This window comes from Varroa jacobsoni, unplaced genomic scaffold (assembly GCF_002532875.2).
Source record: "Varroa jacobsoni isolate VJ856 unplaced genomic scaffold, vjacob_1.0 scaffold_452, whole genome shotgun sequence".
Lineage (NCBI taxonomy): Eukaryota > Metazoa > Arthropoda > Arachnida > Mesostigmata > Varroidae > Varroa > Varroa jacobsoni.
Genome location: NW_019213354.1, coordinates 106,056 through 176,994, shown reverse-complemented (window position 1 = coordinate 176,994; position 70,939 = coordinate 106,056). Strand labels below are relative to the sequence as shown.

General features: G+C 39.8%; 5 protein-coding genes and 1 long non-coding RNA gene across 16 annotated transcripts in view; 3 read left to right on the top strand and 3 right to left on the bottom strand.

Moving 5' to 3' along the window:
* Positions 1 to 16,816: 16,816 nt before the first annotated feature.
* Positions 16,817 to 21,531, bottom strand: LOC111260561 (uncharacterized). Of its 5 annotated transcripts, none has more exons than XM_022833431.2 (4): positions 21,449 to 21,531; positions 20,579 to 20,862; positions 18,925 to 19,082; positions 16,817 to 17,779 (listed from the first exon to the last, which is right to left on the bottom strand). In XM_022833431.2, exons 2-4 carry the CDS (start codon positions 20,652 to 20,654, stop codon positions 17,609 to 17,611), a joined length of 405 nt encoding a protein of 134 aa, XP_022689166.1. In that variant the 5' UTR covers positions 20,655 to 20,862; positions 21,449 to 21,531; the 3' UTR covers positions 16,817 to 17,608. The 5 variants fall into 5 exon arrangements, with proteins under 5 accessions (XP_022689166.1, XP_022689165.1, XP_086824520.1 ...); XM_022833430.1 differs by having other exon boundaries at positions 20,579 to 20,784; positions 21,449 to 21,530; XM_086968394.1 differs by lacking the exon at positions 20,579 to 20,862 and adding an exon at positions 20,149 to 20,533 and having other exon boundaries at positions 21,449 to 21,529.
* Positions 21,532 to 21,601: 70 nt separating this feature from the next.
* Positions 21,602 to 26,725, top strand: LOC111260560 (uncharacterized). 3 transcript variants are annotated; one of them, XM_022833429.2, is made up of 6 exons: positions 21,602 to 21,692; positions 22,345 to 22,448; positions 23,453 to 23,714; positions 24,276 to 24,536; positions 25,072 to 25,170; positions 26,569 to 26,725. In XM_022833429.2, the coding sequence occupies exons 2-5, from the start codon at positions 22,386 to 22,388 to the stop codon at positions 25,149 to 25,151; spliced, it is 666 nt and encodes a 221-aa protein (XP_022689164.1). In that variant the 5' UTR covers positions 21,602 to 21,692; positions 22,345 to 22,385; the 3' UTR covers positions 25,152 to 25,170; positions 26,569 to 26,725. The 3 variants fall into 3 exon arrangements, with proteins under 3 accessions (XP_022689164.1, XP_022689162.1, XP_022689163.1); XM_022833427.2 differs by lacking the exon at positions 26,569 to 26,725 and having other exon boundaries at positions 25,072 to 26,376; XM_022833428.1 differs by lacking the exon at positions 26,569 to 26,725 and having other exon boundaries at positions 21,673 to 21,753; positions 25,072 to 26,376.
* A 383-nt stretch (positions 26,726 to 27,108) lies between these two features.
* Positions 27,109 to 32,724, bottom strand: LOC111260562 (uncharacterized). Its single transcript, XR_002680408.2, has 3 exons — positions 32,074 to 32,724; positions 28,076 to 31,775; positions 27,109 to 27,735 (listed from the first exon to the last, which is right to left on the bottom strand). It is a non-coding gene; the product is annotated as an uncharacterized LOC111260562 (long non-coding RNA).
* Positions 32,725 to 39,051: 6,327 nt separating this feature from the next.
* LOC111260559 (magnesium-dependent phosphatase 1) lies at positions 39,052 to 44,233 on the top strand. The gene is made up of 5 exons (XM_022833426.2): positions 39,052 to 39,407; positions 40,287 to 40,347; positions 40,798 to 40,849; positions 41,960 to 42,126; positions 42,676 to 44,233. Exons 1-5 carry the CDS (start codon positions 39,266 to 39,268, stop codon positions 42,854 to 42,856), a joined length of 603 nt encoding a protein of 200 aa, XP_022689161.1. The 5' UTR covers positions 39,052 to 39,265; the 3' UTR covers positions 42,857 to 44,233.
* Positions 44,234 to 49,737: 5,504 nt separating this feature from the next.
* On the bottom strand, positions 49,738 to 57,725 carry LOC111260563 (uncharacterized). The gene is made up of 11 exons (XM_022833436.1): positions 57,241 to 57,725; positions 56,654 to 56,735; positions 54,172 to 54,393; positions 53,667 to 53,904; positions 53,024 to 53,188; positions 52,750 to 52,845; positions 52,315 to 52,508; positions 52,026 to 52,154; positions 51,663 to 51,765; positions 51,393 to 51,506; positions 49,738 to 50,992 (listed from the first exon to the last, which is right to left on the bottom strand). The coding sequence occupies exons 1-11, from the start codon at positions 57,258 to 57,260 to the stop codon at positions 50,817 to 50,819; spliced, it is 1,539 nt and encodes a 512-aa protein (XP_022689171.1). The 5' UTR covers positions 57,261 to 57,725; the 3' UTR covers positions 49,738 to 50,816.
* A 2,630-nt stretch (positions 57,726 to 60,355) lies between these two features.
* LOC111260558 (Na(+)/dicarboxylate cotransporter 3) overlaps positions 60,356 to 70,939 on the top strand; it is an 11,485-nt gene continuing 901 nt past the window's right edge. Inside the window, exons 1-13 of one of the 5 annotated variants that reach the window (XM_022833421.2) lie at positions 60,357 to 60,830; positions 61,377 to 61,552; positions 65,194 to 65,507; positions 66,836 to 66,964; positions 67,095 to 67,231; positions 67,778 to 67,883; positions 68,314 to 68,388; positions 68,591 to 68,718; positions 68,892 to 69,011; positions 69,421 to 69,612; positions 69,931 to 69,991; positions 70,246 to 70,369; positions 70,847 to 70,939. The exon at positions 70,847 to 70,939 is cut by the window's right edge and continues 76 nt beyond it. In XM_022833421.2, the coding sequence (XP_022689156.1) occupies positions 65,352 to 65,507; positions 66,836 to 66,964; positions 67,095 to 67,231; positions 67,778 to 67,883; positions 68,314 to 68,388; positions 68,591 to 68,718; positions 68,892 to 69,011; positions 69,421 to 69,612; positions 69,931 to 69,991; positions 70,246 to 70,369; positions 70,847 to 70,939 (1,321 nt within the window). In that variant the 5' untranslated portion in view covers positions 60,357 to 60,830; positions 61,377 to 61,552; positions 65,194 to 65,351. Of the gene's footprint in view, positions 60,831 to 61,376; positions 61,553 to 65,193; positions 65,508 to 66,835; positions 66,965 to 67,094; positions 67,232 to 67,777; positions 67,884 to 68,313; positions 68,389 to 68,590; positions 68,719 to 68,891; positions 69,012 to 69,420; positions 69,613 to 69,930; positions 69,992 to 70,245; positions 70,370 to 70,846 lie in introns of all 5 variants that reach the window. The other 4 variants (XM_022833420.2, XM_022833422.2, XM_022833423.2 and 1 more) reach the window with 4 other exon arrangements.

Genomic DNA, 70,939 nt, shown 5'->3' with positions numbered 1-70,939 from the left:
GAGTGACCTAAAGTTAACAAATTACAAGTGGGAGCTAAATCGAATTCTGGCCAGAATCAAGTCAATCGTGGCTAACATATGTAGATGCGATTAGAGCTAATGAAGGTTGTAACGAATTTTCGGCCTATTTCAATGTATTATATGCATCAAAAGAAAGGACTATGAACGAAGGACTATGAATAGTTCTTATGACTCTGAGCAAATGAATAGAGTTGAAAACCTCTGTAATAATAAAGCTTACTTTCGCTCCATTTTTTAATTGATTCGTTTGCTTCTACCTATAATATAGAGTATCGATAGCGTTCCATAATCGTCTTTGTACAGTTTACTTTCGAATCGACGTCAGCCTTCCGATGAGCCTAATTCGTAGATTTCTAAAATCCAAATGGTCTCCTTTTTCTAGCTCTGAAGGCTGGCGTAGGAGCATCACGCAGGGACGCGCGTACGATGGATTACAGACAGCCAGGGCTTCACTACTCGATCATGTGGGGGGCGGATACGATCAAACCAGGCACAAAATTATCACAAGGGCAAAATGGGTGGACGATGCCCCGAGACTGGACCCATCCTTGGTTTTCTTGTTGCTGACACGAATAGAGAATGCTCAACTTTTCGAAGCGTATCATCCATCCGTGGGGGATTGACACAGTCAAGTGAGAGACGTGGGACCACAAGTCAAAAAGCAGAGAATGGCACAACCCCCTTACCCAATCCTAAGAGATGACGCGACTATGCGTCTCATTGCATCACGCCTCGTCATATCCTCATCATCTTCGGTGGTTTTCCCGAAGGCATTTATCGGTGGTATTTTGTCAGATGGAGTACCTCGTCGAACTGACGAGACATCTGAATCCCTTTTTTTGCGACCCAGTGCTTGATAGCCTTTGTGGGTTTGATTTCAGATGATGCATGCTTGATACCTGTCCGTATTTTCGAATTTGAGCTGCCAACCGCACGATATAATTGCTCGTCAGCGAAGCCAGCAATAACGGTTAGAACTCGGTGAGATGGGTCGAAGATAAATAGAAAATGGTTGTCTATTATCTGTAGTTCGTGTTTAGAGAGGGGCATAATCTGGACGGCGATTTGTCGCAGCTATTGTTTGTCTTTGTCTACTCTGCGATGGTTTCCTACTATAGTTTATTATTATTAGTGTATAGCCAAACCCAGATCATGATCCACAGTAACCTAATTTACTATTAGCGCCTACGTTAGTATTGGGGAGTAGATGGATACCGCCCACTGATCACCTCTATGGGGCCCTGGTGCATCTTAATGTCGTCGGGCAGGTTGACTCGTATTTGCTTTTATCACTTAAGAACCACCGGCGACTGACTATTGCGATAAGTGCAAGCAGTAATTCCGAATCGGACAAAAAAAACCGAAGTCGCTTCATTTTGTAATAATACAAGCAGCAACAACAACAACAACAATGTCTACGCCAACGAACGATTTTTACCGGAAAAAAACTTCTATGCATTTCTTCAAGCTTACTATTCAGAGACATTTTGGTAATAACCGACGCAAACATTAACAAATCTTCAAACGTATTCTTCAGCGAAAAGTAAATAGTAATAGACATTAGGAAGCCAAAATTGACCCGTTTACTACCGAGCCCGAAATGTATTGCGCCGCATAGCCGATGCAAGTCCACTGGACTGGCCGGGATGGCTACTGCCTAAATAAAATGGCAGGTAAAAAAACAAAATGCAGCATTTTAATTGTTTTCTCTTTATCTATGATATTTTTATTGCTTTTCACAGAACCGCACAAAGGTACTCACCTTGACAAGACCGTGAAAGGAAACAATTAACTACGCAGGCCTGCAGTATACGTCCATATGGCAAACTGTTCGTATCACAGCTTAAAAGCGGGTAGCGCAATATAGAGCTCGCATATAAATTGGATTTGTTGAAACGACGCCTTAAAAAAATTCAATATTTATGAAGATGATTAGCAAATTATTCTGGGTTTCGGTAAGGTTAATTCGAATCACTGCTTGAATTACGACATAGTAGTAATTTTATGAAAGAAAAGTAGTCGTATACCCTATCGTTCACGTAATAGGGTGATTTCCGACTATGGGTGAGCCACGTGTCCCTTTGCAGTCTTCCGATATTGTCTTTTCAGGCTGTTGAAATTTGGTACACCTGCGGCCTGCTTTCATCTTTGTGTAGCCCAGGTAAGGCGTACAAAATGATTTGACATAGTGAGTAATATTCTGTATCTGGCATTGACATCTACCACTGCTTGAACCCAGAGTGCCACGGACGCTCACGGATCGAATTTTCTTTATTTTCATTCTACGGACAGTAACTAAGTGGTCACGTGATTTATTCTTATGTTACTTTCTAACGCTTATCCCAGCTACGATCGCCAGTGCTTTCCCACCCGGAGACAAGACCGGCGTTACGCTATAGTCATGGCCATCGCTAAGATCATCACAGATCGTACCCTGTCTTTGAATGAGAGCAAATAACAATCGGAATGATCGACGCTGCGAGCTGGAGAGGCGTTGATATCCCAAGTTAGCATTAATACAGAATGGCAATTCGATCGCGAACCTGACATATTAACAACAAAGAAAAGTAGCGACCTTAAACATCAACTCCACACTAACAAACGTCGTTTTGATGCTGTTACTGTTAAGAGAGCCGCCGCCGCCGCCGCCGCCGCCGCCACTATGGATTAGGGCCTGGGGGAAAAGCGAAAACAATGCTACAGCGAATCCAATGTGTAATCCGATTGTCCATCGATAGTTTTGCCTCAACTCTGACGGATGCCACATTAATCAAGGAGCCGCGGCCAAAAAAGGCGCAAGTGATCTAGCCTGCTCTAGAGACGAATCTGGTAATCAATCACGAATAATTCCTAGCTACTCGTGTCTCACAGAAATATTCATAGGAAAGTGCGCGAGTGTATCTTTTTTTACTGGCAGATCAGAGGCGCGCGATAAGGGAGCGGGGTACCATTTGTTTATACCAGCTCATATATGATATTCTAATTAACGTACGTAACAAGACACTCTGCCTGGTGACTGTATGGAAATAAGATATAATAACAAAATGTATAGTAGAGCAGTACAGTCAACAGGCAGGTAGGCGGCCATAGTATTTGCTTTAGGTCAGAGGTGTTTGATTCTTCCGTTCGCGATCAGGGGGAAGGCAGTCATTTGACATATATATTGTGATATTGCGGTAGGGCACTGCCGCGGTAACCAACCCGTTTAAGAAATAAGGTAGCACATGGCGGCGTCGGTACAATGGGACCAGCTGTGGGTAGATATTTCGAGGGACTCTTTCGCAAATCTAATGTAGGTAGTAGGCGTCTGAAATCGAAAAGGAAGGAAACACTGCCTTGCTCGCCTTGAAACCTAAACCCGGCCAGAAACAATGGTGCGTCGTGGAGCGGCTCCGTTATTGTGAATCGAATTGGGACATCTCGTAGTTTTTGTTAGACGGCCAAGGGATACGTATACTTGATTCTCTATCGCCAGGCAGAAAGCACTGGATGGTCGCCGTGACATAAAAGCGAAGCGGAAGCTCTTTGTGAACAAGTCCTGAAGTTGACGACGTCGAAAGGAGCCATTGTTTCGGCCGATGCTAAAGTCTATATTATATTTAATATCTACTTTGAAAGATATGTGGATGTCCAAATCGAGCTAGACGAAGATGTTTCTATGCTAAATCTTTTTTGCGACACAACTTCTAAACTAATTAGGTGACATCGCTTTAGATTGGTACACCAACGTTATCCTACGACACGAGGCTATATGAGATAGTGTTTTACCAATATATGTTATTATTATCAATGCTTGTTAGAATAATATCTTATTAATATGGTAAGCTACTAGTGATTAGCATTTTTTTCCTATAATTCCTATTTTCCTAAAAAAAATTTCCTCAAATTGTCTATAAATTATTATTTTTATTATATTAATTATATATATTAAATATTAAGTTTCTGATTTTGAGGTTTTTAAGGTGGCCAAGCTAGTCTTATGGCTGATAATCTACGAAAACCAAGCGACCGAGTCAAGTGATCAGAGATCAATCGAAATCCGTTCAAAGGCTTGCCCCTTTGCTAACCGCTTTGTCATGTTTAATTTTATCTAGATTTATGTCAGCTATTCGTTAAGTTACTACTACTACTACTATTTCTCATGCTGTTTGCTTAGCTGTCGAACGTCGACTATCGGAAAGCGTTAACGTATTACTTTTGAATCTTCCGGCCATTGAATTGTTGTTGACATGATTTCGCACTGCCGCATTGCTAGAATGATAGTAGTGATCTCGGAAGAAAGTAACTTCAAATAGGGTGGTTGATTTTGCAGTCACGCTAGGTGGACTTTTCGAAATCGTCGATTAACAATAAATATCGTCAGCGTTAGGCCGTGTACACACGCGGACCTGTCTGCATTGCAGTCGAAATCGTAGTTATCGAGCAACGGCTTCCCACTTCACGAAACGACTGTACTGCCACCCCCAACATGGCGACTGACAGCGTCGATCCTCTCGGCCGACCCAGTGCATCGGAGAAGAAGGGGGCGACTGTGAATTTGTACGAACCCAGTTTTGCGACCCAGTGCTGGCAACGCTAACGACTTAATGCGCGAGTGTATTGTTGCCTTCGTGCATCTGCGCACTTCCTACGATGGAAATCGCTCGCTAGCGGCTCGGCTAAATCGAATCACGACCGATCCGGCATCCATACGACGCAAGCCCATAGACAGATGGATATCTCGATTGCCTCAAGTCCCGCGAAAGGTTACTTGCTGTGATCAGCTTATGTGATAAAGCGGGAATGAGACATAGAACAAACTGCAGAGAGACGTGCGACGTGGCTGTCTCTTCGCTCGAGTCGTCGCCAGCGATAGTCAACAGCTCTATGCTGCATCTTCAATGAGAGTTTTGTTGCGGCATCGTTTCCCTTTTGATATGCTTCTCTTTCTCTCCCTTTTAAGGTCCCTTCCTCTTTTTCACGCCAACTTCACTGTAGAATAATCATCCCAAATAACCCACATGTTATGGTGTGTCTATTTCGTATTGTTCTGTGTCTTTCGTATTGTCATTTGGCTACCGTTCTTAGATGGAAACTAATCCAGATATTTATGTATATTTAGCTGAACCGAGCGAGGTAAGAATAGAAATGAATCATTCTACAAAGGAAAAGAAACAGGACAGGCAAACAAATATACAAACCTTCAGAAAATAACCTAAACAGTGACTGAGATTCGGCGCGAAATAGACGCTCGCTCATTGCGCACCTACGAAAAGTCTCCGATAGACAGATCGAGATGGCTGTAAATGTGCATCTATTCGGGGACGGACGGACGGACGGATATAGGCGACAATGATGACTGGAATGATAATTGCGGCTGGGTTCCACCGACGGATAAAGACCGGATGCAATATTTACGTGATAATGAAGTCGAAAATATGATTCCTATTAATTGATATAAGCGAGTATTCATACGAGTTCAAAGATGGCTGCCGTCTCGTCCATATGTACGTCCGTGTGACTTAGTTGAGCGCGCCAATGATTATGTCTTGCGTTAAGCGGTCGTCAGTCACAGTAACTGGTTTAGCGGAGCACGGGAAGAAAACTGATCAACCTCGGCCTCGTGAAGTAATTGAAGGATACGTTGATGACTACGGCAATGATGATAGTGATGATGATGACTATGTAATCGTGTGCAGTGTGGGGCAAGCTTGAAGAGGAAGAAGATGACGACGACGGCTGAGAACGAGTCTCTCCTTAATGACATTCAGCTTTAGACGGAAGCTGCAGCCGTCTGTCTATATGATGCACTGTTAATTAATTAGCGTTATTTGATTAGGAAGAGGCGAATGTGGATCAGCCACTAAACGACTCATATAGCGGAACCGTGCAGAACTGTGTGGTATACGGTGAAGAAAATGCAGGGGACTCGAGTTTAGCAAGGCCTTAAAGTGAGTTAGAGGAGATTGGGGTCGAGAAACGAGTGCGAGAAACCGCGGCCGCGGTGACAATTCATTCATCAATCAGGGGCTAATTCTAACCCGTATGTATGTATACCGCTGATAGCGAATAGTGGCAGAAGTTCAATTTCGGACTCATCGTTATAATCATAATCGACATTGGCATTACTGCCACCCTCAAAATAACTTCAAATTTACAACCGTGCAAACATTTTGGATAGGATTCTTCCAGCTGGCGGTCAGGCCAGATGGCGGTGGGTTAATTGCTGACACAAAACTTATTTGCAGCCGTGGAGTAAAAGTTACGCTAAGTTTTCCTAGGCATCTCTCCCGATGAACCAGGGAAAAGTTAAGAGCATTATGTCGTAACGATATTCGTATCTAATGTCACTTTGAATGTCAGCGATGAATTCGTGCTTTCATTAAATCAAAGTATATAACATAAAATTAAGCATTGGTCTGTAGTGGGGGAACAGAATTGTATATAGGTAACCTGTTCGACTTTTAGGTCACGTTAGCTGGTCGGTTTTTGTTTCTATATTCGGTTTGTCCGCCGCAATCGTTTATGCGTCCAACCTTTGGAGACCTAAAAATTGTCGCTGCTACTAGTTCCTAAAATTGACAATGTAGGCTCTTATTTGACTACACGCATCAAGCGAAGCCCGTCATTTTAAAAGCGCAAATAAATCTCGACTCAAAGCGGTCTTGTTAGATGGCAGGACAATCGTCTTGCTTCCTCCAACTGGTCCCAGGATTTTTGACTCGTCGACTTTACATCGAAAATTCTGCCTGACCCGTAGCTCGAAATTCGAAATAATCAATTGCCACTTGCTCAGACAGGCCATCGCAGTTTACGAAATGTATCGTTGTTGGTCGACTTCTTAATGCATCACAAGTACACCTAATAATGCACACTTATTTGAGACGAATTACCTCGAAAATGATCAAAGTTTTCAGTGAACGGTTTATGCATAAATTTGGATATGTCATTAGCAATTTAATTGATGCGCGCCATTTCCAGTGCAAGAAGGGTTAGGCTGGTCCCAGGGATAATTCATTCGAGTCTCCTTCTCAATTCGCTTACTTCGTATTGCTGATGAATTGCAGCGAAAACATAGTCTCTACGATCTACGTATATTTTTTTCCTATAGGTAAATAAATGCTGACAGCTAGAACTCTTGTTGTAGTATGAACATCGTATACTATGATGTATCGTTTATGTTAGGATAGCGCATGCATAACATTCATAGCGTTTGATATGTCTATTATACGACTTATAGACGAGATTATGGTGGGCAGATTCCGAAACACTGCTGAAGTAACCTGCAGTATTTCCGTATGGGGACTTTTGCCAAACATAAAAATTACGCTTCTATAGTAACTACACCACACTGAGATACCGATTCGCTAACGAACTGACGTACCTACGGTATAGCTGCGTGTTAAACAAAGGCCACCACACTACACCCGGACACTGCCTCCTGAGCTCCTTACTGTGTCTGTGTGATTCGTACGTGTACCTCTCGCGTCATTAATGCGCTCACTTCCGCTAATCCTTGCCCCAGATCCTTTATTCGTTGCTTGCCCGCCTCTTGGGAGAAGCCTTGTTGTACGCTTACTGACCGCAGCGCTAATCTCACACAAGAATGAGCGGGGCAAAGGCCCACGATGTAGTACGGGAGGGGTCGAGGGGGTTCTTAACAAGAAGAACAGCTATTGACTGCGCCCGCGTGCGCGTCCAGGCCCTGCTTCGAGGGTGGAAGCAGACCAAGGGACTGATCCGAATCAGAAACAGGTAGCGTTGCAGAATAACGGAGCATACAGCTCATCTGAAGGTGGATCAGCTAAAGGGAAGTCGCAAAAAGCAGAACGCGTGACAAGCGTTCAGCGGCAACAACATCAAGACAAAAGTATGGCTGCGCACTAATGAGGTCGGCGGGTCGAAAAAGTCCGAAGAGATGCATTGACCAGGTAAGATGACGATGCGGACGGCGTCGAGGCGTTAAGAGTGAACAGTATCTCTCTGAAGATTCGATTCCACACGGCTCCCAAAAAGATTCAAGATTTAACTATGCTTCGCCGAAACATCCAGACTCAGGTATAATATTGGATTACAGAAAAACTGATATCCGCCAAGATTCACAGGACGCTTTCATCTAGCATGTAAGGGAAAAGTATAATAATAATTAACAACGTTATAACCCGCTGAAATAGTAATAACTATATTGTGACTCGGAGGGAAGTTACTAGGTGATTTCTGCACGCAGTCGACAATTGACAGCTTCCCCATAGTCATTTTTGAAGAGATGTCTAGGAGACTTATGGCAGTAACGATTAGAAATGGGCTTATCCACTACATTGTTTCGCGTATTAGATCTCAAACGTAAGGCTTACTTAACGAAAAGGGTAGATACGTGAACGGATTTGGATCAGCCGATAATAATACCGCGAGCGGTATCCAGCTAGATCGCTGGTACAATGCCTAGTAAATGCTGATTAATATATGTAAAATGCTCCTTAGTTTTTATTCGAAACTGCGTTAGCAGTATAAAAAAACGGCTTAAACTGAACAATCATAACAGAAAAGAAATCACACAGTAAAAATTGCATGTACACAAATCTTGGAAAGGTCCATTCGAAGTTGGCATCCTCAAAGAATTTTGCAGATCATTAGGTCATACTATTCGGCCGCTTATTGACCTGCCAGGACCATTGTAACATTCGAATAAGTGGCTAACCGTGAAACATTGAAACATGACGATTTACGTTAAACATTGCCAACAAATGCTAGATAAAACAACTACTTTAGAGATAGGTGAACACATTTTTGTTCTATAAGAACCACCATCCAAGTCCGTCGACCATAAATCTTATGGTAGGATATTGAAAATTCACACAGACTTAACAAAGAACCTTTCGATTGCGCACAAATTACAGGTAATTAAACTAGGTAAACTCGAGTGGAACTCTTTTTTATGTATTGACTTGATAATTACTGCAGCATAAATGAGTTAATGGGCGTATATCATCGAAACGCTTTGCCGAGCCCAAGGAATTCTGGCGACGATTCCATTGGCTTCTATTTTACCCTCCGATCCTAAGGCCCTGTTCAGACGATGATATTGATTCGACAAGAACTGGCAAGAGACCGAAGATGACCACGAGACTTCTTTGCTCGTGTTATAAGAGTCATGGCTTGTCGGAATTAACTATGTTTCTTTCTCACCGTTGAACATTTGATACGTACCCGTGCCACAAGCAGTGCAACAGGTTCTTAACGAAAAAGAAATGAAAAAATCGCTCGATCCATAAATCAAAATTCACCGCACCTATCGCCCCTAAATCTTGTCACGTCTGAGCTAAAAGGTGTGTTGCTTGACCTGCAGCGAATCTCAGAACGGGATCCCTTTCTGCTTAGACCCCTCCGCCCCCCTCTTTCTAGTCCCCCGCCGCCGATAATCGGTAGCAGACGGGTATCGGCTAATGGAGTCCGTTCCCCTGGAGTAAGCGAGATTCCTCGGAGCACATTTATTCACTTGGATAGCTCGATTTTTGCCAAGGACCCCTCCGATGATATACGTAAGCTAGCTCTCACCACATTTTCGCCATATCACAGTTACTCAAGCGAGGTTTCTGCATTACGCTATACTGGGAAGAAGCAATGTTTTGCTCTGGCAGTTTATCGTCAGTTCTCAATTCTTCGATGCCCCATGGCGTAAAAAAATAATGCAGTAGAAACAATTGGTGACTGGATCAGCAAGTGTGACGGTCTTCAGTTGTACCTAAAACCTTAAATAGTACAAAATACCGCCGGACCGCACTCTTAGTTTGTCGCCAACTGTTACGTGTTTCATTCAGCCGAAACTTTCCGGATGATAACAAGCGGATCGTGCATCATGGCGCTGATAGTTTGTAAGCAAGGTGTCAGGTTTTCTTCTTGGCATATATACCAGTGACCGATATTTGTCGTCTACTAAATTGGATGATGCTCAGTGTTGACACTGGTCGAATATGATGGCATAAACAATTCGATCACTTCAATTTTGTCAATACTGTGACCAAACAATGTCTATTGCTACACGGTCTTTTTGAAATTCACTCATAGCATTGTCTAGCAGTTGTTTCGGATCTTTAGGATCATAATAATATAAAGCACAATCTAGTTTGCTACTTCGCTTTGTTATATTGTCTCCCGTTGTTCTGTTGTGATAAGTTTCCTGAATTTTGTAACAACTTTCTGTTTCACATAAAGTTAACACATGCGAAAGAGATCAGGATCGATCCTCTACCTTAGGCTGCATAACAATGCAGATGTGCAACCTTATGTCGCGAAATAATTATATTGTTAAGCGCCTTAATGACGTCTAAATTGTTCTCAGAATGAGCTGATTAAAGATCTCTTGAAATAGTTAGAATCAAATTGATAAGTAATCTATTAACTTGGCCACCTAAAACTAATTGAAATGTATGTTAAAAAATATGTTAGACGCTTAATTTGTGTTCTCTCGCAACACGGGCAATTTTACAGCGGGCAACCATACAAGTTACAATGTAAACACTGAAATAGGTATCTTTCTGGGCAATGTTCAAACTAAGGGAACCGTTTTTTCCGAACTCCAGCAAAACACTCTATACGTATGTAAATCTATCAGTTTGGATAGCTAGATAAAAACATCACTCTCAATTCGGCACACATACACAGAGCTAGACATAAACGATTAACAATCCCCCCCTTCCCCATTGTAAACCTGGCACAGTTACGCTACTATATAGACTCGATGAGCGCGTACACCTTACAATGGCAATCTGCGCAATGGCTGCAGGGGAGTAGGCGATAGCTCATTCTGTATTTCATTGTGTTTCTGCTGTCATGATTATCGAGAAAATGTGGCTCTGGGAACGTGCGACTGGTTACAGAATGGCCTTTCGTGCCAGGCGACCTGAGGGCGACACGACGCTGTATTGGTCGTCGTGACGCCGTGGTCGCTCATAGCCGCTTACATTACCTCCACTGCTATTGTCAGTAGCTCAGGTCGGCACACTTATCTCTCAAGATCATCTTTAGATGGCATCGTACGACCCATAGCTACGATAGCCGTCGATGTCTGTCGCAATACAAGATGGCGGCGATGGCTCTCCTTCAAGTGATTTTTCCTCTAGGCTCCGATCCGCCTTCGGCTAGGATCCTTGCTTGTAGAGCAGGAAAGCTTCAACGCCGCCATAACCATCCCTCCGAATGGCAGCCATGCGACAAGGTACCTCGACTAACACCTTATGCTCAGCTTGCTGTGGTTGAAAACTCTCGTGCGCTCACTCGTAGGAAAATGACTATCGTCTAGATATCTCGTTGATCTCTGGTCGAGACACATCCGACGGCGGTCATGATGCCGACGCGGTCGACATGTATATTAATAGTCGCTGGCTGGTGGCAATGGCTAGTAGCTATTTATTAGTGAACAACCGAATGAACGCGACCGCGGAGTTCGCGTTATTCCCGTTTCTCGAACACTGAGTCTTGCTGTACACACGGCTGCAGGCTCAAATAGGTGACACCAAGAAACGTTTCAGTAGTGGAAATACAGCGCATCTGCGCAAAAAGGTCCCGCTGCCAGCAGCTAATAGGCAAACGATCAAGCACTATTTGCTTCACTGCGAGACGACGCGAGCAAAGGGTCAAGAGAGAAAAAGGCTTATCGTCATTTGTAATGCGTTCCGATGGAAGAAACGTCCGAGTACTTCTTCAACAGGGCGAGCCTATCTGGACGTCTAAAATAATGGTTCACTACAACGATAACAACATCAAAGGTACTAACAAAGATAAACGGTACACGGCCCTTTTGAACTGCGCGGTAACGAATTGTGAGTTCACGTCCAGAGGTATTTTGTATACTGTCGGCAAATCCCAGAGTTCCATTTGCAACAAAACAAGGAAGGGTTATGCTTAGCTGTGGCTAATCAAGGCTAAACGACAGCAGACTTTATCAAGATTATGGGCCTGGTTCGATTTAAGGGACCATTACGTATATATAACAGAATCCAATATCTTTAAATGTATTCTATGTGTTGTGAACGCACTGCTTTCTGAACCCCAAGTTTACTACGCGCAGATACGCTACGTCTGTTACCAATGGCCCAATAAGCCAGTGGATCAGCTCTAGGCTTACTCTTTACATGAACTATGCCCTGTATATATATATGTATTCCGAAGGTTACTTAAACGTGATCGCAATGAAAGAAAAGAACAAGATATAAACGTTTAACGGATGACACCTGCATATATTTAAATACAAACGAGAATTAATTGCACGTTTGCATTAGGGTCATATTTGAAGTGGAAGACAAAACCTGGTGTATGGCTATATATTCACGTTTAGTCGTAGCTACAGTCCGATATTAAAGGATAAGACGATGATTGCGCTTATAAGTGTTAGTTTCATTCATATTTTTGCTTGTTTACATACGGCTTGTCAGTAAAGCCTGTGATATGTGTCAATAATAAATCTGGAATAAAATTTAAGCTCCTAAAACAATATTTAGGTTGATGATTTGTGATCTATGCTTTGGTTAATATTACTTGAATAATTCCGAAATGTGGCGCGCTACCCTCAAGCGCCCGTTACACTAGTCTATGTACAATTTTCATTTTTAATAAAAGGCTCTCTAATGGGCTAATTAATCCATTGTATACTTGCCTGTGTTTCTGGATACACTGATACGAAGTTCGACAATTCAATGTTATTCAGTTTAATTCATAAATTAATATATATATATATATATATATATATATATATATATGTCTGTGTATGCATTCTGCAAATTCAAAGGTAAGTGGCACTTCGGACAGCGAACAGGATACGTCTCGTAAATAGTTCCGTTCTAAATGTTTCTTCAGTCATTGACTTCGAGAGACGCAAAATCAACGCTGATAATGGTAGCAGCGTCATCTTAACGACATGCGAGACCTAACATGCACACACATCTAGGAGCTGCTCATAAAATCCACTTGTGATGTCACGTATCTTCTCTCTACTTGAACCTTTCAAATGTCTAGCGTTCGTCATGCTGGGACGTGTTCAACTCAATGCATGTTTCTCGTAGAATAGAAAAGATTATACATATATGGGAGGCAGTACACGGTACGGCAAGCACGTCTTTAGACATAGCCGAAAACAGGGGATTCACTCACTGCAGAACACAGTACCCACAATCGCCCAAGTGTCTTCCCCAGCCCCTCATTGGCCTCCAGCCAAGACATGGTGATTCGAAACTCGCTTTGCTGGGTACGTTTGTCGGTAACTCCCGTTACACCGATTGGCAACTGGGTTCGGCTACGAGTGCCTCAGGATGTTGTTGTTTTTGGGTTTGTCCTGCTTGTCCTAGAATGTCCTGTACCGTTGTCAGCTTCCTCAAACAGCAAAGTGGACATGGCAATAGCAGGGTCACCAATGCGCTGTCCCAATGTCCAGCCGACAAGCAGATCTCATGAAGATCCCAAGAGACCAGACGACATAACCGGAGTGTTCTAACATAGTCGCTTCTGCCTCCTTTGCTCCTTTCAGATGTTCCCGCTCAGTTGGTCTGGGGTGCTCCCCTTTCACACACAAAGAAAGCTGAGAGACGAAAGTAGAAGTACAGTTAAGCAAGGGCCTAACGTCAATGGGTATCATCTCGACCCGGTGCACGGAACCGCAGCATTGCCAACTTGGATAATGAAAAAGATCTAGGTAAATTGATAAATTTTTTAGGCTAGCTTCCTCTTTGAAACGATAGCAGGCTTCGTCTAGGGTTAGTACGATATCAGTGTGAATACGCAAGATCGTAGGCTACGAAATGAAAACTTATGAATGAATCTGCATCTTAGATCACAACAAATTAGGCAACTCGGAAATTGTATACAGCTCTAAAAATGCTCGATTATTTACATTAAAACTTAGGTCAGACCCTGAAAGCCTGAACATTTCGAGGTGTATTGTTAAAAATCGAAGATCTTTGGCCCTACCAAGCCGCTATCGGATATATACCCTGTGTGTTACACATTTGAGATGCTTAGAAAATCTAGAAGTTAAATTAAAAATTTCCTTCTTTGTTATACCGCGTCCATGATATACCTAACGTATTGTATTGCTTAGAATGTAACTAGCGCAAAGCAACTTCGACAAATATGTATATTTGTATGTATAAGTCCTACTACGATAACACCGAAAGCGGGCTGAATTGCTACCAAGCCTTCATAGTCCTTTGGCAGGTACTCAGTTGTTAAGTAAAATTAAAAACGAATTGTTTGAGAGTATTAATTACCCTGATTAATATAGCGTTGATCAACACAGATCTAGATTTTGCTAATCGAATCGTGTATTAATATCAATAGGTAATGAAAGTTCACTAAACCCTTTCGCACTTCCGCGTCCGTAACTATTAACATCCTCGTTGTCACTTTTACATACGTAGGTATTCATGGCTAGCGGAGTGATATATCCAAATGCATTTGATCGGCTACTTCTTTTTCTTTTAATTCCTTACGACCAATGGTATACCGATAACGCGCTTGTGCTAGGTGGATTGTTCCCCCTTGCCCAAGTTTGGCCTTGGTCGCCCCTCAGATCTCAGATCACAAAAAGACGATCATAGCATCCCCTTTAGAGTAAAGACTAATAGATAATCGAGTCGAGGAGCGCGGGAGCGACTGAGCGGACGCAAGCCGCTCTTCAACAGAACCGGCAGCAGCAGAGGCTGGATCACAACCACCCCAAAAATCCCTTTCCGATAGGGGCCTTCGTCCACCACAAACGCGCCACAGCTATGGCAGCCACTACACCACCCCTAGGGACTGACAGTTACCGGACTACAGGCATGGGTGCGCCCGCCCTTTAGCCTGCCTCCTTCCTGCTTGTCCTTCTACTGCGCCTCCTGAGGGCTTCTTCGCCTTCCTTTTCTCATCCTGTAGACTTTCGTTCAGCGCACCGGCTTTCGTTTCTTTGCCCTTTACCCCCTCCCTCCCTTCTTTCTTTTCCTTTCGCGCCTTCTCTCTCTTTATGAAAGCAGCGAGGCACGGACCGGTGGACTGATGACCCCATTCTACCCCCGACGCCAATGCCTAACCCCCAACTACGACTCACAGTCGCCCGGTACAACGGCGAGGGTAAGCTGACTGAGGGTGGAAGAATTTAAAGTACCATTTGTTATGTTGGCATCCATCTGCTGGGATGGTGGCAGTGCTAGCAGCAGCAGCAGCGGTGGCAACGGCAGCGTCATCTGTGAGAGTCCATTCGGGCAAGCGACGAGGCCAGGCTAGCTAAGAAATAGATAGATAGACAGATCACACACAGAGAGACGAACGCCGACACACGCCGTACGCCGCACAGCATCGGCGAGACCATAGAGTCACTGGCAAGACTCGTTCAGCGGAAGACACGAGACATCAGACATGAACCATGAGGCGGCATGACCTGGTGGACTTCGGAAACGAGGAACGGCGATCAGGAAGAAACACCCACGAGCCGCTAGGCGAACTCCGAAGTGAGTAGTTGCTCTAAGCGAAGTGTAGCAGCTGTCTGGTAAAGTAAGAAGTGTACGACCGAGCAAAGGCGGCTATCGCGGCGGAGAGGGGTCACAAAGAAGACCGAAGGTGGTAGAGCTGAGTCCATCGTCTACTGTCTCGAGGTTGAAAAAATAATGCTTGTACCACGTAACCCTAGGGAAATATATCAAGCTAGGTGAGTTTGGTACTCGAGGAACAATGCTGGACTTATCATTTTAGAGCGCGTGCACATAACTAGATCAGCATTAAGGTCGGAACAGATTTAATATGCATAAGAACATTACATTGCGGTCAGAACAGGTAGGCAGGCAGGCAGGTAGGACGAAACTAATTATCTTTTCAAACCCATGTAGTATTTGTGTGCCCAGCTAACGCGTACATCGATGTACGGTGCTCTGATCAAGAAGTCCTACCGGTGACAGAAAAACACCACGTTAAAGTAATCCTTCGATTGTATATAGCAGTTGTGTAGCGAAAGGACAAACTCCTGCTTATTTCATCAAGTATGCCCCGCCTATGTACTACACCAATATCGTAATTTATGACGGAAGGAAATCGATTTTATTTAATTACGTTTGATAGACGTGTAGAAGTGGTAACGCTCTGAAATAATATAACCTGAGTCCGGATGAAAAGCTTGTCTATTTTTTTGCCAAGATCTTAGCCTGGTAACACCTAAATCAGCACCGAAGTCATAGGACCTGTGGCACTGCACAGGCCAATCTAAAATTAGGCCAGTCTGAACCTTTCCTGAGAGAGCCAATCCTCAAACAGCATTAATTTGAAAACCACCAGTCACCTATCTGTCGCGTAACGTGCAGGAACGTCAGAAACAATCAACTAACGTTGATGATGAGCATGTAAATGTCAACTCGGTAACAACAGTTTGGAACTGTAATTGCCGAGATTTGTGCATGCTTCTGGGTTAGTTGTTGTGAAAACTCGAAGCAGTCTGTGATTGTAAATTGGAATCCTCCCAGAAGATGGCCTAGTCCCGAGCCTTGTGGGCTCCACCTTGCAAATTGATCTCTGCCCTGACTATTACCGTAAGGGTTTGGGCAGGCTTCAAGCCGCCGGCTACGCTATCAATGTAAACGTGTCCTGAATGGTGAATTGCGTACTACGTGGGATTTCGACTTTTTAAAAACGTACACGTCTAGAAATATTATTATAGAGTTTTTATGTATAACAAATAAATCTCGTTATGGAGAGGGCTGCGTATACTTCGTTTTCGTTAGACTAATTTTCCTCGTTCAGGCCCAAGCGTCCAGAAATAAAGCTGTCATAACAACCATCTTTATCATAAATTCACATTGAAGCAGATTGAGAACATATCCTTTATTATTTCGATACTTTCAACTATCTTATCAACATTTCCTTTATGTATGTTACCCAAAACTTGCCAAACTTATCCGTCCTCTATGCGGCCATATGGCAACCACGCAAGCAACATTTGCCCTTTCCCGCAGACAGTTTATCGCATCGATTATTGTTCGAGGGAAAACAATATGTAAATACACATCGAATATTATCAAGTACGATAATTTTCTATGCAAATGTTCATGCTTTCGAAGATTTCGTAAGAAAATATGGTATCTGATCGATTCTACGCGTAAATTTCGACCGAATCGTCAGTGCACCAATTGGTATTTGTAGGCGTCCCTTACTGATAGGGGGATAGCAGATACCGACTAGCAACAAACTAAATAATATCAATATTGTTGAGTATTAATTGCTAAATAACGAATTTAATAGGGTACTTTCGGTCAAGTAATTCTTATATGTGAAACTCTTAAACGACCATAGTCGAAGGTGTCGTGCGAACTATCGTGGATGTCATATCGATCTCTAAGAGACGCACGTAACCGTACGAGCCAGGAGCCTGCGCTGAATCTGCACGCAGAAAAGATCTCTTTTTATCGGTATTATATCGTGTCTTTCAAATAAACAATTTAATAGAGCACATTTTTAATACAGTGAACGCTGTAAAACAGAATCTAGCAGGGATTAATTTATCGAAAACAACAAAGGGACCAGAGGCCTTTTTGGGCCTGCGCTTAGCACTGCCATTTCGTGAGCACCTATATCAGCCTCTGATTTTTTTTGGACATCAGGCTGCCACTTGTTTACGATTCTCCCCACAGGACGGATTACTACGACAGCAGTAGGTACATGTTTCGCGATTAATTCCAAATCCCTTTTCACTACAACTGGGCGCGCAAACGTTCGAACATTTGCGGGAAAACGCGACCAATACTCCATTTAATCGTGCGACGTCAACCTGAATGAACGAAAGAAGATCGAACAGGAACGAGTTACATGAGAAGAATCGAAAACAATGGACTGATACTGTACACTGTTATATCTCCATAATTATTTCATAAAATATCACTAAATAGTGATGATGATGATGATAATAATATGGAGGTAATGATTCAGGACCAAAACGAAACTCATTAGCGTTGATTCTCTATCAAGTATCCTCCTCTGTGAAGAGCTTTTATGTAAACACACGGCTAGCTTTCAGAGGGCCTTGTTCTCTGTGAATGAGCACAGAAGACACAGGGCATTAATTAAGCAGTCATCGTCAATGATGAAGCATCATCAAACTAGCATTGGTTATATAATGATTAGGGCATCATTTTGATCACACTGGAATTGAGAACGCTTTCAAGCTAACGAATCAAAGCACCGATTCTAAATTATGCCTCCGCTAGAACGTCGAATAGGTAGCGAAGTTCGTTCAGGACAAGGCTTGAAACTTGCTTCTGTCTTTACGATCAGGGCCGGCTTGATGATAAATAATTAATGTGTACATGTTGAAATCATTACAATTTTATAAAAATTCCAAAATAGTAGTTGGTCAAGCGACAAATCATATCATAGCATAAATTGGCCGTAAATCAATCTGAAAATTATCGCCGGACATAATCCGATTGATTAGAAAGGGGCTTTCAAGTCCCGATGACGAACTGGGCAGCGCACGAGCTACGTCTGGACCGCTGGGCTTACAGGGCGTGCAAATTTGTTCCGTACCTATTAGAAAAATGTCTATTTAACCTAACTCTCGGTGCATCTCAACGAAGATAACTTAAAATACGCGATTGTTGATAGTGCGCATTAGGCTCAGCACCAGCGATAACGGTTGAGAAATAGTATGTGAAGCATCTACACGTCATTCATCAAAAAAATGGAGAACATAAGCATGTGTATATAAATATGTACTTGGCTAATTTTCTATTTCACCTAAGTAGGCCATGGAAAAGCCCTATTGAGTAAACTTCGAAACTACGTGCAACTGTTCTGTAGGTTGTAGGTATATAGAATTCGATGTAAGCTATGACAAATAAAAATCATACAATACCTAACTAGATTAGCAGGGTTTTATAAATTACAACACGCCCTTGGCTGTTTTTTTAGACTGGCCTTGCAATAGTTGGAGTTGCTGCTGCAGCTTACGGTGTCCTTGCTGCCCAATCCAACGAGACAGCTATCGTTTGCGTCGTATCTGTCAACAGAGAAGTCGACATCGCACGTGTAACATTGTACGCGAGCTCCACCAAAGCTTCGACCTTCACCCTCATCTGCAACACAAATCGGTAATGTCTTGATGATCGATAAATACAAATTGATCCGTAGTGTTAGAGGTAACAGTAGAGCCCAAGGAGATTATCAGAAGTGAAATTGTCGCGGTTTATGCGGGAATGTTATTTCATCAAAAGGATAAATAGGTCAAAATATGTCTCGACGATGTGCATTTACTGGTTCGAACTTATACTAACTTGTTGTACACACTTAACAGCAGTCTAAGGAAAGCTATTCGCTGTGCATAGTTAACCCTGTCCAATTTCTGCGTACGTTTTAATTATCTCGCATGATTTGTGTTATATAATTCATGTCAATCTGTACCACTGTAAGTATCAATCCGATATGGTTGAAGCTCCTTAAGCAATAATTTGCTAGTGTTGCACTCGCCTTGACGATATCTACGTCTTAGATAATAAACCGCGAGAACTGGTAGCGAAAATATGTTCAACCTCCGTTGAAGTTCGTGATTAGCTGTGTACGTCTCATTCAGAACAACGCTCGATTTCGACACATAAAGGAAGTCGTCACTCCAGAAACACAGACAGCATACGGAACAATCAGGAAGCACAGCCACCGGCGCGTGTTATCCAGTTAGAAGGTGTTGTGGTAGACTTGCTATCGGTTAAATCGGCTAATTTCATGTAGTACGTAGTAGTCATATGTATGCTGGGCCTATGGAAGCTTAGCACTAAACTGAGAAAAAAAGCAGCATCCATGGCCGTAAGCTCGTTCTTCATCACAAGATATAAACTCGTGTTTTCCTGGAGTGCGTGAAGGGACTCTAAAAGCGGGTAGGCCGGCCCGAATAGGTGCACGTGTGACATGCAATGAGCACAATCGATTTACGTGCGATAAGATGTCATGCATGACAGGCCTCAGTGAAAAGAGCCAGAAAAACCTTCAACAGGCCTTGCATGCTGGGTATTTGACATAAGATTATTTCTAGAATACGAAAAATGTACGCTATGCAATGAACTAAATCTCTAAATAATAGCAAAAGCTAACACACTGTTTGACTCCAAAGAAGCTCATGACAGTTATAATGACGAAATGTACTTGAACCTTTTCGTCTTCTTTGCATACGAAGCCACGAAAAATGAGGTACTCATTTGAACGTTTGAGTCATGTCACTGACGTTCGAAAAAATTCGTTCTGACGTTCGAAGGAAGAAGACGATCCTCGTTGAAGTAACGTCTTTGACGATAATACACTTTCGAGTTCGATACAAAGTGTAACCGGAATCAACTGCCAATTTGCTCGCTGCCTCGACGACGTCTTTGGTAGGATTTTCTTTATAGAACTGAATTTCCGTATTTACCTTTACTCCGTTTATCACGTCTGTTGCTGGACACAGTCGATGAAACGAACAAGTTATTTCCACCTCACCCCAGTTACGGTCGATACAATATGACTGTGGACAATCGAAATAAGCTGACCTTCAAAATACCTAAAAAAAAAAACATACACGAATTATGTGAACATGTTGACTTACGTGCCTTCGCGTTGTGGCAAAGCAGAATGGGCAGCGTTTGCAAAGTAAGCAGTAATAGCTTCCACTCGGGTGCCATACCGCCAGCGCACTATTGAGTTCGCTGCTACTACCTGGACCACGATCTATCTCGTGGCTTAGGGAAGGGTGGTTTGGGCCTAGTTAGAAAGGATCCCGTTGTGCACGTTGAATTCAGCACACGGACGCCGCTAATAGGACGGTGAGCCGGTAAGGGGAGCAAGGCAGAGAGAGGAAGACAGCAAACGTTGAGGCACTCAGGGCGCAAACTACGTTTTGAAAAACACGACATTTTTAACCTTTACCTAGTTTTGTTATGGCATGCATCAAACATTGGTTACTACTCATATGTAATCTGAAAAACTCGACTTTCGACGTACAGGTTAAATTGTTGAGTAATTTTTTCTTGAGTAAATAGGTTTCAGTTGTGTAGGTCCTAATTCTCAATATTAATGGACCAAATATGTGTATTAATAAAAGTAAAAGTCGATTATTTGTGTGTAAGTAAAATTGTATGCAGCATAAACACTGTTATTTAGCAGGCCCTATCGTTTTTAGCTATCTTATGTGATTTTTCACTCCGATCAAGTTTTAAACGCATTCGACTTGCACGAAACCGATCAGCCAACTTGTCCGCAAGTTTTCCAAATCTCTGTGTAGTAAGTAACTAAGCCCACTGTGGCAGATACCATATTTAATGGCAAAAAAATTTGAGTTAAATACAAACAAGTCGCACCTTACTTAAAAAAAGCCCTGGCTAGACAGATTAACTAATTGTTGAAATAGCGCTAAGGACAATGAGTCATGAACAAAATGGATAGTCTTCAATATATGGATGCTTTCACAAATGCTTACTTTACATTATTGGTGTTAGTAACGTTAATTGTGAACACAGAAACATTCTCACAGTTCGCGCACGTATATCCAACTGCTGTGACCACGTCATTATATGTAAGGACGTAACTAGCGCACGTTAACGCGCCAGGAACAGCGTTATCAGATGCGCCTGTCAGCTTCGGTCAATTAAATGTGATCACTGACCTTATGTCTGCTTTTGCTAGTAAACAAGAATTGTATGAAGATCTTTGACATCAATGAGGTGAGAGAGCCCTTATATAGCACACTGTTATGATTTTATCAAGTTCAAGAGATAATGATAGGTGGGTCAATTCAAGTATGCCATGATTAGGTACTTCTTAATAAAAGCTTGCGTATAAAAGGATATGTCCGAAAAAATTCTCACTGGAGTAGCAAAGTCATGAAAAATCAAAAATCAATCCTGGGATATCTCAGAAACAGCGTATTGTTCTGTTCTTAAGTGACGTGCGACAAATAATTGCTGTTATTTCTAGTGTTATTATCGGCCGTGGTTATCTACTGAAGATGAGCTTCTAGCCGACGAAGGCCGCGTTCGCACTTCAGTGATTTAATCGTCTGAGAGATATAGAGATAATTAGTTATTTTGTTTAGATCGTTAACTTTTGGCATCTCATTGGATGCCATATGATCTAGACCAATCTGTTTCTTATGGGCTTTTGTTATGACATGGCCACAGATAAACATTCAAATATTATTATATACTGAAGAAAAATTCGACATATATGCTTCATTATTACCTATTGTTAAGTTCCCATTTTCCAAGGCTGTCAAGCTTGGCGTCCGCGAAGACCTAAAAAGGAACGTGCTTTATCTATATATATGTGTATCTTCCTTTAAACTAAAACTTGTTTTCGCATTTGCCTCCCTAACAGGGACAAGCCTACTACGGAACGTCAAAGTAACGTCATAGAGGATGTGTAACAAATTCGCAAATTTTGCAGAACACCTTAGCATTATTATACGCAGAGAACCAAAGGTTGGTTTAACGATTGCCGTACGCAGTGGAAATGGATCAAATTGTTCGATTACGTAAAATGGAAATTAATTAATAACCAACTTACTCTAAAAAAATTAACTTCGAATCCTATATCTAACATTATCTATCGTGCTGGGGAGTAATGCTTTCCTCCAAACATCTCTACTTGTCGTTAGCTGTAGACAGTTTACTATGAAATGTTACAGGTGGCCTGATACGTGTTGATAAAGTACATGCCTTTCGTAGCGCCTTCCATTGCTTATGCTATCTTGCCTTGCTGTTCATGTTTCCTTCATGTTTGTGTTGCTTGCGACCTACTGCACCTATAGCTACAAATTAAAAGGCTCTAGGTTATTTAAAGAAGTTAAGACAGGTGTTGTTAGATGTCTATACGTTCCTGTTTAGCTGTTTTATTTAAAGTTAGGATCAAACGGGTGGTTATAGTGGACAACTGTCGCCTCATGCTAATCAACGTTTCTCTGCAGTTGATAAAAGTATTCAGTTGGACGGCCTTATGTCGTCTACAGTATTATACCACACAGAAAACGAAGAAGGGCTCTAAAGACCACGTGCATAAAGAAATACGCACGTAAATTAGTGTCCAGTCTTATTGTTAACTATATAAATAAATATTTTTGCAGAACATAAACTATGGAAGACATGATAAATCATTCGAAATGACTTTGGAGCTCCACAAATAAACATAATATGGGATACTACTTTTCGCGTCTGTAGCAAAACGTTAGCGATTTGAAAGCGCGGTATTTGTGGTAAACGCACCTTCTTTAGCGGCAACTAGTGGCTTTATGATTGCTTTGTTTTATAATTGACTAGCAGGCAGTGCTAGGGCAAAGGTTTGGCATTATGATGGCACTTTAAATTAGGTTTCGTCACTGTGTTGACGCCTTCAAGCGCTCGATCTGGCCTCTGTATCTTGGACAAAAACTGCACAAAAAATAACAAGGGCAATGGAAACTTTTTTTTTCCTATTACTGCAAAAACAGATTGAAGTTCGGCACTGGTATAGAAAAATGATTACACCAACATTGGAGAATATCCCGGAAGACAATGAATTGAAGCTTAGCATGCCGGCCTACAGAGACAATGATTTTACTGATTTCGACGCTGATATAGAGCCAATCGAAGACGCGTCACCTTTGTCCTACTTAGGCGTAGCGTACGAGGAGCGCGTCCCTAATGTCTCAACAGACGACCCTACACAGAGACAATGTTCCTTTACCAGCAGTTCCTCGACTACAACTTCAGGTATAGTAGAGAAGTAAACAAATGATTCCTTCTAATGCCTTCTTAGGTACAAAACAGCTCGTTGTCAGCCTAATAGACCTAACGTGTTATCCAAAATATGTAGCCTAAGCGGTACATCTAAAGACTCTTTTTTTGTATATCATTGCAATCTTTGAAGTAATGGTTCGATGAGTTTTTTTTAATGGTATTCCCTAGCACTGATTGGGCAGAATGAACAGAAATAATAGCGAATTTTATTTCAATATTTATTTATTTTATTAGGTTAGCATTTAAACATATTTGTAACGGTATTTCAATACCGATGGGTCCCTGTGTCTATGAATATTTCCAGTCTGTCCCAAAATCGATTTAAATAATGATGCTGATACAACTTCGTATAGTTCAGCAAAATGTTTTTTGACCGTGTTATATTAATGTTTACTTTCTCAGGCTACCCGAGCTGATAATAGATGAGTGTCTAAGTGCACAAAAAGTGCTAGTTTCATTGGCCTTCGTGGTATTCGGAGTTTTGTGGGCGTAATAATATGAGTTTAATAGGTTACCTCGATTTGCGTATTTTAGCGAAGCTTACGTCATCCCTTGCACCAAAACCGACTGAGTGTGAAGACCGTCCCGCGTTCACAATATTCATAGATCCGATCACCTCGGACGGCAAGGATTCAAAATTCAGGGCAGCAGGAAAATTGCAGGGCGACTCAATTGCGAATAAGCCCCAAAGACACTTCAAGTTGTTTAACCTAACGGCCAGCAAGAAAATCGCGAAGGAGAACCGCGTGAGCGACTCCGCTATCCGCGACGAAAGCAGTAGTGCGGTAACTAAAGGTGAGTCATTAACGCGTGTCTGGCTTTGCAGACGAATACGCCCAGCCGTGACCCGGGCTCGCGTAGACGGCCTGTGTCCCACATCGGACACGCTCGAAGACGAAATTATATAGCAAATTTATCTAATCGTAAGTACCGTAAATGGCTCGACCCAAGTGGATTCGTTAATATGGATACGTATTTAGGTACGTTTACTTACCACGTGCGACGATGTTTCGAGTCCTTAACGTTTTGAATATGGTTGCCTTATGCGAATATAAAAGAAGATAATGTAAACTGCTGGCTATCGCGATTAAGTTATGGAGAGAAAAACGATAACCAAGGATGACAGAGGGTACTCAGATTTTTGCAGATGTTTTTGCTGACCCTTCCAACAGTCAACACTTAGGGTATGATGTCTAAGTCGTATTAAAGGGCTGAGGATATTTTGAAGGTTCGGTAGATTATCATTGTGTGTGCCACCATTACAGCAAACAAGAAGTACGAGGACTGTCTATTAACTAGATTTCCTTTGTCTTTCGGATTGTTCGTAAAGGTCGCGATGGAATCGCCGTTGCAAAGGGTCCTCTTCAGCTTTCACAAACATTACAGTCACTGCTGTCAGAAGCACAGTAGGTCCCGCAGCTTTTGAGAGGTCAGAAAAAAATGCTAAAGTAAATAATTATGCATTGTCCGTCACCTTCTTGATAATATGCCACCTAAAGCTAACCTGGTTAAGTTGACTCATAATCTATCCTAGCTTATTATTTGCTTCCATACAAAGTAAAGATACGCGTATATGGATTAGCGGTACACTGTCTTATTGATTTTAGCACTTATAACGCTGCATTTATTTCGACCCATATAGAAAAAACGACGTAAGCAGAGAAATTTCCACTAATTTATTTATTCATTCCAATCATCCGCCTGGCTTCTTCTAGAATATGCACAACAAAGCCGAGCGAATCGCACCTCTGAAACACAAGTTATTTCGTTCATATTGACTACATTAGTTACAAAAAGGCAGACAACTTCTTGCATTTAAACAACATCCGCATATAATCAACTTTGGTACAAAATGCGAATCGAAAAAAGTCATATAAATATATAGGTGCACGGTGCAAATGCGCACCTTATTGTATTGGAATAGGCAAAGAGGAACCTGTATCAGTGGGCCATTTCATGTTTTTTGACCTTGTTCACAGCTCTTCAATCTATCGTCAGGTGCATTTTGCCTAACGAATACTATTAGCCGTTACTTAAGTGTCCTTGTGTAGAGAGATAACTCATTTATTGTTCCTGGTACATTCGTGCAGATTTCAGATAGAGTCACCTGGCTATTTCGGAAACAATTTTAAGCTGATAGTTACCCAATGTATGTCACATTCAAATGCAGAACTTTAAATTGCAGCATTATCGTACACGTAAATTTACTTAACTTCGTCTGAAGTTGAGCTAGAACGAGTGCGAAGCTTACATGTGTAAAATAAATCTAATTAAGTTTAGAACGAAATAAGTTAGTGATTTAAATTTGTCGGTACAACGTTGCTGTCTCGACAAATACCGAGTACGTTTTAGCTATTGTTGATTATTTGTTCAGATGAATATAGATCTTTTTCATTGGTATAATATTTGTTATTTTTTTTCTAATCAGTACACGCATTAAGATAACTAGAGTTTTGAACGTATTTTCGCAATCGGTGCACCAAATCATTGAAAATTGATAAGAAAAACGATAACAAAAATAATAAAGAAATTACGATTCTTATAATCGGGTGTATGAATGTATTCTAATAAAAAAAAAATCATAAGTACAGCTTGTACGGAGAAAATCAGTAAATTATAATGCTTTGAATTTCTATGCCACTGCTTCTTTTTTCGCATTGTCCAGATAATGAGAAAAGCTAGGGGTGTTTTTTTTTGCTTGGCGATGTGCTGCTTCAAAAGCAAACGTAGTTCATCGTCACTAGTCTGCAATTACATATATATGGTATAACCGTAAAAATTTATTAGTATATGTGAATTTAACAATAATTTCAACTGATAATTTCAGGCGTAATTCATGCGATTTGATTCACATTTATCTATTCAGTATTGAACACCCAAAAGCTTGTCCCTGCGCTTGCCGGTATCCAGCCGGAAGAGGTTCCTCGCGAACGTAAAACTAAGTGCAAAGTAAAATCGATTTTATAAGGTCTATTTACAAATCGATTGCTTACTTAGCTATAAGAAGGAGCGATGCTTCAACAGTGCGAGTATGAAAACACTAAGATTATGTTTTGGTTATATTCAGACGATGATGATGTCTAGAGATTATGGTTTAGGTCCAAAGCCAGATGTGAACGCATTCTATTTCGTGGTGGCTACGAGCCGTCTAAAGCGATCCCTAATGACAGGAGGATGGTACCCGAAGAACACGAAACACTTAGTTCTATTCAGATATATAGAGAAATGAGAGATGACACTTCAGAAGACACTTTAACTATATTGATTATAATGAAATATTTAACAAAAAAAAAAAAAATATATATATATATATATTTTTTTTTTTTAATTAAAATATTTAGTTTTCTCTTTTGGAACGATAGACTACTTTTGTCGCGCCAAGAACGGCTGTAATGTGGGTTCCGTTTTCCAATAAATACTTGACTAAGTTTATATTAGATATAGCGGTGTAGAGTAGCTTGTTCCAATTGACCTGCATGCTGCTGGTCGCAAACATTTTCGAAAACAATATATTAGTCGGCACTTACCAGTTGCCGACAAATAAATTAGACACGACTAACAATACGTGTTTAAGCTAAAGAACCCATTAAGCACGTGGCTCCACTTACTATTAGGGAACTAGAGATGCCCTTTTTCTACTCTACCAGTGTAAACGTTTCATGCTAAGTGCGTAGGATGCAAATGCGGCAAAGCTAAATTAGGTAAGGTTAGTCGTCACTTTATTTACCGGTAGCCAATGACTGATCTGATTGTAAGATAGGCGATTCGTCAATTCTACTAACTTCACAGAGAATTCACCCGCTTACCACGTCTACAAATAATAGCTTACCCCATACGTCCATCTCCGCCTCACTTGTAGACGTGCTTTGAATAAAACGGTCATCCAAAACGCCGGTACGTATCGCACTGTACTGTTACTCATGCAATAGAAGTACGATCAATCTTCGGGCGCGCGGATGTGAACAATCTTTAAATTTTCCCGCCAAAAGCTAAGCTGCAAAAAATCGACAAGCAACGAGTCTCGGCAAACTTTATTTTGCTTCATTATTGATCTCACAATATATTTCAAACATCACTAATAAATTTTTTGATAAACACAAACTACACAGACATGCTTTAATGTATCTACTGAGTTTTGAATATTCTTTGCTATAGTAATTTGCGTTGAGGGAACATTTCAATACAGGTGAACCGAAATATAGAAAGCCGTTAAGAAAGCGGCCCACGTGCAGCTACGGAAACGTCTGTCCGAAAATTCACGGCGTGCGTTTTCAAAACTCGGTCGAATCTTTGGTCTGCTCATGTTGGTTAGGTTGGGTTGGGCCTGTACGAACCGTAATAGCTGTAGATGATGTAGCACTACCTTGTCCCACGAGAGAAAATCGAACCTGTGCGGCCTCTGATAGTTGAGGTCCAACGAAGCTCACACCACTTAATAGCAGGACTCACTGTAATCGCCAGCAATATTTGCTTCGGTAGCAAAAGTCACTTCATATATACACCTCTCTCTATATATATATACACATACGGAAGCTAAATGAAGATTTCATTACGTTTCAACGATATTGTTTGCGGGCGCACTAACAAGTATCATTGCTGAAGGTAAAGTGTATCTAATGTAACCTTCTAAGCCATAAATTGTCTCCTTTTAATAGACCAATAATTTTTTACATAGATGTAAACCCGTTTAGGTGTCACTCAAAGATACGCTACACACAAACATGTCAGCGAGATAAAATTTTGGGACGATAACAGGTCTTAAAAACGCAAAGGCTTAAAACGGTCAAAAACTACACAAAATGCAAATCGAGCAGAAGCTCTTGAAACGATCGACGCAATCTGTATTTGATATCATTATGGAATGGCTATTAATTTATGTGGTAATTTACGTGTATCGAAAATAGCTTTTTGAGCAGCGTTGCTAAATTTTCCAGATTCAAGTCTAAACTGAATTAATAATGTTCTTTTCCTTCCACGCATGTCCTCCATAAGTTCCTTAAGTTTGAGCGCACAATAACTGGCGGTAATGTAGGCCGTCGATTTTCCGATTCATCGTTTTATTGCTAGACAACAGCATATTGTGATTTGGTACTAGCACATTTGACCAGCGATATTTTCATCATGGTCTGTGTAAAGTCCGAAGCAATACATCACTTTGGATAGTTCTCAATGACGTGCGTGTTGTAATTATGCGCGTGCAACCTAAGCAATGAGTTTTTAATGCCATAAAATGCGTTTAGCTATAGTAATAATTATAGTAGCATAAAAAGTTTTGTAAATGCCGCTAACGTCTTTCTTGGGAGTGAATACGTGCCTAGTTAAGGTTGTGTTGAAAATTAGTCAATCAGATACAGATTATGAAAAACCTGCTATTCAATTATACCAGATCGTGCTTTCTACTAGCACTCTACCGATGCCACAGTACGGATGACGACTATCCCGTTTAACTGAGATCCGGTCTTGCAGAAGGACTGGATTGGGAAGCGCTGCACGCAGGCTAGTATCTCCTGCGGCAGAGAATTCCCTGGCGCACCCCGTCACCAAAATGTATTTCTCTAAACGTCGATTTTTGTTCAACTTTTTCTCAAACTCCCACAGCTGTATACAGCGAAAGTATATCTTTGTTGAGCATTAATTTCCAACCTTATCTATGTAAGATTGTAGAGTGTGATCATTCGATTAAATTTGTATAGTAATACATACAAGTAAGCTCCAAGTTACACGCGCGTACATTCAAAGTAAAACAACGAACTCACAGACCTTGATGAATTTGCCACACACAAGAATCGTATCGGATGCACGTTGAAATAATCATCTTTTTGTTGTCCAGTAGGTTCGATGTGGGAATTACCCCGTTCAGCACATGCAGGAATTGTCGCATGGCGTGTGAATATTAATATACGGGACGTGACATATTTAATGTTCCTTATGATACCTTTGTTGCGTGGCCGTAGATATGGTTCCGCGAACTAAATTTGTGCACATACCACTAACGTTTCGATGTCCTGTACGTTTATAATAGTTGAGTCTTATATGAAACTCCACAATAAATCGTTCATCTCGAGTACAATTATTATTAGACTAACTTCAACATTTTTCGTGATTCTGTATCATAGTAAAATTTGTATCTAATAGTTGCAAATAGAAAGTTATCTCCCAACACGAAAAACATTCATGCAACTTGAATGAAATAGCCTGTGCGTAGCTAAGGCTCTTAGAAACTTTATTTAAGTTTCTACCTGTTTCATAAGGGTAATACTTCAGGGGTTGTTCAGGAACGAACAGATGTTCTACTCTACGAAATTTTTCTCTGGCCGTCCAATTCTATTTCGAGCAGTTTTCGGATGAATTTTCAAATGCATATTATGTTCCACAATGAGCCAGCTTAAATTTAAGCTTGATGTACTTACAAATCACAACCGACTGATTCGATAATGTTAACCGAACTTAATAATCGAGTTTTCTGTACTATGTAGCAATATTTACAGATTAACCTCATGCCAAAACAGGCGTCAATACAGTCTTTCGCTTATACATGCTTCCGTATATTTTTGCCTTAGTTTTCTCGAGCAGATCTTGCTCGAGCTCACAACAGAACTCTCACTATTTTTGTTACCAATGCCGTCTCCAGGTCACGTGTTATCATTTACTTAGAGACACTCCGTCAGTTTTGTATGAGGAGACCGGCGCAATTTGTCAGTTGATTGATTTTTTGTCCGCTGCACGCATTTAGGTGCTAACGCGGTTCTTCAAAGCAGCGTAGCTTCTTCAAACATACTTACGGTCGCCTTGTCTCCACTAGATTTGTCTTTTCTTGTCTCAGCTGCGTTCGAATTTGCGTCATCGAATCCTTTTTTTTGCCGGTTTTAGCCGCCTCCATTCGTTCCTTCAGTCTGTCTCCAGGTTCATAATCATCATCAAATAGTACTTGGCACAAATCCTTTTCGCAAATACTGTGACAATACGGGGTATGAGACCATCGAAAGGATAAAAAACTCCTTGAGTGTTTTGTTCAAGTGGCAGAGAAAGGACGATAGACAAGGTAGTGCGTATTTTTACCTCTCATCCAAGCAATATTCAATACCTAGACACATATAGATACATTGGTTAACGCCATTACCGGTCATAAAGGTGGGCAAGCAATCAGCAGACTATTGCAAATATCGAACGAAATGCAATACATACTACTACTACTGAACATGAAGGACATTTGGTATTAGTATCAGTGATACCAACATCGAAGTTCAGCTGACTGCTGAAGGATGACGTGCGCGCGTGGTGCGTTTCGTATCACACCCCGAGGCAAGAACTTCACCAGATGGGACCACAGCTCTTTGAAATGGTTGCTTATGTTATTAAACATAGGAATACGTTTTCCCTCGCATGAACTTTCCCACGCTGAGTTTTGTCGTGCAGTCCAATCAAGTCTTTTTCAAAACACTCTTTCTCTAACAAAAAAATAACTTTCCTATAGTAACTAAATTTCAAGCTGTAATAGTACTGATAGACTTATTAACCGTATCGTAACCGACCTCTTGCTGAATTGTGTATTTCAGATCTTCCGATCTTCTAGCGTAGACTTTATTTCAAATATGCTCTCAGGAAAAAAAATCCAGTTTCGCACTTAATTACCTTACGGATTGTCTTACGGAATAACTTCCCAACATTTGTTGTTCGCTGGTAAAACTTGTTCTTGGTCTTAGTGGTCTTCATAAACGTTGACTGTAAACATCCTGAACAGCTTCGTTCATTTAAAGCGTATTTTTAATCTGATAAATTGTGAGTGCTGCAGGTGAGTCCGCCGAAAACTCCCAGCAATATTGTACCTGTACTTCTGCTACACTTCCATGCTTCCAATCAGTTTTTTTTACAAAAGTGTTCGTTTGTTCAAAAGCCAGTCCTCCATTTTCAGATAATTACACTCTGAGACGAAAGTAGAATTTAGGAAGCTTTCAATCGGAAAAACTTCGGATCCTTTCCTCATACCTAGAATAGTTTGTTTGTGTAGCCCATCTGTGGCAGCGTCCATTTTACCTGGAATAGAAGTAGCATTAATAACGGACTATGAATGCGTAGCGTATAAATCTTACCAAGTGGCGATCACCAATGTAAGACATTTGTAAAAGCCATTCGAAATCTTCATGTATAGAAAGATTTATTTTTTCTATTGACATTAATATATGTTATAATAAGTGCGCAAGTAATCTTCTAGCATCCAGATCGAAATATCTTTGCGTCGTTAATTATAGCCGATGATTTAACTATTTGCATGATTTACAATCGTCTTGTTTTATTGGAAATATCATTCTATTCAGAAGAAACACGATCTTACCAGTGTTACGCAGCGGCAGCAACCGGCGCATCGCCAAACAGACAATGCTAAGCCAAGTCAGCGATAGCACGTCATATGTTATAGTTCCCTTTATTGCTCGCCCACAATCTCAGCCCAAAAACAGCAAAACAATACAACGAGTTCTGCATTGATTTTCCTGTACACTGAAGCTGGTGTGAAGCTCCTGTGCACCTTCTTTCTATTAGCAGACGAATATATCCGAAAGTAGCATCTATCCGAAGACAATTCGAGACGATCTACTTGTGCCATAAAGAAACTGGTGAGCAACACACTCCTAAAATATTCTTGATCTCTTCCTTCATTTTATCTAAAATTAAATTAATAAGGAATATATGGACAGCGTTGCCCGCCTGAGTGTTAACTATGAAAACTGCAATCCGTAACTGTTAGGTAAAAAAAAAAACTCATTCTTAGGAAAGAATATATCAGAAAACAACGAGTCTGACTTAAATTTCTTGGTTCTTATCTATTGTACTGCGTAATCAAGGCTTCGTTCGCAATTACGACCAACAACCTTGCACTAGGCCTACCAGAACAAAGACGGTCCGAACTTGGCATAGAGGTATTTGAACGCCGGACACTTTTCTAGCTATATTCATCACTGTAATTAATTAAATATGTGTGAATAATATTGTTAACCTGGCAATAAACTACGGTAATAACATATGATGAAAAAGCTCTATTATACGTAGCTGTTGGGTAGGGGTCTCGATGATAATGCATGGGTAACGTATTTACCTACTAAACATGTAATGGTATAATGTCCAGGTCTCGTCCGTTATGACCCCTACGTGAACGAATTCAGTATCGACCGTCGAATTTTTTTTCGGAGATTTTCTTTGAGTGCCCAGGCTGGGAGGTCCGCGGCAAACGGTGGCATCGCCAAGTCGTTTGTATGACCGACGTTTAGCCTCTTTTCAGAGAATAGTCTGTCGCTATTCCAGGTATTACTTGCGCTGGGGCAGGCTGCGAAAACCGAAGGTCGCAAAATGACGGAAATAAGCCGGAACGTATCTTTTTAATAACCGCCTAGTTAGCTTCTCAGGCCCGGTGAATGCATTTCTTCTGATATAAATTCTAATTTACGATTTACTAAAGGGCATCCGCATGGAGTTACTGCATACTAACAAGAAGGGTATCTTTATTGGATAGGATATTTCACAGATTTTGTTGACCCGGTCCCATCTGGAGAAATGGATATCTATTTTATTTTTCGCAACAACAATGCCTGGATACTTTGTTCGGACGGAAAGTCCTACTGTCTGAAGCAAGACAGTGGATCTTTCCCGACGTCTTGAGCCCGTCATAGTATCGCTACAACGGCGTTTCAAATGGTCACAGATTTGACGGTTTTTGTGTTCTAAGATGGCCCGAATCTTGATCGTGGTTGAAATTCTGAAAGAATATCAGTTTATCAAAAACCGGGTCAACAAAGAACGCAGATTGCGGTACGAACGGGTTGAGCGCATATTTTGAATGGAGTACAGTCTCAAATCATTTCAGTATTCTCGCATTGGGCAGGACGGCCAAACACGGTAACGTATGAGAAAATGAATTTGATTGACTGTACTATTCTTATTATTACTGAATGATCGTAGGCCCCATAACAATATATATTGCTGACATAAAAAAACTGTCACCAGATTCGGCACTGGATTTCGATTTACTTTAGTTGCTGTCAGGGATGTCACAGATTATGTTCAGTCTTTAATTGTTCATTATTATTTATAATGCTATCAGATGCTCTGATTACGGCTGTCGTAATTTTGTGTCGTTCACGAAATTCTACTGATTCCGAATTTGCTATGGATGAAAGCAGTGACTAGGGGCTCCTTAAACCTGCCAACGACCCTGACAGTGCTAACAGTCACAAGAGTTTGAGATTGATACCGACCTCAGCATTCGAAAAATGGGGCTCAAGCGAAACAGGACCATAGCGAATATCCCAGATAAACCAACGATCTCAAACGGCTGCAGAGACAAGGGGTCATCTTTCTCTATGACTTTGTTACGAGCTTAGTGCACTAAATGTATCAATGATTCTATATGTGGGTCTAGGAGATCTCCAAGTGTAATCTCCCTTTAGTGGTATCTTGATTGACGTTGTTTTCGATGCAGAAAACTGAAATACCTATTTTTCACGATCGTATTCCGCTACTTATAATAGCATGCGGTATCTGCTTAGCAACTTATAGGGAGGAGAAACAAACTGGGTTGCTTCTGAGGTCTGCTAATAATGAAGTGTTGTTTTCCACGCACAGTGTTTTCAATATCCATATCTGCTTACTGCCGTCTGATATTCTATCGGATTGGTTCGTTCTCGTGCCTTTGGATAGCACGACCATTGTCGTTAACACTTCAGCACTATAACGTGTGTTTCGCAGTGAAGAAAAGTGGAGAACATGTAAAGATTCGTGTGAGCTACACATATCTCTGCATTATTTTTGATTGAAGAACCGCTTGGAGTGCAGCATAGCATACCGAACCTACTGGTCATAACAAAAGAGCTTCGAGTCTGGCGTTCCATACAGAAAAAAGCTACATGCAGCTACAGAAAAGAGATAAACTCATTTTGCAGCTCGATGTAACTCATGTAAAGGTTATATCTTATGGAGATATAGGTGCAGAAGAAGAGTCACGTGTAGGTTAAATGAATTCGTTTCGATGGCGATAAATACAAACAAAAACAACTTGTTCTAGCCTGAAGAACAAATGAAAATTCAAACAACAAATATGTAATTGTCTACAATGATTTTGGTAAGAATGGCAGCTGGAGTGGTAAAAGAACATAACTACGCGCATAATTGTTACTAATTAATCTAACACATTCCTTCGCTTTAATGCACAAACGTTCATAAAGAAGGAAACATTGTTTGCCGTACATAAGCGCGACGCTTGCATCTATATTATAATTATTTTTACCATTATTAGCTACGTTCTATGCGCGAGCAATGGCGAACTCCATGCCATACGGCTGTCATACAGTTTGCCCCATGACGACGTAAACTATTTGAGACCGTTACTTGAGAGACGATTCGTAAATACGCACAGATAGATGATCAATGAAAAAAACATGTTAGCCATAACAATGTGTTGCTTAATAAATGAGTTCACATATACAATGGCAAAATAAGTTGGTGCTTATAACGGATAACCTGTTAACCATTTGTGCACGGCGAATCCGTACGCTATGTTTTTTTTACATGAGTATGATGGTTGTGTTGTCTCGCAGACCAGTTAGCTAAGTCAAAACTCAGGGCTAACTTTTAGACTTACCTGAATCACACCGGCAAACCAACGCATTTTTTGTAGTTCTATTACAAGTATATCTGCATGTATAGAGATGGCCTGGAAAACGCCTCTGCTTCCTACGTGCACTGCATACGAGACATCTGTAGAGACCTGTTCTTTTAATTTTGAAGTCAGCTTGAATGAGTTGGCTAGCGCTTTACAAAAGGCGCAGCAGTTATTGCCTTGCTTGGGAACGTCTAATCCGCCTACTCGAGCGCAGTGGATTACCCATTAACCCACCCGGGACAAGTTATCGCGTCTTCAATAGATGCCTATCTGCGAAAGAATGCTTTTGCAGGCGATATTTGGGTGAAACTAAGAATAAACATACAAGAAAATTGTATCCGATAACAGTTGTTTTAGAGCTATATATGAACAAGTTACTGAGAAACCCAGTTATGGCTAACTGACGTAGCTTGCCTAATAAACACATTTGAACGAGGATCACTGTAATCAGCATATGTATTTGATTTTTTTAATGCAATTTTTGGCATCTGCTAGGTAGTACGTAAACAAGCTGACAAACGAGGGCTATGATATTATAGATTAGGTTTGAACTTCCCATGTTCTTCGATGTCGTTCATGTTCCAGTGATAGGTCAGTGGGTATCGTATATGCCCGCTAATTTGAGAAATACAGAGTGGTGAAGATTCTATACAGAGTACAGACACATTTCGCTCCGTGCCAGCTGCTGGACATTTTACTATGTCCATGATTGAACTCAAAACATTTGGAACTTACTATGTTAGGGAATGTTGAACTTGACTGAATGAATGAGTACAAGACTCTAAAACCCAAAATAAGTACAGATGAATCAGAACATTGTCGCCATAAATCACACCTATGGAAGCAACTATGAGTTTTAATGCGTTTCTCTCTCTCTTTCTAAGCAAACAACTCAAAGATGGTGTCCTGACGAATACGCTCTATACGTGTTTAGCAGCGTCAACATGCTTTCATTATGCTTTGACAATGACATAAATTTAGCAGTTATCATTACGGCACTCACTAACTTGAAAATTCTAGGATAAGTCGTACCCGCCACAATAAAATCAACTTTAAGACGCAAGTAATATCGATGGTCAACATTATTTACCATTGTTCTGAATCCTCTCTCGACAAGCCTAAGACCCTCGATTTGAAGTATTGTCGTAAAAATCTTGACAAAACAACAAAAAACTATCTCCAAACCAGAACTATTACTACTAGCAGCTAGTTAGCTGCTGTCCTACAATAATGAGTACCTACACCTTTAGCGTAACGTCGCTAATATATTTACTGGAACGTACGTTGCGTGGCTAGTCTTCTATCTGCAATGTTCGTTAAAATACGAACGGGTTATAAATTTAGCGGAAAATTAAGGCCAGCAATTCTAGAATGAAGCACCAGTAGGACGAATAGAAGGATTCTACATGGAATATGTTCAGATCATGTCGTCTTGATAAGACAAATAATTATACACACAATTTCTCAAGAGTATCATAAATAAACAATGGTATTATATACTAAACGAAAAGTGCGATTATATAAAGAAAAATACAATTCATATCGTTTTCTAGACTTATAGACCATGTTTTCGTTCACGCAGAGAAGATTAAAAAGCTTAGTTATTTTTTTCCTTTTGTAATACACATTAAAACAATGGCCAGTAACACTTTTGATCTCGATACTACGATTAATTCGTTATGATTTGCCGATTGACACAGCCCCATCGGGGGAAAGGTTGGTACAAAATAGAATAGCCTTGACTGATATGACTGAGCAAAACAGCGACTTTTGAGCGCCGCAGAACTTGATGGTGCTGGCCGTTTCATAACACTGCTGTAAGCTTGTACATGAGGTTACGCTGCTACATCCAGCTATCATCCGCGGATTGGGTTCTCAATTCGTTTAAATATAACCCCGCATAAAACGCACTATTTTTTTGGCGAAGTGTTTCGAAAATCATACAAAAGATATAACAAAATACGAAATACACTACAGTACACAAATATAGTATACTAATGAACTAAATAAAATGGAAAAAAATAGTTAAAAAACAGAATCGATATTACAACATCAGAGTAAACGAAGCTTTCGAGCGTTAGGTTGTATTCATCATCGAAGCAGGCCAGTAACTACGTCAAGCATTGATTCAACACCCTTTTATGGCTTTTGGTCCTGGAACCGAAGCAGTGGAAAATATTATATTGAAATATGTTGCGACACAGCATCCTAGTCAACTCGATTAGAATGGAAAATGAATGGGAACAGCGTTTTTTCAACTCTGAAGTTCAAAGGTTGCCCTCTACATGGAACTGTATGTAGCGACACCTTTCTGATTTCGCACCCTGTCAGCATTTTTCAAGTTACTCCAATACACGAAGCTATGCCGCCATGATCATATATATATTATGTATATCACGTCACGTGTTTATTCGTGTTTCAGTTTCATTAGATGTTCTCTTAAGCAATTAACGGTTTCTTTTAGAAATCCAGTTTCTAAATGGCTCCTGATATTTATCCAAACTTTCTTTATCAAGTTAGAGGTATATAATAAGACGGTCGCTTTCTTGCTGCGAATAACTGTAACATTTTTGTTACGGCTATTCCAAACATCTGCTAGACTTGTGAATACGTGAACTCATTAATAAAACTTAACAGCTACTGACAATTTTTAAAATTACGTTTTATTCCACAAATAACAGTTACACAACTGGACTAATAGTAGTCATATTTAGGATAATACTCTGCAGACTGGCCTATAGGACACGTGATTCGTGTATGGTGCCGTTTGTATCACACGTTTGTCCTAAATTATTTGAACACGTTACGAAACTTAGTTGTTGTAAATCCGCTAGAAAACAGGTGTATCGTGTGGCCATAGCTAATCGGTTTCGGTATCGAAATATGTTTCAACATATTCGAAATATTCTGCAACACACAAGTTTGCTAGTTTTACGCGATCAGATCAAATGTATTGTTTTTAATTTGAGTGGCACGCTTTTCTTCATGCACGGAACAATGCACAAAGTTACAAAGCAACGTAATGAGTGTTGACACAATGCAGTCAAAATGAATTAGATGTAATATTAAGAACATTCAAACGGCAAATCATATGGCACTACTCAGAGTTTCAGATTCTGCAGCATTAATGATTATTAATTAGAGATGACAAGGCCTTGTCAGCAAAATCAACTGAAATCTACAGAACTGAGCTCGATGCGATGGATTCTTCCCATTTTTGCCTTAAAGATGTTCTTGTTTGACGTACAACGTGGAAACATGGCATCGACAGATTTAGGGAGACGCTCAGGGATCAAACATATTAAGCGCATCGTATTCAATTACACATCTCTAATAATAAATAACTAATAATTAAAAAAAAAGGGAAAAAAGTGCAAAAATCAGTAATTTTACCTGTTCAACAGGCTTTTTTGAGACAGCGTATGCTACTGATACGCTCTTTAAAACATCTTTGTAGTCATTCTCAACTGTTGTTCCTTTTACAACATACATTGAGAATACTGTTTAACACTCTTTTTTAAAAAACACATTTTTTCCCATGGTGGAAAGCTTCTGGGGCTCATTTATTTCCGTGTAGCATGCCATTTAAGTTCGCTTGAAAAAGCCCTCGCATCGATCAGTCACTGCTTTACGGGACACACTGTGATTTTTGCCTCATTCTGGAATTATTCAAAAAGCGCTGTGAGCCGTTTCATTAGAGAGGGAAACGTACTCTGGAAGACCTTGACCACGTTAAATCCGTTTCTGTTCCTGCGTGCCCTTATGTGTAACATCTTCGTGTGATTGTCTGTCTACGAAAGTACGTTTTCATAGACGGTGTTTGTAAAAACGTAACAGAAAAAAGCAAAATCACTGCCGTTGGGGTACCATACCGATGTTTTTGGGGACTGCCGGCCTTGCACTGTTCTCTGCAGGACTCGTTGGCTGTTTTCAGAAGAGCGTTAGCTCTGTTTTGCGAACCTCCACGATGACTGCTAAGTCTGATGAAAGGCCCAAACTTGTAGTATTCGATCTCGGTAAGGACTCAAGCTTTCATTTAGCTTTGACTTACGCAAAAAAATCTAAGTTAAAAGGATATGTGGTTCAAACGTTTTGAAGTCCTTAGGAAAGAAAGGCAGGAATATTATGGCCGCATCATACACACTAGTTGTGCCGGATGTAAACTTTACCATAAATCGATACGCAAATTTCGTTTAGTTAGCCCCGAAAGCTAGTTTGGTTTGCCTTCTGGGCGTAAATACTGTGTTCATTAATCAGGTAGTTTATAATATTTTTTAAAAAGTTTACACAAGTGCTTTCAGAAACAGGCACCAGTGATTCACTAAGCTGAAAAATACACAGTGTTGGTTATTCTCACATAATATATCGGATTTATGTTTTTTGAAGATAAACGTACATTAGATTAGAAACACTCTAGTTTTGCTGCAAAAAAGTTTAAATTGCATGATAATTATTAGGGTTTTCATATGATTGAGCAATAACTGCGTCCGAAGTTGACTAAAATCTTATTTTCTTTTTTAAACATTTTTTTAAATTAAATTAAAATATAAAAAATGTAAAATTTATTTTCAGTACATGCGCTCTAAATACTAATGTATGTTGATCGAGGCAAATATTATGCCGATATAGAGAGTAATAAGCAATGTTCCATACGATTAAACTATTTTATCTACACCTACTGATCCTGAATTTTTTCGTTAGGTTGTTAGAACGTAATCTAGACAATGTGGTTTCGAATAAATAAATTGAATCGAGTCAGATGTCTCCGACCCCACAAACTCCAATGACTGCCATGTCTTATATTAGAGATAACAAATCATTTATATCGTTACATATCTAATACTCATACCTTCCAATCACGCATAGCTAATTATTAACTTCGACAACTTTTTCAGATTATACTCTTTGGCCGCAGCACGTTGACACCACAGTACATCCACCGCTCCGGAAAGACAAGTATGATTCTATTCCAGTGTTGCCCACTATGCTTTGCGTTCGCCTATCAGAATGACAATCGGGATGATGTACGGGCAACGTCGCAAACTCGAACCTTTAGGATCTCCCGTTATATTCCGACAAAGCCCGTACAAATAAGCGCAGCTTAATACATTCCTATTTGGTAATAAAGTTAGCTATTGTAGTTATAAAGATACTTAAAAATAGTTAATTTTATATGTAATTCATAAATTAGATTTTTTAAGCAGGAGCAGAGCCGCTAGAAGCGCACCTTCATAATTGGATGTTTTTTCCCCAAAAAAAATGGCTATAATATAAAAGTAGCTAATTGAAAATTCAGTTGATACGTAATTCACTGCAATAACTATTTCACTTTAACTATAAAATTTGACGGTGCATTTCTCTTCTTCCAGTCCATGAGGTCTTATTAAGCGGTGTAAAATTTTTCAGACTTGGGAACGTGTTCGACTCGTACGGTCAGGCTGTCAAACCTTTTCCAGAAGTAAGTGTGACTCGAGGCTTACAGTCTCTCGAGAATTACAACGTTTACGTTTTTCGAGGATTATTACGACCAAATGAAAAATCATGAAGAAAATTATATGATCACAACTAGGTCCCCGAACCTGATCGGTTCCCATTGTTTTGGTCTGTATAATTTTGTTGATGGTCGGATCATATAGGGTCACTCTCAATCGCACAGACGAAACGAGGAAAATTTAGCGAAGCTTTAATGGTTCTGGTATAGGTGAAAATTTTTTGCTGAGACGGTATTTGCTTGGTTGAAGTTATTAAAATATGAGATTATATGATCTGTTCCTTACAAAAAAGGAGGATACAGCAGATTTGAAATTCGGAGGCGAAATAATAGTGTAATCAATACAGCACATTTTAATTCATAACAAGTTTTACCGATTTTTCTTACGTATTGCTGAGTTTAGCATGCAGCACTTGATTTTACTGATTTAATTTAAGAACAACATGCAGTCTAGCTAAACTGGGTAATTTCGAAGAACTACTGTAGAATGGCTGCAGTGCCTACTGAACCTCGAGTATTTTCCAGACCGATAACGGCATTTCATTTTAAACAACTTAGATGGCGCAAATGTTTGTAGTGATCGAGTCTGTAGAATAAATTCATTCATACGAAATGATGGCTGATGTATGACATAGAAAACTAATTTTAAGCCAAAAATTTTACGCATTATTATTTTGCCTGTAAACGAGGCTTTTTCTGCAATAACACACTTCCCAATATCAGTCTATGCGACTAAATCTATCTATGCGATTACCTCAATCTATGTGAAAGTTTAAGTACAGTCAGACAAACTTTGATAAGCCTTAACCATATATATACAAAACCCTCCAGTTTTGTCCATATTTTATTAATACTCTTAGTGCCCTTAAAAATTTTTCAGCAATTAAGCAAAATTCGTTACTTCGAAATTCTTACAGGCAGTTAGCTGACAAGATGTGAGTAAATCAAAATGAAAATTCAATGGTATGCCAGTGGAAAATTGCTTCGATTGAATAACTGAAAATCTAAATTTTCGAATACCTCTTTCACTGTCGTAATGACCAAATGTCTTGATGATTTCTACCATGTTTATTTAAGGTTCCGACACTGTTGGAATACTTGCGTTCCGAAGGGTACCAGATAGCTGCAGCCTCTCGGACAGATGCACCGCCCGTTGCCAATGAGTTAATTAAGCTCCTTGATTGGGATCATTACTTTGATTATCGCGAGATTTATCCCGGATGCAAGAAAACACATTTCATGCGGTCAGTTTACGTTTCATAATGACTCTATTTCGAAAAGACAAACTGAAAACCATTGAGTAGAAATATTCTACATTTCAATGAAAATATCTTATTGCCCTCGATTGCAGGGCTGATCTTAACTCTAAGCTATCCTGACTTGTAAACCCTGAATAGCCAATTGCTTGAAAATTTACCTTCTGATATGAATATCATATAGGTAAAATAACACACAGGTCATTGATGTTATGATTTGAACTTACCTTTGTCGTTTAATAACTAGTTAATGACCGATTAGCTTAATATTCATATAATGCTATTTTGTATCGATGTATATATTTCAAAAATAATGACCACGTTCATTAAGTTATTCTCGGTTTTCAAATGAATAATTCAAATTCTGTTCTATACTGTGCTAACGATTCCATTAAAGGCTTGTAACGTTATGAACCTCGGAAGTACAGACAAAAATGTGACAATTAAAAATACAACTTATCCTATGCTTCAGCTCGGTAAACCGTTCTCATGAAAGATAAAAACATGTTTCTATTTTACTCTGATTTTCGGTAGCAGATTTCAGAAATCATCCGGAATTACATTCACGGATATGATTTTTTTCGACGACGAGATGAGGAACATCCGGGACGTATCACAGCTCGGCGTAACAGCGATCTATGTCCGCTCAGAAGGAATGACAAGGCGTCTGTTCGACCAGGGACTAGCGCAGTGGCGGAAGGAGAACGTCAAGAGTTAAGCGTTTTCTCGTGAACAAGTTCTATGTCTTGTCAAGTTAAGTTTGCATAATACAGGAACAGAAATAATCCGCGATTATGATTTCCGATAGTTCTAGATATTTTAGTAAGGATCCTTGCATCCGCCATTCACCTGGTGCAATCTAGGACCTAAGCATAATACGTTATTGATGAATATATAACAGAAAACTACGTGCTGTACGTAAATGTGCTAAATTATGGAAATTGCTTCGTTTTTTTTTGAGATTAGGTCCATATGATTATTTATGTATATTACGGTTTTGCGATAGATTGTTTTGACTTAATAGAATATCAGAAAACTTAGTACTCGTAGATTTTTATAAAATGTTCATGGGATATGTGTCAATGAAAATTAGATTAAATAATTGAGGAAAGTAGCATTACGCAGCACGAAGAACTGCGAACGCTCCAAGCGGCCGAGAATCAATAAACTTTTTTGTGAGTTTTGCGAAACGGCTCGCAAATGAACTGGAAGGCTCAATGTTAATTATGACTCGCTTTGCTTGAATGTTCAAGGGCATGTTATTGATCTACAGCCAGAGAGGTATTAGCTCGGACCTCCTTTATGACCACATGAACTAACTGTTTTATATACGGCACCGTGGCTGTTTTACGTGGATACCGCGTGCCCTTTACAGCCAAACACGTTGGTTACCACCCTGTCACGGGGACACGCGCACATGAGCTGACGAAGCTTAAGTTCTGTCAGTTAAGTGGGATAAGAAGTCGACTTTTTTTATCATTACAAATGCTAAAAAAAATCCCCCTTAGCACGATAGCGGAAACGACCATATCGTAACCATGTGCAAAGCGTAGGGCATCAAATGCCACGCACGAAACTACACCTGGCGGCGGCCGTAACCACTGCCATAAACGACATATCTTGCACTCTCCATTCATAAATGATACATAACAGGTATTGCAAGTCCACTAGTTACTGATGCAATAGGCTGACAGCCAGAATATTGGCAGATTGTGATTCGCATCGGGGCGTGCACTCCGCAACGTAAACCTGCTCGTCGTGAATGTTGGTGGGAAACTGAAGTAATACTTCACGGACGAGATCTGGGGTGATTATGTATGAAGGGCGTACTCTCGAATTAAAAACTTTATTAATAGAGTACAAATTCTAAACATAAAAGATAAGAACAAGTTATCGAGGAATGCAGCTGTTGTAAATTAATCTAGTTCAACTGATAAAACATTTGATACAAGCGTAGCTGCGAATAGCAGTATGCACTAGGATGTAGCTGAATACACAAGATTATTGGAATTGTCTTACAGATCAACTAAGACCGCTCGGAAATGTGTACTCTCCTGAAATTAACATTAAAATAAAATGAATTTGAAAATCTTGAGTCTGGCCCCTATTTGACATGTCGTAATATTGGAGAAAGCTTGCACGGCTTTTATAAGCATAAATATAGGAAGTAATACAAGTAAACTTTTAAAAGAACGACTACTTAAATATATGCACTCAAAAGATTTCTTTGTCTTTGTTTTGTATACATCAATACCGTTTGCCGTAACTTAAATTACATTAGCAATATAATGTTTGCCTCATTGTATGTATATTTTCAATTTCATGGTCATTGGTACTAATAATACTAGTAATTATTATTATTTATAATTTGATATATGTATTTACGCCTGAACAAATTTCATAAATAAAATTTGGTTATTTTTATTTTTTGCTTGCTTCACTGGCAAAGCAATTTTTATTGAAACTAGACTTGAATTGTCAATGTCAAGCATCTTAGGATTATATAGGGAATGCAATTCGATTAAATACTCATGGTTTTTTGCTGTTAGTTTCGAACTAATTACAAACAGAGCAGGCGTTTATGAAATCAACAATGTGGCCCGCTTCAAAGATATTATAAAAAGAAGACCCTTTTTAATACCCTGAGATGTAGTATGTGTATTGATATTTGGCACTCGATTTTTTCGATAGACATGTCCCGCCGAATACATGTATCAAACTATCAATAACATAACTAGGTTTATTTTTAAACCAAGGTCTTCGACTCTCTGTCGCGCTTCTAGATTGTATAATAATTACAATCAAATCTTTTGATCAACGAAACTCAGCTCGGTCTAATTATGAATACACGAAATAGGATATTGTTATACGCTTTTGAACTAGCGATTTCAGGAATTACAGCTTCGTTCTATAAACTCTCACCGTTTTCAAGTAGAGGTATATTGAGTCAGATGCATCCTTCAGGAGCTATCGACAAGGTAGACATCCAGAGAGCGTTTCCTTTATTGGTTCCTATTGCAGTTTTGTACATGCAGACCACAGTTATTCAATGGCAAGTTCTGTTCGAATTGTTACGTTAGATGCAAACGAGACTTTTTGACAGATCGTTTTATAATAGCATACGACCAACTTTAAGTAAAATGAGAATGAATCTATCGCCTCATCAGAGTTCGTTTTTTATTTAATTTATCATGTTATTTAATAAAAAAAAATAAAAACTACACGCTATTCATTATTTGGTGTTCAGTTCATGCAGTGATGACCCGCTGTGCCTTGGATGCCACTGGAAATGTGCCAAAACGGACATCGTGCTCAATGTAAACACATATGTCGTCGTCGTCATTAGGGATCGCTCGGCTAACACAATATTCGCTGCCGCCGCTGCTCATGCCGATATCCGAGTAGCGCTTATTGTACTCCAAAAACACTAATACACGATAAACGCGTTTGAAGCCACAGCTTGAGTAATGGGGCGATCCTCCCATTCCCTTTAAAGAAATTATTGCAGGGGATCTGGTCCAGTCCAATTTATTGGCCACCCGGCCTGGGAAAAGAGAGAGGCCAATGAAGAAAAAAGAAGCGTACCACGTGAGCTGTCGCGGGACTGCATGTGTGGGATGAAGAAGAAATACATTGATAGAATGAACCATATTAGTGAACACTGTTAGCTGGCTACCACTTACTGGGTTTGCTTGAAAATCCTGAAATCTGAATTTCAAATCTAGTCTTATTGTTTCAACTTTCCTATTATAAGCAAAGATTTACTTGTAATTTAGATAACTCAAGCTTGCTTTATTTGTCGACGATATGTTGAGGTACTCTTTTGTTGTCTATATAAACCTCAACCAAGATTCCAATTTCAAATCCCTAAAAATAAGCGCTTGCTCTTCTATAGAGGACGTAATTGAAAAAAAATCATTTATTTGGCTTTAAATAGCAGTACTTCTTAACTAAAATTGCTGTAACCGGCATTCACCAATGTTCCAATCAGCACAATTACAGATACTGCGGTATTTTACGGCTATCTTTGCCTAGACAGTTCTTCTCCGCACCGTTTGCGCAAAATGAAAAAAACGCGCAACAAAAATTGTCAAAATTTACTCATTGCCTAATCTCCATCAATTACAAAATTTTGACGTACATACGTAAACGGAGCTGTTATACGTTAACGAACTACAATGTAGAGACGTTCAGAGTCAGTCTGCTCACAGTGTATGCCCATGTACTTATACAGTACTTAAATTACTGTAATTTAGGTGCCTATGTAGTCATATGTATTGGTACGTTTACACATATACTGATCTAAAAATTGGGACAGCTATGCAACGAAAACATTATCAAGAACTCACGTTGAATTACATGAAGCGGTGGTTTAGAACGCAATACTGTTAGTATCGGAAACGTTTATTTCCTTCGACGTTTTTGGTTGGCTACTTCTACGGCCTCAAAGCCCAGCATAGGCTGGGCGCAAACATTCTCGATAGGCACTATGTGACGAGTCACAGATTCGCTTTTCAGGAACCGCATTCTGCCATGTAAAGTGAAGGATCGTAATTTACGCATGATCTGAACATGTACCTACATCCAAAAAGACACACCTATTATACCTTCAGTTATGAGTAAATCGTCAATAACCTGCTGTTCATTGCAACGAGTAAAGCTAAAAGAACTTTCAGAGCGAAATAACAGGACCTGGTGACGCAATGACAGTGCGTGTCAATTTAAATTATAAATATTTGTCGATATCTTTATCCCGTGCCGTATATTTCATAGTATCTGTTGTAGGCAAGAAAAATAAGTTTTCAATTTAAGAGGAGGTTAGTTGCGCATGAAGAGATAATAGCCGAACTTCTTCTGAGTTTCGATAACAACTTGCCGTTTACCGCAATAGCTGTAAGTTGATAATGTAAATCAATTTAGAAGGGGCGTTCTTCCAGTAGGCCTGATTTCGGCTGAAGGCGTTCGTGAGACCGTTGGCGATAAGTCGAAAGAAACATAGACTGAGATCGAACGCTATGTAAACGATTAAATATAATCTTAAAAAACACGTTACGCCTTCCCTAACAAAAAGGTCGTTTGAAATATTCAGACCTTCCGTATATGCGTATATATGGAGCATTTTCAAATTTTGTGTGACCTGTAATTATCATAGTGACGACGGGTACAACTTCAGTAAATAGCTATGACTCTGAGGAACCTTTGCACATCGCTCCTGCGTATACATCTTATGCTCGTCAACACCATTAGATTCCCGGAACGAAATACAATTCAACTTTTTGCTAGTATTTATAAAATTATTTCTAATTGGACGTTCTCACATTTGGAGGCTAAATAAGGCCTATCTGGATGATTGGTTTGATATTTGATTTAATCAAATTAAGTTGAGGGTTGCTTGTTGATTACTTATTGACAAAAAGCATGTAGTTACCAGGTAAATCAACATAGGCCAAAATGGGTACTATATCTTGGGGGGCAAGAGCCGCCTAAGTTTCCTCTAGCTTATTGACTATGGAGCCCTAAATTGAGCAGCGTATACGTCCCACTTACAAACAAACTACTATACTATAATAAATTAACACAAAAAAAAACTACAGTTTGACATCTGCCGTTAAGGGACAGATGATTTCAAGGTTTTAGAGTAGAAGCTCATTTTGGCCCACCCTTCCCTATCCGTTCTGATGTTTGTGACTTATAAATCTGCTTATGTATACACTTGCAGGAAAAAAGTTCATATGAATGCAGCGTTGAATTCAACTCCCTAGTTTACTGTTATTACTAACAATGTGCACAAAGTAAGCTAGTCTTACAAACGTCAGTATCGGTGTGTGTTTATATATAACAGAAATACAAGCAATTAACGCATTTAGTTTTCAATTAAGTGTTCAGAAAACGGAAGAAAACGGAAACATAGAAGCTATAGTCGAACATGTTTGGCTGCTTTCAACGACTCCGCAGCACATAAATTTTTTGTTTGTTATGCATAGGGTGCTGGTCTGTGGTTATTATCTTGAACTATTTGTAATATCTGGTATTTTTTAAATACATTTTTCTGTGACTGATAAGTGAAAGTAGGAAAAAATATACCAAGCTATAATAATACATTAGTGAATAAAGTGTGCCACAAAATGATAAGAATTAAAAAAAAAAAATTGTTTAAGCACATACATCCATTTCGGAATGGTGTTTAGACTAACGAGCGGAACCCTATGAAAAGAACATTGCAACCCCCATATATGTCTATAATTTCATTAATACATTTATGTCAAGGCTCGTACGTGGTCCCTCTTTCCGTTTTTCAATCACAATAGCAGAAGAAGCGATCCTGCCACTTAAGTGTACCCTACGACGCTTAGAAAAAGAAGAAAATTGTATAATAGAATTTGTGATGAAGATCCTTGTTGACGGGAGTTGTGACCGCTTCGATGGTATCAAGCCCCTTTGCCGCTTAGCCTCTTAGGACCAGCAGTGGGTTGGAACTACCGACAGCAAATGTAAATTGTGTCCGTGCTCTTTTCACGAATCATTTTCTTTTCCACTTCCTCAAGCTAATTGGCTTAAGCTGACCGCTAGTCGTTTAATTCCCTGCCGTCACTAATTTTTGTAGAAGCACGCTATTGAACTAAATTACTAACCGGTTCAGGGGCAGACACAGGGATCAGGCTGAGCGAAGAATCGTAAGGTTCGAAAAAACCTAGACGAGTTCAGTCTATATAGCGACATTAAATGAACGTCAATCGGCTACTTGAATATATTGGGTTATAAACTATTACAAATGCCTGCTAGATGAGATTGTAATAAATATTATTATGAAGTTCTAGTTAGAAAACACCGTAAAGAGAAATTCGACTTTTCGATTCATATGCAAAACCCTAACACGCGATATAGGGGTATTTGGTTAGCTTATCTTGTAAGAGTTCATCATTACTCGCATTTGTAGTTGCACTATAATATATCTTTATTCACATTAATTTCTTTTAGGGTAGCCCTGGTGATAGCATTGTGCAGTTGGAGAACTAAGGATCTCAGCATGACAACGCTTACCTTACTTACAACGCTTACTTGGGCTGGAACAATCGTCATTCAGCGCCTTCCAAACGCCTCACCACCCCGCATTACGTACGTGTACAACGCCTATCCAGCCTTCAACAATAGAATCGAAAAGGGATGATCGCACTTACGGATCAGCTTGTGATCCTAGCTATGTCGCGGCGAAAAAAAAACCAAAACTATTTGCTGAAATCAAGTTTCAACTCTGCTCATTATCATCGCAGTAGCCCTTCAAGTAGTGCCTGTTACGACGTAATAGTCATGCGACAATTTCACATTATTTTTCCTAGTTGGTTCGGGATTATCCGACACTGTGGCCCCACAGAACAATCCTGCGATGTTCCATCACTTGTAAACCATCTAGTGCTTTACAAATAGCGCATGACTAGTAGCACCACTTCATAGAAATATGAAGCGAATTGGCCTAATTTTCTTACATTTCTTAAAATCAGATGCCTAAATATTAGACCACTGTCGTAGCACGGCGATGCTATAAATGAAGCCTCGTGCCAAATTGATTATATGCTAAGAAGAAAAAACGGGGCAGTCATCTGTAATATCGAAAGTAAAATTATTAAACGTAAAGCATACGAAATTTATTATTTGATAAAATATCAGGGTGCCTCCAACCTCGGTTAGCATAAGGGCTGTATACGTTGGTGCCTTTCGGCGTGCGGGTGGGAATCTGTCGTTTATATATATATTTATTTATATGTAGTACACATGTTAGTAGATGTATTTAGTCCAATAGAAATTCGCTGAAAAATATGCACGTGTACACGTTTTATTTTTGTATAAATTTTTATGTGATGCCGATGTAAGACCGTTTCATTGCTTAGCAACGCCGCGCAAAAAAAAGCAACATTTTTTTATGAACAATCACAGTCATGACTTACTTGGTAGTTTTCTGGTATACTCGTCGATTACGGTCGTTAAATAAAACTGAATTTAATTTCATATTTACCATGTACACATTTATGCAAAAGGAGTCCGGTCTAACAAAAAATATATCCTCATGACAAATTATGTTGGCTTTTTATCAAATAGATTTTCCGTAGATATTGTAGAGATGAGCATATAGCAAGTTCCGTTGACGACGTAGATGCTTCTACTGATGTGTATACAACACGAGATCAAAAGTTTATAATCCGCTAAAGATCACATCTACATCGATATTTTGAGCTGTTAAGTAGCCAATCTATAATTTTTTCCTAAAAAGAATGTATGTCATCTGGTAGATATTTTAGTGTGTCTAATATATAGCGCAATTTAAATGAGTCTAACTGGTATCTTCTAAAATTGTTACTATCCAACATGGTAATACCTAATTTGCTAAAGGACGAAATATTCAGCCTGAAATCCGCGCGTTGTGTGGAACTGTGCGATTTCCCGCATTATTTCTTATAAATATACATGTTCCTTTTCACAACGTGTCTAAAATTTGCTGCTTTCGTTCTGTACAAATGAATTCAATAAATAAGTACCGCATTATAGTATGCCCGTGGGCATATTTTAACTAGGTTACAATACTAAATTACATTGCGTAATTTTCTGCTCAGCCCCTAAATGTAGGATTTTTATGGTAAAATAGCTCTGGTTAATTTATCAAAAGCATTATGGGGATATTGATTTTAGAGTCCAACATAGAGATACTCATGGCGGACTTTGAGGTTTGGGCAACTCTCCATGACAATCTGCAAAATCTCGGGGTCGCCAAGGGTGAGGTAACGAAGATTTTTCCATGACGATATCAGCTTGAAAAGTCCATCAATAGCTTGATCCGCAGAGGCTTGACTAAAGTACAAGCCTATAAAAAAATTGTGAAAAAAACGCATACGACAATATATTTTATTCTAGAATGCAGCGTACCTGCATTAAACTAATTACGAAACTATCTAGTTTAAGCCGTTAATCTAACCATTACTTAAACCATGAGGCCAAAGACAGGCTCTCATATTCACTCAACCTAGTAGATCAGATTAAACAACTTGAATCAGAGAAGAAATCTGTCTTGGAACCTCCATCACTTATACAACACTGACCGGCTTTATCGACCTAGATAATACTCAAACCTGATAATGCTGCGTCAATTTGCGATGTTACGAAATAGTTACACGGGTTTCTGTGACGTGACTGTAAATAAAGAAAAGTGTCGTGTCCTATCGTTTTCAATCTAAAATGCACTTTTGTATCACATAAACCCTTACCTGCCATAAAGAGCTTACTAAGAGGGTTGATTTTTACAATTTCGTCGACCAACTTCGTTAGTTCATCTTCTGCTTCTTTGAACTCCACGATAAATTTTTCCAAACCTTCAGACCCTATAATAAAATAGTGCGATATGAATTGGACTTAGCGAAAATTTACTTTAAAGCTAATCCAGATTCTCCACAGCTTTTATAACTGAAGCAATTATAAAAGTACTAAATAATGTTCATCAAAAAATAGTACCCATTAAAGAAGATATTATACCAGACCGTAAAGTATGTTAAGTAGATCAAGTGAAGCCTGCTGTGCTGGGTAGCATCTTGGCGGAATGAAGCGGAATCGTTGAAGTTGCTCAAATGAACAAAGACGAACCTATTAGCGGGATCATTAACGGAGAAGAGTGTAGGCCGGAAAAAAATAAACGTCATTCAATATTGTTTTGTTAGTTTTTATTCGTCGCACATTTTTTTTTTTTTCGCAACAAGTTTCACCTATCTTATTTAGTATTTCCTATACGTACAGCTGCAACGGACTAGATGATCAGGAATTTATTGATTTCTATCTAGGTTGGTTAAGTCGCGACACAGACACATTTCGTTTCTCCTCCTAAACAAATGTCTTGCTTTTCTCACCTGAGGTCCGTACTGGGTACGGCATTCGATGATGCCGAGAGAGTCTAGATAAGGACACAATGATGAAATTTCATGAACATCGACATTTACAAACGAATGCACGCAGAGCTCCTTCAACTGACAACCCACCTATGAGATACGCAGTAGCTAGTTAAAGGTCAGCAGTTCGAACTAAATGGAATCAATCACACTGATATTTTATAACAAGTATCATAATGTAAAAATAGCTACGTATTGTATAAGCAAGACTACTTATTTAATGCTAAACTGATTGGATTTCACTAGCTACCTCCGTTAGTAGGGTTTCGAGACTTCGGGTGAAGGTTCCCTCCTCTTCCTTGTTAACCCACATCAAACGGAGCCGTTCAAGTTGAATGAATTCGCCAAGCACCAGAATAGCGTCATGCGAATCAAGATACAAATCCAGGTCGCGTAAATGTATGAGTGCACTGGCCGCAATCTGAACGCTCAGGACCGATGCGCCTGTCAACGCACTTTCTGTCATTTCTAGGAAACTGGCATGGCGATATAGTATCCAAAAATATGGTCAATCTATTCTACGTAGTAGATACTTTTATTCAGGCATAACCTTGCCGCCTATAAACAATTTGCTCCAGAACATTTATGTAGGCGACAAGACGCATCGAAGCTTCTTGGATCATCCCATAACGAGTATAAAAATTATGCCTTTCATTTGTTTGATTGTATATATTGTCATGCTTACCACGAATACGAGCTCCCATATCCTCTGTAGCATAGATAAAACTTCCCAGAACAGCTTTTTCAATACGAGGATAACGTTTACTAAGTTGACTGCCTCCTATAATAAAATATTCGTTTATAATATTTTGCTTATCTTATCCATAATTTCCGTAATCCGCAGTATGGTTTAAAAGTCCTAAAAAGACCTTCTTAAAACTATTTTTTTAAAAACCTGACCGAATCGCAAATTCTTTATATGAAATTACACTCTATTAAGCTACTTGATGTCCATTTACCGGCAAGAAATTCATTGGCATGAAGATGCTGCAGTGAGTCGGCGATATTTGTATCAACATGTGATAACAAAGGGCATTTTTGCAGAAGATGACAGACAAATCGTTTGGTTGGCGCTGAGAAAAAATCTCCATAACGAAAACTTCGAAGTCGTGGCCAAATGTATTCTGCAAATATACCAAAAACACATATAATGTTTTTACACTTACTTAAAATTAACCCTAGGTGTTACAATTTTAAATAAATGTGCTTCTACTAAAACGGAGACGTGCCCTTTCCCTTTCAAAGGGAAAAAAAGCTATGTTTTGACAAGGTAATCATTGCACACTGTAAGTAGTTCATGAACATTCAAATTAGCAGGAATAACTATAGATGCCACTAGGACTAGAGCACGCATGAACACATTTCGGTACCATCGTATACGAATGCAGGTTCTGATCAAGCTCTGCCAATTAAAGTACCGAAAAATGAATGAGAGAGATATTCAGGAATATTTCCTCGAAATAGCTATATTAAAAGGGTTTCCAGAGGATGATCTTCTTTTTCAACCCTCGTCTGTCAACTGATATTAGGTATTAATCATAATGGCTTTGGCTCAAAAGAACTTCCCAAAATAAGTTGATTGTCCAGTGTTGATCCACTAACCCCTATTTTTGTTCCTAATTATAAGTTGATTCAGATGATATGCACAGTCGAAATTGAGAGTTAGGTTCTCAAGACGGCGTAGTCCAGATAACATGAGTAAATCATTTAGAGCAAGACCGATATTCACGCATTTAAGCGTTCGCACATTTGCCTCAATGAGCCGCTCAAATGAATGAAACGCTCGCAAAACGCTTTCAGGTCGTCGGCCTCGGACCGCTACCCCGTCCACTTCAAGTTCCTGCATCATCAGTAAATAACAGCATTTTGACGTTACGTTATACTTACTGTAAAACGACTCGTTCTTTTACACGTTATATTCTCACTTAATCTACCCTTTTATAGCAAAGAATTAATGAACGAAATTGTGTGCCCTCTAGGTCGCTAGGTACGAATTTTCTGCGATGAAAAGTTTACGAAAACACTTTCACTTGTATGGCTAGAAGAAACAAGGAAATGTAAGTTAGAATCAGGAACCAATAAGCAAACGCGTACTAGAGTTAATTACCTGAAGGTTTCCACAGGTCTTTCGAGCTATCGCAGACAAGTCTTTGGCGCTAGTTTCTACATCCCACAAGGACAACCGTACAAGACGCCCGCTGGCGAGCACATCTGCTATATGTCCATAGCGAAGGATTCCCTTTGGGGCAACTAAAGCCACACATGCCTCGAGGAGATCCTCCGCTAGAACTGATGGTAGACATGACAAGGTCAGCACAGCTCGTTGGTCCTAAAATAAGAAGAACAAAAAAAATCAAAAATATTTTGTTAAAACCGATGTAGTTTTAGGTTGTACTAGCTTTAGTTAACCTATCCACGTGACAGTTTAGGCATGGATTCAACGATATATTTGGCAAAATGAAATTAGAGTAGTAATAAGTGTAAGTACATAATAATAAGACAAGTTCCAATAAATCTATTTCGTTTGATTCTAATATGTATATTACCATTGAAGTCTGAATAAACATTTCTTTCGATAAAAGTAAAGTCGCAGGAATGATTGAATATTGATGACGAACCAGCCCGTGCAATGTAGATCACCAATACCATGATATGCTTGCTTGCTGCATCCCTCCCTCTCGTATTTATTCCTCGTTAGATAAGAAAATATTTTAAGCACTCAAGAAACCCTTAGGTCGAATTTGTGACCCCTCTGTACCTAGCTAAATCGCCCGGTTAGAAACAGAAATGAAAGAGCACGCTCAGAGTCCTCGAGATGGCAGGTTAGGGGAACGTCTGGACATAAATGTGTATCAGCATATGTAGTGAAACTAAAGGACTAGTGCTTTGCGGGCAGTTTTTGCAAGCTCTACCAGAAAGTGTCGCTTAGTTCCGAAACTGTTATTGGGAACAAAGTAGGAAAAAATTCTGGTTCTATCGATTGTCGCCCAAAAAACTGTCAAGCAAAATCTATTATTAGATAAGAGAGGAAGTAGAGAAAAAAATTCTAGGTACATTTTTTAATCCGACCTCTTCTGACTGAGGTGGCTTGATACAGTTGAATGTGGATGCCGTGATCTTGTAGAATTCCCTCTGAAGAGATGGCACACGTACACCTCTTCGCCGATCCTGGCCGATATGTGTGAATCCCTTCTGCAGGAAAATGCCAAACGGGTCATAATGAAAACGTCTACGTCATACGTGCCTTAGTTTATGCCTGCTACGAGCAACGGTTTTTTAGTTGATCCAATAAACAATTCAGTAACAATCGAAAAGTTTATTTAATCTTTAGGAATATTTGTTTTTCCTAAATGTCCCCTGGACGTCGCTTATCATAAACGTCTTCAGCTTCATTTGGGCTCTTATGTGCCTTAAAGGCTAGGTGCCTTTTCTGAACGACCTAAATAACCTATGCACGAAAAGACACCAGCTCATTCGTATTAGGTATTGATTCACATTGATTTTAACTTAATGGGGGTTTCCATGCTAGTTAAACATGAAGGAAATTATCTAGGTCAAGTTCACGTGAGTCCACGTTCACGTGCACGAATCGAAGGTATTGTTTGAGCTGAGGCTTACATGCGGCCACTTCTAAAATGTTCATGGAACTGCCAGAATAATTAACCTACGTTGAAAAACAGCAATCTAGGATTAGGGTAATGGAACCCTAGCAGAAAATAAGTTTCGTATGTAAGTGTTCTGCTCCTTTCTGTTTAGCACCGATGTGAAGCATTTGAAAATCAAAACACGATGCAACTGTTATGTCCCTTTGCACGGCACAGAGAGTTTTGTGCTATCAAAACACGAGACATCAATTTTGGCTATAAAATTATCACGCCAAATCAATCTGGTTCTACGTAACATATAGGACTTTGTTTAAGGGCAACAACTTTTGCGCTTAAAAACTACTTGATCTGTATGCACTGATGAAATATATACTACACTAGCTTAAATATCTAACTACTGATGTGTTACAACTTTCCTTATTCACACCAAGTGTTCGATGCTTCTACGTCGTTGGCGGAACTTGAAGCAGTAACTTGGCTTCTTTCAACCTACTTGAAGCTCAGCTGCATAGATTACTGCGGAGACCTTTATGGAATTTCAAAGAAGATTTGCAATTCAACCTATTCCTTCATGCATTTGACCTTTCATATGCCGGTTGGTGATATCCAGTTGTCCAACAGTGGAATTGAGTCTCACTTTTTTTGAGTAAACATTCTATAAGTGTCGATGAAACAGCTACGTTCAGTTGAATGAGAAAGGCTTTGATAACATTTTTCAGACGGTGCAAATGACAAGCCCCAAACAGCGACTAATGGTGAGTACTCAAAAAACTCAGAAGTCAATTGAATGTTTTATACAAGGGTGGCGAACTGCAATCAAAATAGGGCATATGTCCTGCAACCTAAAATTGATTTTTTAGGAGGAAGATTGTTACAGTGATTTCGATCAAACTCAAAGCGTATAAACAAGAATAAATACCGCACAAGCCACTTGTTTACAAAATTTAAATACCAGGCCGTAAAACATCGCTTAAAAACACTTACTTGGACAAGTATCGTCGCGAGGCGGCGTATACAAAGTGAGCGGAGGTCGTTTTGTTCCAGCAATTCGGCACGATGAAAAAACCTGCGTAAGACACGACAGGAATGCGTACTGATTTAGCTGTCTAAGACTTTTTCGCAACCTCACTATCAGACATGCACACCTGAGAGATGTACCTTTCAACCAGATATTCCTGCTTCATCTTAACAAATGAGTAAAAAAGCATTTAAGCATGTGTATGTTTTTCCGATGTGTTTTCAGCTAAAGTACCCCAAAGTAAAAGGCCGTCCCATAGCTATATATATATATATATATATATATATATATATATATATATATATATATTTACATTTCTGCCGTATATATAAAATCTGCACGTTTTACATCCCGTCGACCCATGTAGAGTAATCAACGCTCAGTAACAAAAATGACTGTGGTACCGAAATTTGATTAAACACACCGGAATTTATCTAAGATAAAAGATCTTTTGCTGCTTGGCCTGACAGCTAATTCCCTCCGGTCTAATAACTTCCATTTAACATCCCTTGCCGTTTCAGCAACGGTAAAAACAACTAAGAAATAAACCAACCTTAACGACTTGTCCTTCATTAGTCTGCTGTCTCTGTCAAAAGTTACACACGAATCCGTTTTCCACCAGGACCTCCCCCGCGCTCACATTAAACTGTCGCTGTCCTAGGTAGGAAGATCCGATAACGATGCGCAAAACGCGTCACTGAATACGCCTTAGCTGGTCAGGCCGATACAGCTGAGCAGTGTGCGACCACAAGCACCTTCGAGAAGAGCCCTCCGCTTGAGTTCGGTCTCCAAGACGACGGTTGAGACCCGACCAGTAAGGCGATTGTATCGCCTACCCTTCTTATGACTGGAGTCCCTCCTCCTTTTTCGTACTCACATTCCACTTCAAGCCTGTTGAAGTCATTCTGTAAAATGTGCTAGCCAGTATGGATACACGGTTGTTATCGTTATACGTTATTTCTAAACAGATAAAGTAGTGTCTAGTGCGACGGTTGCGTTGCGACTAGTAGACTTTAATTGAAAGCGGGCGACATTGTTTGTTCGTTGATCTCATTGGCTATCAAACCTTCTTCTGCTTTGATTTCTCTATACGCTAACAGTATGTTGCCTACGTACACTCTGTTCCATGTGAGAAATCAAAGATAATATAAAGCGTATAAACACATATATACAAGAATAAGTCGTACGTGACAGCGATATTTTTCCGCAGGCGGGTTGCCCGTGGAACGTATATAGAGAACACTCTCGTGGCTGTTTATTTGCCATTTCGACAAACATGTACAAAACAAAATGGTCGAAGCTGGATACTAGGGAAAAGGCGCTCCGTATCATTCGGCCGATGATCGATTCGGGAATGATCGGACGATTTCATCAGACGAAGGAACGTCGGAGGTATCCTCGAGACGGTCTTAAGTATTCTTCTCAAATTTAAAATATTGTATCGCAATTTGGTATTATGCAAAGGAAGAATCGCAAGTAGCCTACCGGTATGAGACAACCCACGGAATATAGCCATATAGTGTGGTCCGTTTAATGTACAGATCTATCGAATTTTTGAATGCATCTGTCTGCAGCGGAAAGCTAGGCTAACTTACAATTTTTTGTGCCCACTAAAAGCGGAAGTTTTCCGTGTATTTTTTTTATCCGCATTGGTATTTTTAGCCAGTTTAGAACAACTCTTTTCACAATGTTTAACCTAAATTTTTGATAATATTATACGTTAGCTTAGATGTGGACAACTCATTACGGCCACCGTGATAGCTTTGTGCATAACTTATTTGCCTGCTTATAGTGGGGACACGTTGTGGCCTAAAACCAAACCAAGCGACAGGCGTATGATGACGTGTCTAGCGGCGACGCTAGACGTATGGTTTTGCTAAATTTGTAATATCGGCTTTTATTTATGAGAAAGTGATATCAATATCGTATTTTTGGCGGTGTTTTTTTACTTGGGTAGAGATCTGGAACACGTTTAGGACGCAGTTCGTACAATGTAATAAAAAAATCTCGTCTTATCGGAACTCGCCCGTTATAATAGGAAGGGCTTCGTTAACATATTTTGCTCCTAAATATTATTGTTGACATGCAGCATTTAGAGCCAAAGTAGAACAAATTAATTGTAAGTTTAATTTTCTATTGTTTGGCATTATTGCTAAGGCGCGCCAATGCTCCCATTAATTAGCCCATTAATTATGGGCTTGATTCTTAACTTAACAAAAATGGAATAGACACGCAAACTTATCATGGATTTGTGCTACATAAAAATGAGATTTCTATCAATTTAGCGTCTTTTTTTTCTTGCTCTCGTAATATTTCCTTCACTTGCAGCCTAATATGCTGTGATAAGAAAGTATTGCCTCTGGCAATCCTTCGAAAGTCGACCTTGATGAGTAATCATCTTATTACTTGTTAGGAGCTTGCAAACAACTAGTGGCACTCTAGTAGTCATTGTTACTCGTCATTTTACCTGAACCAGTACTAAGGACAGACAGAAATGGTGGAACATCCGACGGCACCAATAGCAGACAGTGTGCCGGATGTTCTATATATAAACGCGTTGCTTTTGATATGGCACACAAACACCACCGCTCTAGATTGCTGTTTATTACTGGCAATTAACGAGACTTCTTTAGGTCGTTTCCTCGCGTGGAAAAAACTCTCACGACTTACCTATTAAAACCTCTGGATATATAGACTGTGCTTCATCATTACAACTAGTTGATTCTAGTTAACGACAGCAGCGTAATGCTAGAAGCTTCCACAGCTCCCGTACTGCAGACCCAAGCTAACGATTCTTGGATCCCACTTGTCGAGCTCCCAGTTAGCTAGACGCGCACAAGGTCAATATTGTTCTTATGCTTGTTAAATGTGTCCAATTTTACGAAGCATTTGAACTGCCCATTATGTGATACGTCTATGTTTTTTAGTTAAACAGGTTCATGTAGCATATCTAGGTAACACCAAGTCTACATAGTCCCGCCGCAGGGCTCCTACCAGCGACCTGTTGGTTTTCAGGTGAAAACTTCACTGGTTGAAAGAAAGCTCGTTTATGTGGCTCCAATGATGTTCTTTAAGCAAATATACACATATCACTTTAATGCTAGAAGATACTCTCGCTTCCCGTACACCATCTGGCCTAAGCATCAGGAGGCCTAACTCCATATGCCCTTTGATTTTTTTTTTAATTAATTTAGATTAAGTGTCAACAATTTAATTGCTTTAATCGCGTTGCATGGTTTTTTGTTCATGACCAAGTTTTCTCTTGTTAACTTTTAATTCACCTACACTTGAGAGGCACATGAGAGAGAGCAACGTTGAAAATCTATAAGGACAAACGATCTAAACAAAGATCCAGTGGCATGTCCGTATCCGACTAGCTCGGGGACGGCGTAGCGCAAAAGTGTAACCAATAAAGTATGCATAACTATACCACTTCCTGCTTCTACATGTTTCAAATATGTTCCTAGCGTTTTCCTGTCCGTCCATTTCAATAGCTCCAACGAGTCTGACGTATCATCGTATTTATAGCCATTTGCCTCGCCCTGAGTGAGGGTGTCGAGAATTATTACCGAGTTGCCCTTGCCAAAGCTTCTTCCCTTCTTGTGGCTTCTGACCGCAAGCAAACTGACAACCCAACCGGCCGTGTCAACAGCAGCGATTTGGAGATGGGAATACACAGACACTCAGACAGAATCAGAAATAGAGACACGGGATTAAATACTGATCCGATCTAATCAATTTACGGAACGGTTGCTTATCCGATCTATAGAATAAACAGAGACACTTCGCTCTGTGTAACCGTACAGTGATAAGCCTTTTCTTCTCACAGTATTCAAATTGAGACCCATTTTTCTGTGACGTAGCCGTGCGACTCTTGACTGACTAGTATACACTGAACTAGAATCTCTAACGTTCATTGTACAAAATGATATCGTATCGAATGTGATTGAGGACAAAGTTTATTGCGGGTCTATACGAATGAGGGGTCTTCGCTAAACAATGCAGCGTAAAGGATTTATATTAAGCTGTCAATCGCAGTGTCCAGTGTTCGACAAAGATATCGGTGTTATGTGAAAGTAACTATTGAGAATTAACGAAGGATTAGATTATGCTTGCGCCGTCCGCCTTACAAATAAGTAAACTGTAAGTATATATTTCGCACATGATTTTAATTGATCACTTTTGGAATTGATACTCTTAATAACGTCCTTTAGGCAGCGAGATGTCAAAGCTTCTATTAATTTTTATAGGGAAGGAAAATTCGCTTACGTCAAGTACGTACATGGTCGAACTGGTCCGTGGACACGTGGACACATTGAGAAATTGATCATTTTGTTACTATTAAGAAAAAACATATCGCTACATTCTAGTAATAACTATATAATAATAATAAATATTATTATTATTGATTTTTGGTATTAATATCACGACTAGTGTTACTATCTTCTTGTGTCCTACGTTTACCTTTCACATATGGTTCTCTTAGGGGGCCATCGAATTTCTATTTATTTTCTGTTGGAAATAACTTTACATTGTGCCTTTTCTATGTCTTCCCTAGTTTGAATTGTTCACTGTCGAAGGCTATTGTTATTTGCTTCTCTGTGTCAGCCGTCTGCACTGCTTTCTGAGCGTAATGAAACGTCTGTACATACTTCGCAAATGACATTTTTGTTTGTTATATTGGCACAGGCAAGGGCGGCAGTGAGGGGCAAGTGAGCCCGATGCCAAAAGCACGTCCACTAATGAAATTGATAGCAAAACAAGCAGTAACTGAGCACGATGATCATGATGATGGAGCACATCAAACAGTTGAGAAACGGTGTCTAAAAATGGGAACGCTGGAAACCAAAGTTACTTGCTGGATGGTATGTTAAAAAAAAATTTGGTTGGTGCCAAGCTTAGGCTGTACTTATTTATAGCTTTCGCTACGATCGCGCAGTTTCAACATGTGTGCCATCTGAACATAAAGATATATGGAATGGTTTAGGAGAGTTGCTTAATACCAGAGGCCAATTTATTCGAAACGATACCTAACGACAATTCCGGGCGTCGAATCTCTAAACGAGTACCTATAGGCCTTGTACTAGTCAATGAAGGAAAATATCAGCTAATAATAAAACTGTTTGTTGAAAGGCTTCCTGTAATCTTGTGCAAGTCCTCATAACAATGATAAGCTTTTTCAGTGTAAAATTCAGAAGATAAATGGCGCATTTTCGACTATTTATTTCGATACTGTGCGAAAACTCTTCTGAAGCATACGGTGTATTATGAAAAGTAATACGTATCAAAAGATAGCACATGCAAAAACAGCTCAGAAGGTTCGATTCCCAGTTCTGTAGTCTATAATTCCATTGCAACACTTTTATTAGCATTTTGCACTTCAGATTAAGAATAGAACTTCAGCAGGTTTTCACTGCGTAGTAGAAAATAACGTTCGCGTCACATATTTGATATTATTTTGAGCTTGTTTAAATCGGTACTGTGACAACTATGGTCGTCTTCGGTTCGCTTGGTGGACACTTGAAGTCCTTCGAAACAATGTGATTAAATTTGCATACCTCATGTTTCCTCTAATAGTAACGCTGCCATTTATCGTGGATTGTTTCATCTACCATATCGACTTCATAATAACGAGGCTTAAATTCAGTAATGCTATAAACTATTTTTGTTTGACACCTTTTCGTGTCAATGCTCCGATCGACAAATGCCCTTCGATTTTTGTGCGTGGTCTATGTAGCTTAAGGTGTTTGAACGTATATTCAACGCTAAGCACCGCGTGATGGAAGGACACACCATTTGCTGTAGCGGAAATTCTGGATAGCTGCCAATTTCTATACTTGGGTCTTGGGCATTTCCCCAAAAACAATTGATTTTAACTGAATAATTGATTAACTATAGCTAAGAAGTCCAACTTTTCTGATATCTCCAACAAACAGTTAATCGCCGTCATCTAGCTCATAGAATTTGCTCAACCAGAAACTTGGCTTTTGTGGTTTGAATTTGTGGCTTATACGCAGCTAGTTCATGTTAATGTCTTAAAAAGTTGTTATATGACCTCGGACATACGAAAATTCCTCCGTAAAGCTGAAAGAAATTGATCTGAAGTTACCTTCTCAGAAGAGAGTTAATGACCATTGATTGAATGACTAAGGCGAAATAAATAAAATCTAGTTAAAGCTAGACCTAACGGATAACTAACTGCTTCCAGCTCCTCGGCATATTTCAGGTTCGGTGACTCATACAGGTCCATTCACACAGTCCTTTTTATGCAAATTGGTGCCAAGGAGTATGATTCGCATATGAAGTATATTTTGGACAATGGATATGCAAAAAGAGTTTTTTTGCACCTTAGGCAAATTAATTACTTTTGTAGGTTGATTCCATTTGTATGAGGTGAGCTTAAACGGCTGCTGGAAAGGGCCACATCTCCTGTTTCAAGGACAAGAAGTAGGACGCAAGGTAGTTCCGCTGCTGTTGACTTCGTCTCGGTACCAAAAAAAAAAAACAGGTGTTCTGCGAACGTTCCCTACGTGTTGCTTGTTACCGTCTGTTTTTGTCAGTCGATTTTATGCAGTTTAAAGCTATTTCAGTTGGTTCTAACTAAAATTGTTAGTAGAACCCCCCATATAGCCCTTTCCTGTACTTCTGATTAACCTTGTGTGTTATTTTTATAAACGGTCTTCATATTTTACAGTACAGCATCTGTTGATATTGGTAATAAGCATATACATATAATAAATGGTTTGCATTTTAACCATCTTGTCGGTTGCCATGCGACTCTGTTTACAATAACAAACCAGTGTTAAAGTCCCGCTGTTCAATTTATTAACGAAACATTATGCAAAATATCATTGCGTCTTTTTCTTTTTTTATTCAAGAGCCAGAGCTCGTGTTTAGTGAAACGCGTACATACTACTATATTTCATAGAATGAATAAGAGTAGTGATATTTGAAAAAAGCTATTCTTCTCTTCATTTAATGGTCGTATAAAGTGTTCACATTCATTATCTCTTTACCTATATGGGGTAAAAATTAAAGTAGCGCAAAATTAACTGTTTCCGATCTCCCCCACACGTTAATTCCCCTCGATTCGCCGTTCGATTGATCCGAACCAATAGTCTAGTACTGGATAGCAAAAAATTGGGGCGTAATTTCCTCAAGAGAATACCCGAAACTTCGTTCTAAAAATCTGTATAACATCGTTGGCGAAAGTAGATCTATAGAAAGGCAGACGACGCTATTTATAAACGACGCATTGGAAATAAGCCGGTGTCAAGCCATCTGTGGGCCGAGACGTAGATTATGAAATACGAACAAAGACTGTGGAGACGGATCCGAACAATTGGCCCTGGCCAAGGGGAAACTGAGCGCTTTCCTTAAGAAACCATCTGTCTTTTACAAAAGTTATCTTTGAAGTAATAGTAATGATACATAGCAAAGCTTATTCTAATCTTGGCTGTTTAACGTCGTGGCATCTAGTTGGAGGTGATTATGTCGAAATCCCAAAAGGGGTTTAAGTACTACTTGACCAATATCCAGTCAGAATTATTTACCGATAAATGCCACTGTCTGTGTTTCATTCCAGTGAAAAAAGGTTCGCCTATTTCAATTTTACGAGTTTTTAGATGTGTTGTATACATAGATACATTAAGGACGATCCTTTGGCAGTTTTACAAAAAAAGTTACAACTTTTATTTGCAAACAGGGTAACTTAATTCTACTCGCCGTAACTCGTGATTTATCACTCGCTAGCACTATTTGGGAAAACCAAAATTATAATTTCTAGTTTTATGGGAATAGCGAAACTCTGGTGGCCACATACACGGTGGTAGATTCAGTTAGGCAGAATCTGTCCACGGCCAATTCGCTAAACCTGCAGATAGGTAGTTTTCGTTAATAGACCTTTGGCCTGTTTTGACTGCATCAGACCAGCTGCAATGAACCACAGAGGACTTGACTGTCAAAGTGACAGTATAGATTTCTTTAACTTAACGCTTTTATGCAAGTTATACTCATTCAAACAAACGTAACGAAAGGCTAACACACTCTGCCGTGGCAGAATCACGGTGTTTTGAGCGTCTTACGCCTTTACCCGTTTCATCTATGGAAAGAAGCCATATAGAAACCCAATAGTTGTTTTTTTTTTTAATATTCAAGACAACCATTTTTTATTTTGAACTGTAAAGCAATTAATTAAGTCTGAGAGTAACACTCAGGCGTATACTATTTGAGTGAAATTTATACCTATCTGTAGTCATGAACATGTTTGCTATTGATCTTGAATTATCGATTCAACAATAAAGCTTTTAGTCAAACTAATTACACCTTTTTTTATAAAAAAAGAAAAATAATTTTCATCCAACTCCTCTACACTCAGCTCGAGTAGCCGAAACTATTTAGAGGATGTAGCTTGTCTCGGTGACGTGTCTTTTCGATAGCGTTTAGCGCCTACAGCGGCTACCTGAATGGCCCATAAAAGTTGCCCTATGACTTACACTCGTTTTAGGCTTCTGGACTAGCCGACATTATTGTCTTCCCTCCGCTACAAAAAGCAGCAGCAAAACAAACAACAGGGGAAAAACTGTCAGCAGCGGCCGCCACAAGAGGCGGTTCGACGTCATCACAGAGAACACGTCTGAAGACGCTTGCTCCTCGACGACAGAAATGAGCTTGAAAGTTAAGAAGAATGCCGGGCGACAGCAGGAGCTTGAACGTCTTCCACTCCACATTCTTGAAGTCATGGCTGCCTCTTGGGAAAGCTGGTTCGCGATCATCTTGCCTTTAGCTCTTCTTCCGTTGCCAGTCTTTTACCGTACGGATGTAAGTGGTCAAACTCTAATTTCGGTTTACGTTTTTCCCTCATCCTTGTACCCTTAAACGTGCATATATAAAATCGATTTGTAGCGGCCACAACCGGATATCGTGCACTTTCCGTGTCATTTGGCTAGGTGTGCGACGTGTAATGTAAAGATCTATACTGCTGCAATATACATTGATCGGCTTCTAAATGTAGAGCACATAAATCCCGTGTGCCTTAGGTTATAAAGGTACCATGGGCCTCGTTATCCCGCCCTAATGTGCACGACTTCAACTATTATTTTTGGGCGTCTAATGATTAAGGGTTTACGTATTCAACTTTCCAACCCATTCAAAAATTTATCTGGAACCTATAAACCCGACGTGAGTTCTCGAAAGCCCTGAGTACACTCTGTCAGTGATGATGTGTCTGATAATTATCAATCTAAATAGGGTCTATATCAGTGGAGTCTATCGTTAACATGTCGAATATTCGTATTTAATTAAAAACCCCCATGAAAAGTGACCCATTATTATTACTGTTATTGTTTAGGCAGAGTTCGCTGGACTTTCTCAGGTTAACTAACAGGTGAGTAATAGGCCTTCGGGATGACAAATGCTCAAATAGGGAAAGTAATTAACTGTAATTTTTAATGCAAGCTAATGTCAAAAATGTGTTGTTTGTTATCTATAAAAATAATAGACAGTAAATACTATTAATTGGAAATTTTGTTAGATTCGCCTAACAGAAATGTGACTAGTCATCAAGGAAACGTCCACTAGCGATTCCTATAACCGACTGCCTTAATTGGACCATAACATTGTTGGGATATTTCAAGACAGTCACTCGAGCGAAAAGGCCTAAAAAGATGCCAAAGGCTCGCATACAACAAAGATTACTATAGATAAGAGACCGCATGTAACAACGTGACCGAACTCGAAAGAATGAAAAAGGCGCATGAGCGCGTTTAGTGCATTGTCTAAACGTCTTTCAAACGCGGACTAGCGTTCATATGCGATTCCCATGATCGCAGGTATTACATTATATAATCATAATATAAATCATTAAGACGTTATATGTCCCTTAAGGAGAGCTAAATCAGATGCAAAAATGGAAATTTGCGTAAAGTTTAGTTGTCTCCTCGTTTTCATGAAGACCACGCACACAACGGTCCTGGCATCATTCGATCGAATGGATCGTTCCAAGAAAACCATGCCACGACCATATGCGTGCCCGAATAACCTACATTCGAGTTACCCTTCAATAGGAAGATATCATACTTGCGTTCGTTGCAAGTCCGCACACTGCTATTTAACCTTTCTGACGTTTGACTTTAAATTTTAACTTAAAGGCAGGATGGTGCGCCTATTTGATGCTGATTATGGCAGCGTTATGGACTACAGAAGCTCTTCCGTTGGCTGTAACTTCGTTGATTCCTGTAGTTGCGTTCCCATTGCTCGGTCTCATGAGCTCCACTCAGGTTTGCACTAACTAGCAATAAATTACAGAGCTAATAATAAAATCTTATTTATTATTGCAACAGAAATCGATTAGGAATTCAATCATAGACGTTAGCATTAAAAATACGATTGAGTCTGCTGTGGGTGCAGGTAACACGATTCTACCTCGATGACATCAGCTTTCTAATGCTTACATCCCTTTCGATCGCGGCTGCCGTCGAAACCAGCAATCTGCACACACGAATCTCACTTCGGACGTTGCTCGTAATTGGCACGAGTACATACAGGTGACGCCCAGCGGCACGTTGAATACCACTGCCAATTTCAATAAGCGAGATCTAGGTAGATAAAAACTCTGTCACGTCTCTGCTCAATAGGATACCAGTATATTAACGTTATTCAGCTGAATGTTAGTATACTTTATGGATATCTCAAATTGAGCTCGTACAGCAACATTCTTTCGCTTGACAATCGTTTAGGAAACTAATTAGATAGATCGGTGGGTAACAGTGATACCACGGGATAGAGTTTCTATTACGTTTCGGGCCACTATAGGTAGATCTCTAGACAATTCTCTACACAGACAGCAGCACAATCGCTGTACTATTCAGAGTCAGCATTTGCTTCAATGGAAAAAAAACCCTCTACCTATCCCTATATCGGTGCGAGATCACAATAGGCATCTCTCAACTCAATGCAGACGCTTACCCCTTAGCGGGAGCAACGTGGCGCCCCGTTTTGCCTGCTGATGATTTCTAATCACCTCCAAATAATTATAAGCAACGCAGCGTATATCGTAATCGACTAACTTGGTTTATTTTGTTATTTAACAGACTTTTGCTGGGCACAATGATGGTAACCATGTTCTTGTCTATGTGGATCCCCAACACAGCGTCGGCTTCAATAATGGGGCCAGTCGCTCTGTCAATAATTGACCAGGTAACATTTTATCCACCGCAGCAATAACCGCAGGTATCCTTAGCTTTTAGTTGATCGGTTAGCCAAATACTGTTATATAGTAATTACAGCCTATTATAGATAGTTAATAGATCGTTTTTTTTCCATCTGGGATATAGAGAGTCAGATTGCCCTTTCTATTTTCAAGACATTGAGAATTATAATCTTTACGTTGTGCATAATGGATTCTAGGACAGAGGAGTCCAAATGTACGGGGAGATTTGGCGCCGAACCCAGGCGTCATGCATTATATTTACGTATCACTGAGAAAATACGATAAATCACTCTGATTGGCTATGAATCTACGCCTTTCGACGCTGCTTTTTGTTTGAAAAAAAAAGACAGGCATTGACTGTATCAAACACTTCAAAATACTGATTTCATCTTCCTCGTATCAATCCCTTATCAATAGGTCTTCGACTCTGAGCTACCGACAATGGATCCGCTAGTCCACAAAGGGGGAAATGGAAAGCAGGAATCCCGAAAGGTACTTGTGCAGACATCATAAGAAAACATTTTATAGATAAGCGTATTATTCAAAGAAGCAGATAGCCTTCCTGCACAGATTTAGTTACGCCCGTTCATTACCATCACCGATCCTATGTAACTCATTGTTCGCTTCGAGCTAGCATAGCAGATGATGATACATTCTTAGAAAGGCTATAGCATTTTGTCTTTGGCCGGATAAGGCTAACAGCCGTCATTTCCAGGTGCGCGGTATCATGATGTTAGCTGTCATGTACGCGGCCAACGCAGGTGGAACAGGCTCTATAATAGGCACGGGTCCTAATCTCGTACTCAAAGCGCAACTCGACACGTACGTTATCACCTTTACCATGCTACCCAACCAATTTCGGCCTAAAAGGCTGTCTGATTTAACCTCGTTTGTGGCTCGGCTATAATCAGCAGCATTGAATATGAGCAATTTTTTTCCATTCCCGAAATGTGTAATAGCGTTTTCTATTCTTTGCTAACATCTTTTCATTTTAGGCTGTACCCGAATTCTACAGAAGTAACGTTCAGCAGTTGGATGCTATATAATTCTCCAGTAATGTTGATCAATACACTATTTGGCTTCGTCTTCTTGTCTATACTTTTGAACATTGCATTGTACGTATAGTAAATTTAATACTCACTATATCTATGTGGGTACTATATGTCGTTTTTACTGTTAAATGTGGCTTTGCCGGACCGTCTCGTGGCTAGCTATGTAAAAATCTTTCACGTTAATTTTTACTGCTGGACAGAGCTCGTCTCTTGTTAACTTCTACAAAGGTCGGCTGATATAATAGCGTTTGTCTACCTATAAAATTGTGTTAAATATAGATATCACAGGAGCTGTACGGCCAATAGCTAGTTGTCATGTATATATGCAAGCCCTAAAGATTACTTCTTCCGCCATTTTCCGCTCAGAAGCCGAGCATTTTTGTCTATTCATTACGCGATCCGATGTAGCGATTTCATATAGCACTAATTTACCCTTAGGGTAACTAATATACAAGGGTAATAAACTGTGTAGAAAGAGTGTTAAGGTGAACGCGGACTCGGAAGCGGTAGTTCGGTATAGCCTTGAAGAAAAATACAACCGATTAGGATCTATCACGTTCGCCGAAGCTTTTGTTATGGGACTTTTGGCCTTTACGATCGTCCTGTGGTTCTTGATGCGACCGCAATTCATTCACGGATGGGCCGATTACCTACCCTACGGAAGGTTAGTTTTATATTGTAAGGACAATGAAAACAATTTCCCAATGACCGACCCAAGTGAATTTTTCTCCTCTCAAAGTTAGTGCGAAATTATTCAAGCACAAATAACCGCTTAAACTGAAAAAAAGTCCAACGTTTTTAGTACTAATTCATATATGGCAGACGCGTGTTTCGGACAAACGTACAAAACTATTGCGACCTAGTTAAAGAAAGCGACGGAACCTTGCTTAATTTCTCTCTACGTCGCCATAATTCTCTTAAAAATTTAATGCCGATTTTGTGTTTATATTTATTTATTTTTTGTGCGCGTGTTTTTTTCTAGAATAATCAAGCCGACAGCGCCGGCTCTGGGGCTAATGCTGCTCTTTTTCATCGTTCCTAAGGTTGGGTTCTATCAGCAGGTGAAAAACCCATTAACCCTAGGTTAACATGGGCAGGGTAAAACAATCATAATCGATAATACATTCCAGCCTATAGACTGTTTTTTAGTATTTATAATAACGTGATCGTTGGATAGTCAGCGATTAATGAGTAATAGTCGTGATTTTGGCACAATTTCGAATATGTATTGAGCACTAAACAGCAGGTGAGAATGCTGATTAATAGCGATCTTCTGCTTTTGCTCCTGACTTCGCAGAATCCCTGGAGCAAAAATTCTGAGAAGATTCTGACGTGGCCAGTTCTCCAAAAGAAAATGCAGTGGGGCGTAATGTTATTGCTTGGCGGAGGGCTGGCACTCGCGGACCTATGCAAATCGACTGGTAAACACAGCCAAATTTCAGGTTTAACTCCTGTCAGCGCTAGGAGATAGTTACAGTGTATGCACATTGCTAAATGCACCTGTACAGCGATAGCAGCACCCTCAATTATAATGGGTTATTGGTTTGTTTCGCAATCGACTTTCATTACGTTAGCCTGCTAAACAAAGACCGCTGCATGTAGCACTGTCAGCTATAATAGACGTTACTTCGCGAATGCTTTACCTCGGATTTGTTACCACTCTAATTGGCCATCTAAAGCCGCTCAGGTCAGATGGATCACTTAAGCTTTTACCTAGCGCAGTGGTAACGTGCTTGCCCACTAAACGTCGACTAACTGAAAAATTAAACACAGACATGCGTCGTTTCACCAGCCGTCTAAAGCAATTCTTTCAAATGTAACCTTAAATCAAATGCAACCTAAAAAAAAAAGCAAAAAAAAATGTTTACATTATGTGTTTTCACACGTTTCTATTAAAGGTCTTTCAAAGATTATCGCTGATGAGCTTTTGCTGTTTCGAGGGGTGCCGCCAGTCGTCACAGTGTCTTGCCTTAGCTTCGCCGCGTCCATGC

Coding starts and splice junctions, on each gene's coding strand:
- LOC111260559 (XM_022833426.2), top strand. CDS start 39,266: ATGTTTTTGGGGACTGCCGGCCTTGCACTGTTCTCTGCAGGACTCGTT. Junction 40,348..40,797: donor CCACCGCTCCGGAAAGACAA/GTATGATTCTAT, acceptor AAAATTTTTCAG/ACTTGGGAACGTGTTCGACT. Junction 40,850..41,959: donor CTGTCAAACCTTTTCCAGAA/GTAAGTGTGACT, acceptor TGTTTATTTAAG/GTTCCGACACTGTTGGAATA.
- LOC111260561 (XM_022833431.2), bottom strand. CDS start 20,654: ATGGCACCCGAGTGGAAGCTATTACTGCTTACTTTGCAAACGCTGCCC. Junction 19,083..20,578: donor TTGCCACAACGCGAAGGCAC/GTAAGTCAACAT, acceptor TTTGTGTTGCAG/ATGAGGGTGAAGGTCGAAGC. Junction 17,780..18,924: donor GCAACTCCAACTATTGCAAG/GCCAGTCTAAAA, acceptor TCGTTCATTCAG/GTTGACGTCGCACGATTAAA.
- LOC111260560 (XM_022833429.2), top strand. CDS start 22,386: ATGTGTAACAAATTCGCAAATTTTGCAGAACACCTTAGCATTATTATA. Junction 22,449..23,452: donor TTATACGCAGAGAACCAAAG/GTTGGTTTAACG, acceptor CTGCAAAAACAG/ATTGAAGTTCGGCACTGGTA. Junction 24,537..25,071: donor CAGTAGTGCGGTAACTAAAG/GTGAGTCATTAA, acceptor TTGTTCGTAAAG/GTCGCGATGGAATCGCCGTT.
- LOC111260563 (XM_022833436.1), bottom strand. CDS start 57,260: ATGAAGGACAAGTCGTTAAG. Junction 56,736..57,240: donor ATGAAGGACAAGTCGTTAAG/GTTGGTTTATTT, acceptor TGTCTTACGCAG/GTTTTTTCATCGTGCCGAAT. Junction 51,766..52,025: donor GTACCCAGTACGGACCTCAG/GTGAGAAAAGCA, acceptor TCCCGCTAATAG/GTTCGTCTTTGTTCATTTGA.